The sequence below is a fragment of the Scatophagus argus genome, chromosome 22, assembly GCF_020382885.2.
Source record: "Scatophagus argus isolate fScaArg1 chromosome 22, fScaArg1.pri, whole genome shotgun sequence".
Taxonomy (NCBI): Eukaryota; Metazoa; Chordata; class Actinopteri; family Scatophagidae; genus Scatophagus; species Scatophagus argus.
Window position 1 is genome coordinate 16,671,714 of NC_058514.1, and position 70,308 is coordinate 16,742,021.

The 70,308-nt window shown below is 41.1% G+C and overlaps 6 protein-coding genes, 1 long non-coding RNA gene and 2 other non-coding genes across 17 annotated transcripts in view; 3 read left to right on the top strand and 6 right to left on the bottom strand.

The window, feature by feature from the left end:
• The first annotated feature begins 2,840 nt into the window (after positions 1-2,840).
• Positions 2,841-5,752, top strand: spx (spexin hormone). Its single transcript, XM_046379166.1, has 6 exons — positions 2,841-2,995; positions 3,509-3,586; positions 3,733-3,790; positions 4,050-4,112; positions 4,276-4,362; positions 5,526-5,752. The coding sequence occupies exons 1-6, from the start codon at positions 2,873-2,875 to the stop codon at positions 5,588-5,590; spliced, it is 474 nt and encodes a 157-aa protein (XP_046235122.1). The 5' UTR covers positions 2,841-2,872; the 3' UTR covers positions 5,591-5,752.
• A 3,377-nt stretch (positions 5,753-9,129) lies between these two features.
• gys2 (glycogen synthase 2) lies at positions 9,130-28,592 on the bottom strand. Its single transcript, XM_046379165.1, has 16 exons — positions 28,329-28,592; positions 25,030-25,211; positions 23,353-23,544; positions 23,083-23,268; positions 21,523-21,667; positions 21,150-21,267; positions 20,900-21,020; positions 20,692-20,798; positions 20,191-20,250; positions 19,970-20,048; positions 17,584-17,697; positions 13,659-13,785; positions 13,029-13,124; positions 12,702-12,865; positions 11,905-11,985; positions 9,130-10,279 (listed from the first exon to the last, which is right to left on the bottom strand). Exons 1-16 carry the CDS (start codon positions 28,450-28,452, stop codon positions 10,061-10,063), a joined length of 2,115 nt encoding a protein of 704 aa, XP_046235121.1. The 5' UTR covers positions 28,453-28,592; the 3' UTR covers positions 9,130-10,060.
• kiss2 (kisspeptin 2) lies at positions 25,784-31,495 on the top strand. Of its 3 annotated transcripts, none has more exons than XM_046379168.1 (3): positions 25,784-27,605; positions 30,338-30,451; positions 30,967-31,493. In XM_046379168.1, exons 2-3 carry the CDS (start codon positions 30,340-30,342, stop codon positions 31,230-31,232), a joined length of 378 nt encoding a protein of 125 aa, XP_046235124.1. In that variant the 5' UTR covers positions 25,784-27,605; positions 30,338-30,339; the 3' UTR covers positions 31,233-31,493. The 3 variants fall into 3 exon arrangements, with proteins under 3 accessions (XP_046235124.1, XP_046235125.1, XP_046235123.1); XM_046379169.1 differs by lacking the exon at positions 25,784-27,605 and adding an exon at positions 28,506-28,640; XM_046379167.1 differs by lacking the exon at positions 25,784-27,605 and having other exon boundaries at positions 30,325-30,451; positions 30,967-31,495.
• Positions 31,496-32,231: 736 nt separating this feature from the next.
• On the bottom strand, positions 32,232-44,097 carry ldhba (lactate dehydrogenase Ba). Its single transcript, XM_046379530.1, has 8 exons — positions 44,088-44,097; positions 38,619-38,755; positions 37,388-37,505; positions 37,108-37,281; positions 36,829-37,002; positions 36,570-36,687; positions 34,333-34,456; positions 32,232-33,194 (listed from the first exon to the last, which is right to left on the bottom strand). Exons 2-8 carry the CDS (start codon positions 38,745-38,747, stop codon positions 33,027-33,029), a joined length of 1,005 nt encoding a protein of 334 aa, XP_046235486.1. The 5' UTR covers positions 38,748-38,755; positions 44,088-44,097; the 3' UTR covers positions 32,232-33,026.
• Positions 44,098-51,362: 7,265 nt separating this feature from the next.
• On the top strand, positions 51,363-53,381 carry LOC124054000. Its single transcript, XR_006842294.1, has 3 exons — positions 51,363-51,889; positions 52,634-52,823; positions 53,117-53,381. It is a non-coding gene; the product is annotated as an uncharacterized LOC124054000 (long non-coding RNA).
• A 989-nt stretch (positions 53,382-54,370) lies between these two features.
• slc25a3a (solute carrier family 25 member 3a) lies at positions 54,371-61,084 on the bottom strand. 3 transcript variants are annotated; one of them, XM_046379638.1, is made up of 8 exons: positions 60,932-61,084; positions 60,226-60,392; positions 57,827-57,951; positions 57,219-57,398; positions 56,784-56,965; positions 56,130-56,302; positions 55,215-55,325; positions 54,371-54,806 (listed from the first exon to the last, which is right to left on the bottom strand). In XM_046379638.1, the coding sequence occupies exons 2-8, from the start codon at positions 60,365-60,367 to the stop codon at positions 54,646-54,648; spliced, it is 1,074 nt and encodes a 357-aa protein (XP_046235594.1). In that variant the 5' UTR covers positions 60,368-60,392; positions 60,932-61,084; the 3' UTR covers positions 54,371-54,645. The 3 variants fall into 3 exon arrangements, with proteins under 3 accessions (XP_046235594.1, XP_046235595.1, XP_046235596.1); XM_046379639.1 differs by lacking the exon at positions 57,827-57,951 and adding an exon at positions 59,097-59,221; XM_046379640.1 differs by having other exon boundaries at positions 60,226-60,397; positions 60,932-61,082.
• On the bottom strand, positions 54,973-55,177 carry LOC124054126. The gene has a single exon (XR_006842321.1). It is a non-coding gene; the product is annotated as a small nucleolar RNA SNORA53 (small nucleolar RNA).
• LOC124054125 lies at positions 56,445-56,649 on the bottom strand. Its single transcript, XR_006842320.1, has one exon. It is a non-coding gene; the product is annotated as a small nucleolar RNA SNORA53 (small nucleolar RNA).
• A 1,135-nt stretch (positions 61,085-62,219) lies between the features above and the next one.
• tmpoa (thymopoietin a) overlaps positions 62,220-70,308 on the bottom strand; it is a 20,785-nt gene continuing 12,696 nt past the window's right edge. Inside the window, exons 5-9 of one of the 5 annotated variants that reach the window (XM_046379633.1) lie at positions 67,007-67,132; positions 65,137-65,289; positions 64,734-64,868; positions 64,336-64,436; positions 62,220-63,359 (exon numbers count right to left, since the gene is read on the bottom strand). In XM_046379633.1, coding sequence (XP_046235589.1) covers positions 62,957-63,359; positions 64,336-64,436; positions 64,734-64,868; positions 65,137-65,289; positions 67,007-67,132 — 918 coding nt within the window. In that variant the 3' untranslated portion in view covers positions 62,220-62,956. The remainder of the gene's footprint in view (positions 63,360-64,335; positions 64,437-64,733; positions 64,869-65,136; positions 65,290-67,006; positions 67,133-70,308) is intronic. The other 4 variants (XM_046379634.1, XM_046379635.1, XM_046379636.1 and 1 more) reach the window with 4 other exon arrangements.

Sequence of the window (70,308 nt, forward strand, 5' to 3'; positions counted from 1 at the left end):
TCACCTGGTGGCTAAAAAAACGACAAAGACCCTCTCTAGAGCAACGTGCTGACTCTGTGGAAGAGGACCCACTCCCTCTATGGGTGTAAAAGGCTCATTCAGTGAAACACAATAACTCTTACGTTCAGGTGATTATACGCTAATGAAAACATAAATTATGATTAATGGGTCGATGGGTCCTTCTATGTGGAGTTTGCATGTTCTCCCTGTGCCTGCGTGGGTTTTCTCCGGGTTCTCCGGCTTCCTCCCACAATACCAAAAACATGCACATTAGGTTAATTGGCTACTCTAAATTGCCCCTAGGTGTGAGTGTGAGAGTGTGTGGTTGTCTGTCTTTGTGTGTTGGCCCTGCGATTGACTGGCGACCAGTCCAGGGTGAACCCCGCCTCTCGCCCGTAGTCAGCTGGGATAGGCTCCAGATCCCCCGTGACCCTGACGGATAAGCGGTATAGAAAATGGATGGATAGATGATTATTATATTCCAACAGTGGCACTTTCACAGCTCACTGCTGCAGACAGGTAGAAGGAAGTGCAGATAAATCTTTTTAATCCCAAAAGTATAAACTCTTAGTGGTAAAGCTCAGGTCTGTCCCTAACTCTGACTTCCTGATATCCCTTCTCTCATCGACTCTTTGTCAGCAAGACGGCTTCGCTCGGTCTCCCCACACGGTATTCTGCAAGTGCACTGCAATATGCACAAATATTTTGCTCAAATTGAATATTTTGAACTTGCATGGAATTCATGTCAGTCACATCACCTGACACAAACCTGCCTATATCCACATCTTTGCACTGATTTTGCATGCCCGGTCTCATTGTCAGAGCGTCAGATACTGCATTTTTGGCACCTCCAGCTGCATCTTATCCAGACGTAAAAGGTACACTTGTGTGTCAGGATTCACCTCCAGTGCAAACACATCTGCAGCAGTATCAGGCAATTCAATTCAATTTTATTTAAAGTGCCAATTCATAACAGAGTTATCTCAAGACACTTTACAAGTGTGTAAATAACACATTAAAAAAAAGAAGAGAATCAGAGAGAAACAGGTCCCAGGGCAAAACCCCACACTGAGTAAGCATTTGGTGACAGTGGAGAGGAAAAACTTCCTTTTAACAGGCAGAAACCTCAAGCAGAACCAGACTCAGTGTAGACGGCCTTCTGCTGTGACCTGGGAGGGAGAGGGGGAGAGACAGGGAGAGGGGGAGAGGAGAGACAGGGAGGACAGAGAGAAAAGTGCAGAGCAGGATCCGGGCGGGGCCATGGAGAGGGTTCTGGATCCAGCAGCACTATCAGTGCAGTAGGCAGGGCCATAGAGGGCTCAGGATCCAGCAGTGGTATCAGGCCTAAGAAGGGCGGGGTAAGAGATTCTGGATCCAGCAACATGCTCCGGAAGTGCTGAAAAAAGATGGATCACAAGAACAGAGCAACTGCACCCAAACCTCTCCTAAACCGAACCAAAAAATGTTTTTGTGCTTAAACTTAGTAAAGCTTTGCAAGGTAGCACTTTGTTGTTGAGTCATCAACGCCACACCAAACCTCATGGCTAACCATCCAGCTGGCACAGTGACTTTCTGATAAGACACAGTGGACAAGGTGAAAGTGACAACTACGTTAACTCAGGTGTGTTGTGTTCTGTGGCAAAAAGATGATTGGCATTGGAGCATCCGGAGAGCATGCGATTCCATGTTCGTTTTAGATTAGATGCTTCATGGGCCATTTTGGAGCATCTCCAGTGTAAATTTAACATCAAAACTAGCCATATAAGTAAACACACTGTCACTTTCTCGTATAATATATAGTCACTATCAGAAGCTTACTATGTTACATTTTGGAAGTATACCCAATGTACACACTTATTTTGAAGCCCCAACTTTAATCTCTGCGTTGTCATTGATTGGTGCTTTGGAAAAGACTCTTACAGGTATTCTTTGTGTGGCCATGCCCCACAGCAGCCTTCTATTTTTGATAAATGTTTCATTTAAAAATCTAAACTCTGTCTCTTGTGCAATTTCTAGGCTATATGGCCATTGTATTTAACCCGCTGATACAATCTGTGGATAAAATAAATAAATAAACAAATAAGTTTGAGAAGTCTTTCAGTTTTATCTTCAGAGTTGGCAAAGTAACAAAATTCTCTTCCTGGCAGTCATAGCCTCAGGTCCTCCTACTTATACTGGATACCATCTGTTTATTTTACTACAAACCTGTTTGCATGCCTCACTGAGATCTCACATAACATTTCCCAAATTGTAATAATGACTCAGATGTTCATTGCATTATATGTTTGATAGTTAAAGCACTGTTTTAAAGTCCCTCCAGCATTGCCTGGGAGATAGTAAGTAAATAATTTCCCCCCCGAAACGCTGAAATACAATAATATGGTGTGTATTATGTAATGTAAAATCTTCAGCATGTCTTTACTTACACTCATATCCAGTATATTTCTCAAAATCCTGGCTATCTGCTGCCTTCAGTGTCCAGCAGCTGCCTCGGCAGTTAAAAATATTACTGAATATTACGCCATTTATTATTTGAAGTGTGGCCTTTCCACTCCAGTGACCAAGGTACAAATATATAAATATTCCCGTTTGGGGGGGCATTAGGCAACCATTCATATCGACAGTAACAACATCGCCCAGAGTCAGTCCACACTTTACAATAACGGCCTGCAGCACTCCTGCAACAGGAGTCATTTAGAGAAACTACACCAGGAAAGTGCTTATGGCAGCTGTTTTAATTCGGAAGTATTTACAGTACGCTATCCCTCTCAATGGAAGCAGCACAATTGATCGGCTCCTAACCGCCCCCAGTTTCATCAAATTGGCGTGACCTATCGCTGTTGGCGTCACGAAGGAGCGCGGAAGAAAGACGATGCCCTGCCCCGGAGGATATAAATACAAGGAGCGGGATCATAGCCAGAAATCACACCGAAGCCTTCACTGTCTCATTCTCTCTGCGGGAGACCAGGCTCACAGGATCTCCGACACCATGAAAGTAAGTGGAATGCAGGAAAAGTTTTGGTTTAATTCAGAGGAAAAGTCTGGCTACGCGTCCCCCCCCCCCTTTTATTAAAGAATTGGTAGCATCCAGGTCATTTTATACTTAAATCATGGACTGTTATAAATCAGTTCATTTATGTATTTATTGTTTTAAATAAAAACACCACACTACGTTACTTTCTCCAAGCCCAAGAATAGCTGATGAATTTCGTGTTTTTTTAAATGAAGTTTCTTTTATAGATAGATATCCAAGATTAACAACCTTTCGCTTAACTTTTACAGTTACTCCTGAAATCTAAGGCGTACGTACGTATATTACTTATATTTCCCCATGCGTCGTTGCACCAGTGCCTTGTTGCACAGCTGTTTCATGTTTCTTGATTACTGGAACTACTCTGTGTGTGTGCCTTTAAATTGCTCCCTGGGAGACAAATAAAGTGTTTGGTTTTTTTTAATTGAATTGAAGTTTGAAAAAAATGTGAATTGTTCTCATTTACTTTTATCTCAGGGCTTGAGGACATTAACTTATGTACTCACCTTTTTACTTCTGGCGTCGTTTGTCGCACAGTCTTGGAGCGCACCGAAGGTAAAGCTGGTTTAGTTTTCACTCCATCACTAAAGAAAAAGATGTCAAACTCTGACTCTGATCGAGTGTTAACTGAAGGGCGGCATTGAGTGCAACCCTAAACGAACAGCTTAAAGATGAAACGTCCTCTTTTGTCTTCATTAAAGGGCTCTTTCCAGCGGAGAAACTGGACCCCGCAGGCTATGCTGTACCTCAAGGGAACTCGTATGTAGGCTGTTTGCTTACTGATCCTACGCCTGTATGAATGCTCAATATTAAATAAGTACATAGGACATTAAGAAATTAAAAAAAAAAATCATTTAAAGAAATACAGGCACAATAGGTTATTCAATATAATGAAGATATTTTATTTCAAAATTTCCAAAGTCTGTTTTATTTGAGTGTTTGTCAGTCAATACAATAAAGGTGCACTTTATGTGATTTTTGAAAAATGAGAGTTCTTTTTCTTTATTTTTTTTTCCAGAGGGACGCAGGTTCATCTCAGAGGACCGAAAAGAAGGAGATGTCTATGACACCTTACACTTGGGTAACATTAGTCTACTGAGAAAAATTATATGTGTGTGTGTGTGTTAACCCTCTTTCTTTTACTAGGAATAGTTAACAAGAAAGTGTTCCAAAATGGTAAATAAGCTGGAATTAGCTTTGTAATGAGGACAGATATTCTTCGTTTGGTTTTTGCCTTCTTTCAGAGACCCGTAGTCAGAACACAGAGAAGCTGAGCGTGGATCAGGCAGCCACCGTCCTGCTCAACTTCCTGCAGCAAGCCAGAGGGGGAGGTGAGAGCAGCGTCTGAACCAGCTGACACTGAGCAGCTGGACCAGATACCGCATCTTATTCGCAGTTTTTCTCATTCACTTTGGCTCATTTATTGAAACAGAATCAACATTCTCTAAACTGTAAGTGCAACTGCCTCAACTGTTTTGTGGAACATCACAGCTCTTGCATGCCTATAAAAGGTAGAAACTCTAACCCTAAAACATTTCATTCAGGGTTCAAATTCTCATTGTTGTGTCAGTTAATTGGCCACCAAAATGAAAAGTTGTTTTGTCACATGTACTGGTCAAAATGTTGAATGTCCCCCCATGGAGGTCAACCCTGGAAATTTTTCTTCTATACAAAGTTCTGTTTTCTACTTTTCTGCTGACAGTTTTGTCTGGCTGACTACATTTATGTATCGCACTGAACTTTTTTAGACTCAGATTTCAGCAGGAGGTAAAAGTTTACTGGACGGTCAATACTGTACAATATGGCAGTTCACAGAAAAATGATATGCACATTTATACGTATGCCATAAACTTATCTGTGTTTCAGCACGTTACATGGGCTGTAAACATCAAGAGTAAAATTTCCTGATTTTTATTGTAATATCATAGTAACTTCTTACTATGTAAAGTAACTTGTGATCTGTGGATGTCATTGGCAGGTAATTTCCCAAATTTAGCAGACATCACAAACATTCCATGTCATACATATTTATGAGATATACATGTATGTCTGACAGATTTTGATAATTAAATGCATCATTTTGCATGCGATCACTTTCAAACTATGACAGTGTTCAGAAGTTGAATGAACTATGAATGAACTCATCCGTTTTAATAAGCGAACCATGTATAAATTACATACAGTTACAGAATTGTGCCTACTTTCTTTGCATACACCTGCTAAGAAATTCACATATACATGTACTGTAAACAACAAATTAAGTGTGAATTATAATTTTGAAATTCCTGCCTGTGATCACATTTAACTTTATTTGTGAATTTGTATGTATTTGTGAGCAACACGCTATCTGCATCTTGAGCACACAGTAAAAATTGAAGGTGACCCATATGTCAACATTTTTATCAGCTCTGATGGGATGTGATCTTTGTTTTTGGCTTGAGACTAAAATTTGAATTCCATAATTTAATGTTCGTTTTGTGTTTCTCACATGCAGCAGATGAAAACCCTGATGAGCTGTATTTCCGGGAGCTACCCGTGTGGAAAAGAGAATATTTCTGATAGTCTTTCATACATTTGTAAATCTGCCATTGTCTTTGTTCTTCGAATGTAAGGTGTTCAGTCCTGTGTGAGGGAGAAGAACAGCTGTTTTGTAAATATGAATTCTGTTATGATGATGGAAATGTGATGTTTTAATAAAAAGAGTTTGAATTCATAGCATAATGCATTTGATGAAGTCTGAGTTTTTAAAACTTCCTTGATAAAATGTTGATGGTATATACTGCTATGATCTCAGATAAAATCACTGTATTTATGATGACAGAACAAGTATACAAATCAGTCAAGGTTTTATGATATGATAACACATAACCAGAGAGCTGCTGTTGGACCACACTAATGCTCTTGTTTTAATGACTCATCAACAATGTTAAACAGGAAAGTTATATACATAAATACTTAAAAATGTTCAGTGACAAATATTTGGTATAAATCAAACCATATCTAAAAAATTATTAAAGTTCGAAATCGATTGGACCACATATAACTGGGTATCATCTGCATAGCATCTGACGATAACATGTTTTACATGTATAATCTGACTGTTCGGAAACCTGACTTTGGAAATTTCAAAAAAACAGAGCCCAGAGAATACTAAAAACAACCACCCCAGCCTCAGTCTGTTCACCCTGCTGCATTTCTACAGCGACAGAAATATATGCTGCTGTTCCACCAGACTGCAGAGCAGCTTCTTTCCTCAGGCTATCCAAATCAGAATCAGAATACTTTATTGATCTCTGGGGGAAATTGGGCATGCCTCAGTTTATCCCGCACATTGCACCATAAATAGTAGTTTATTTGCTTTGTGAGTAGCATATAGGGACTAGAAGTTGTTTTTTGTTGTAAAATTCTGTGCTGAACTATAAATGAACCTTCATTCCCCCTCATTAGAGTATTTCTGGTATTCTGTACATACCCAGCAGACGCTCTGGGCGACTGGCTAACCGTATACAGTCTGCAGGTACTCATGGAAAATTTCAGTGTCCTGACTCTCCTGGCTGGTTCTTCTTCATCCTCATGGTAGTGGAGTGGAGGAAGGTTTTGGGAGATGGGGGCGTTAAACAGAAGAGAGAAAACTGAAATCCCCTGTCTTCAGAGACAGAGTCTCAGTTATTTCCAGTTATACTACTTTAAGTATTAGATTAATGCTAATGCTATGTTCATGTGGCAGAATGGGAACAAATCTTCTGTCCTTATTTGATTTTCCAAAATGATGCTCTTTTCTAGTGTTTTTGAAGCTCATATCTGATGTTATGTGCTATCATGTATGGTCTTAGGTTTGTTTTGTTGTGCTCTCATGTGCAAAACAAATTCTTCGATGAGCAATAAGTTTTTTCATTAATATTAATGAACAATGTTTTGGGATCATATGTTAAATTATCATTGGGACGGTAATGGTAAATGGACTGCATTTGTATAGCACTTTTCTAGTCTTAGCAGCCACCGAAAGTTCTTTACATTGCAAGCCAGCATTCACCCACTTGCACACTGACTTTTCAAGCTAAAAGTAAAGAGTACCTTTATGTAGCCTACTGCATGAGCCTAAACTTGGGTGACAGTAACACAGGCACACAGGATTAGAACTTGTAAAATTCATCTTTTAATTTCACCATCATTAAGAAAGACAAGATAAGTTAGACTAGGATTATTGGATTGCATTGCAAAAGATTAGCTTGTAAAATATGGTCAGAAATCAAAGGGTGAGGAGAAAACAACAGCAGAGTGAAAGAGAGTTTGGCATTAGCAGGGTTTCAAAAAAGAAGTGAAGACAGACAACATGCCTCTTAGATCCCATCCCAACTAAGCTGCTTAAAGAAGTTTTACCCTTACTTAGCACCTTTCTATTAGATATGATCAATCTGTCCCTAATAACAAGCAATGTACCCCAGTCCTTTACAGTAGCTGTAGTCAAACATCTCCTTAAAAAGCACACACTTGACACAGAGGTTTTATACAACTATAGACCAATATTTAATCTTTCATTTCTCTCCAAGATCCCTGAGAGAACAGTCAACAATCAGCAACATGACTTTCTACATAGTAACAGTTTATTTGAGGATTTTCAATCTGATCTGGCTTTAGAGCTCATCATAGCACAGAGATGGCATTGGTCAAAGTCACAAATGGCCTTCTGCTTGCATCAGATTAGGGACTTATCTCTGTCTTTGTACTGTTAGACCTTAGTGCTGCATTTGAAACCATTGACCATTCTATCTTATTAAACAGACTGGAACAGTTAATTGGCATTAAAAGAACTACATTAAGATGGATTCAGTCCTGTTCATCAGATTGATCTCAATTTGTTCATGTTAATGATGCATCGTCCATGCTCACAAAAGTTAGTCATGGAATTCCCCAAGGTTCTGTGCTCAGGCCAATATTATTCACTCTTTATATACTCCCCATCGGTGATATTGTTAGGAAACACTCCATACATTTTCACTGTTATGCAGATGACACACACTTGTACTTGTCAATGAAACCAGATGAAACAAATCACTTGCAATTTCCTACTTTCAGACAATTCAGACAAAATTTAATTTACTGTCCTGGGCCCTAAACACTTTAGAAACAAATTATCTACTCATATAGCAACTCTAAATGGCTTAACCTTGGTCTCAAGCTCCACTGTAAGAAATCTAGGAGTCATCATTGATCAGGATATGTCCTTTAACTCACACATAACACACATTTCAAAGACTGCATTCTTTCACCTCTGCAATATTGCAAAAAATTAGGCACGCTCTGAGTCAGAAAGATGCAGAAACATTGGTCCATGCATTTATTACTTCCAGGCTGGATAATTGTATGTGTATGTGATAAGTCTCTAAAGACTCTCCAGCTAATTCAAAACACTGCTGCATGATTACTCAGAACCAGCATTAGAAATCATATTTCTCCCATACTGACTTTTCTACATTGGCTGCCTGTTAAATCCAGGATAAAGTTTAAAATTCTTCTCCTCACGTATAGAGCCCTGAACAGCCAGGCACCATCATATCTTAAAGAGTTGATAGTACCCTATTATCACACCAGAGATGCAGAGGTACTTGTTACTTGTTGTTCCTAGAGTCTTCAAAAGTAAATTGGGAACCAGAGCCTTTAGTTATCAAGCTCTTCTACTGTGGAACCATCTTCCAGTCCAGGAGGCAGACACCCTCGCTACATTCAAGAGTAGACTTAAGACTTTCCTTTTTGGTAAAGCTTATAGTTAGGGCTGGCCTAGGCTAGCCCTTAGTTATGCTGCTATAGGCTTAGACTGCCAGGGGGATCTCCCATGATGCACTGGGCTCTCTCTTCTTCTCCCTCTCCTTCTGCACACATTTATGTCCCATTAATGCATTAATGTAAATTAACAATAATATATATGTATTCATGTATCCATATACGTATTCATATATCCATCTATAGACACCTTGTTCTATTTATTTTGCTCACTTGTTCTAAATAAATAAACTTTAAAACTTTCACTAAATTTTTTTAAGGCTTTGTTGGATAGGACTTTTTAAATATATTTGCTTTTCAAAGATTCACTTCATATATAAAGTTTTCAAGCTTTCAGGTTTTATTATGCACTTCAAAGTATCACAGCATGTTACAAAGTCCAAATCAACAAATTGTACATGGTGATAGAGCTCTCCAGTTCAGTAGGCCTTTCCTTACAGCTGCCATGGTTGTAAGCCATCTTGCCATGATGCACGTCTCTCCTGTATGAAAGAAATCAGTGTTGTTGTCGTAGGTTGTGCCTGGTGTTGAGTGTTGCCCACATTGCTAGTGCTGTGGCCAGCTGCCTTGGGTATTTTTTTTCCTAATGAAAATATTTTTTCTTCTGCTTGATTGTTATGGCAATTGGAAAGCAACATTATGACGCATTACCACGAACAACTGTAATGGAGTGTGGATCAGGAAATTTGTATGTGTGGAACACCAGATCAAAGCAGACCACTCTAATATGACTGAAACTGCACATTTGTCTACATGACTAGAAGTCTGCGGCTGTCTATGGATGCAGATTGCAGAAAATATATCCAATTAATATAATGGTCTGTCATCTGCATAGCAGGAGAAGACAACATCATTCTCGTGCCTATCCGAGGAAGCACTGAACACAACAGTGGGCCAGGAATTTAGCCTTGGGGAACACCACAATTAAACTGATTTTCAGAAAATGAATCAAAGTTTTGTGATGGACCTGGATCGGGGCTAGGGTATAACTTTAAGGACTTTTTTAAACAAAAATTTAACTCAAATTCACAAACTTTCAGGAAACTTTTTTCATGCAATCTTATGAAGCAGAGGTGGATATACATTATGTAAAAGTGGAGATGGGTTATTTTTTTGCAGCAGGAATATGATCTCCTTTACTAATCTATTTCTGGGAATGTGATGGTTATTACTCTACACATCCAGAATAAGGACTGGGCAACTGTGACTGTAAAGTTGTGTACAATCTGCAGGTTATCATGGTGAATTTCAGTTTCCTGACTCTCCTGGTTGCTTCTTCTTGCCCTCTGGCACGGCACCCAACACAAAGGGAGCCTTGATGTTCTGCCGATCCCTCTCAGCCTCCTCATCTTCATTGTAGGGCTCACCATCATCATCCTCAACATCACTGTGGTGGGGGGTGGAGTGGAGGGAAGCAGAGGGAGAGGGAGGTACCGAGTATGGCCGGGGGTAACGGAAACCCTCTGTCTGTGGAGACACAGGACTTCCAGTTATTACAAATTACACTGCTTACTGTTTTTCTCTACTTTCAGTAGAGTTTCAGTACCCCTTGCTTTAACCCTTTGCTCCAAACTTCCTCTCCCATTCTGTTTTTCCTTCCTTTCTTCCATCCTACATTCTGTATTCCCTTTTGTTTCATATTTTAATTCTTTTCCTGTTTCTTTTCAGCTAGATACGTATAACTCTCATATTCAACATTTTTATGAAAAATTAAATCTAAAATTTAATCTAATTGTGACTAAAACCTCAAGTATGTACATGTAGTTAGGTGCGATACAGTGTTGATCACAGTTCTGAATCAAAGGAAGAACAGAAGAAAGAGGGAGTATTATTTTTTGTAACGCTACATGAATTGGCATCAACACACTCCACAATGATGCCTTGTCAGTCAACCAAATGTTAGGCTGTCAATTAAACCCTGACAAATGGGTAAAATCCAGCAGTATCCCCTGTGTGTCAGTCTGTACATAGGTGTTCTCATGTACATGCATGTGCAGTTACACGAAGACTTCTCAGAGAGAGGTTATCAAATTTCATTTCACTAGGAGCAACAAATGGATGATTTTCAGTTTGTACCATTTCTCAATGGCACTGAAAAATGTAAATGTGTGTAAACATGTTGGTATCTTTGCTTGATAAAAACAATGAGAATAGCAGATGTGATAGCATGCTCAGAGGTGGGGTTAGAAACTAACTCCGTTAGTTTCTATTGTCTATTCTATTGCCTATGGTCATGGACAGATTAAGTAGAAGTGGGACATGCAGACTAAAGAATTAAACAATTACAAAAACAATTTGACTTTTTGTATCATTCTGGATGTCTTTATGGTGGCTTTGCAGACCTGCAAAGGACCAAGTACGTATTTTGTCTTCCAAGTAGACCAGTAAACAATTGTTTTCTTCATAATTGATTTAAATGAATAACTTGATGATACAGTGATGACTCGGGAAATGCCCATTTGCAAAGCAAAGTGGTGTGAAATTATATTAATTAAGTTATGCTATTGTTGGACTCAAAAGAAACTTTATAGACAAAAGTACTGAGACACACCTCTTGATCATTGAATTCAGGAGTTGGGCTAGGCCCCTTACTTACAGTGAAGGGGAATCTCATTGCTTCAGCATACCAAGATATTTTGGACAATGCTATGCTTCTAATTTTGCAACAGTTTAGGTAAGACCCTTTTCTATTCCAGCATGACTGTACCCCAGTGCACAAAGTAAGGTCCCTAAAGACATGGTTGGATCAGTTTTATGTGGAAGAACTTGACTGGCCCACACGGAGCCCTGACCTCAACCCCATGGAACACCTTTAGGATGAACTGGAATGGAGATTGTGAGCCAGGCCTTTTGGTCCAATATCAAGCCTGACTTTTATGTGATAAAGTAATTAATTAATTTCGTTGTCATTTTGCACCTCATTGTAAGTGTTAGTCCCTGTTTTTCGATTGCATCACTTTGTCGTCATTATGCATCTCTTTGCAGTTTTTTTCACGTTTGTGGTTGTTTTGTGTTACTTTATGGTCGTTTTTATCACCATAGTTAAATCAGTCATTCCCAACTCCCTCATTTCCTTGTATTATATTCCTCACCTTCAGAGGAGCCGTGGGGTCCATCTTGAACTTGTCTGGGAAAGCTCTGCTAAGTGCAAGATGGCGTGCATGCATGTAGAACTGCAAGTCAGAATTCAGAGATGTACATCAAAAGCCAAGTTTTTCTCTTTTGTTTAAAGATTTGAGATTTTCAGGATTATATTACAAACTGCAACACGAAAGAAGACATGGATTACAAGCAGAAAGGTATGCACTAAAGGAAGACCTCCTGTGTCTGTCCCAAATTTTTCATCCAGCAGAGGAACTAAATTTTTTCTTGCTCTTGAACATGTTTTAAAAGTCCAGTGTGTACGTCTAAGTGGCATCCAGTGATGTGGTTGCAGATTACAACCAGCACCCCTCATTCCACTCTCCCCAAAGGTGGCTGCTACAAATGCTTAAAATGCTTAAATGCTAAATGTCCTCTCTAGAATCAGTGTGTGGTTCATCCATTCTGAGCTGATGTAAAAGCATGCAGACTCGATGGACAAGGGCCTCCATAGATATAAAAATCTTGCTCTAACATATCAAAAATACAGCTCTTAATTACATGTGATCGTACACTGATGAAGACAACATTAAGAATATTATATTCCATTTCTGCTCCTCGATTCCCTGAATCCTAAAAACTGGACTTTCAGATGAATTTTCTTCCAACTATATTCATGAATGCAAACAATTAGACAGATTGTTATTATGATTCAATGATGAACTGTGTGTGCATTAATATAGCCTGATCATGCCGTATTTGTTCTCATATTGAAAAGGTAGTTGGTTCAGGTGCAGTAGAAGCATACCCTTCCCAGGTATCTCCAGTCAAGCAGGTCTGACAGCCTCTCAGTTCGGTTCCGCTGTATGATGCGCTGGCGCCGAGACTGCTGGCAGAAACTAAACATGAACTGGGTCAGCTGGTTACAAGACTCTTCAGCTGAACGAAATCGCCGGTCCACAATGTAAATGCCTGATGGTAACAGCAGAGGAGAGGTGGAGGGAAGGGGAGAAGAAAGGTGATTGATGTCAGCAGGTGGACATTCATTTAATATCTCAAAATGAGATTGGAGAAATTAAGCAGCAGTAACAATGAATATATAACAGGATGTCTCTGTGTGTGTGTGTGTCCACACCATAAGCAGTAGGATCCGAGACATGCTCCTCCATGAAGCACCCGAAACCTGACAAGTTGGTGGTCACACTCGGAATGCCCATCACACTACATTCAGCTGGGGAAGTACAACACAACACAGAAAAGCTGCACTATGTTTGTTGTCATGTGTTTTGGTATCAGGACAAAATATACCATCTAGCAGCAATTTTGAATGTCATCAGGTCTTGTGACCACTAGAACAGCTGATAAAAGCTTATTTATTTTTTACAGATGTTTTGTGTGCTGAGCTGTGGAGAGAGTAGCTCAATTGTTAGAATACTAGAAAAAGCACACATAGGGAGCCTATGTTACAAGTTGCTGCAGAAAGTGTATGTCGTACATTAGTTAGGAACACAACTTTCATTCTAAGTCTGAACTGGCTTGTGGGCTTCATGCTGCCTCGTTAGAAAGTGTGCATTAGGTTTACCTAATGTTGAAGGGTAGTTCAGCTTACACAGACTGCTATGGTGCAAAGGGTGCAGTGGATATACAGCATGTTGAAGTACTATTTAGTCAATGGCTCATGAGGCTTTCAGGAACATTAATCATTTGTGTGTAGATGTATGGGAGCTTGCATCATCTAGGATACAATGTGATAGTAAAACGTTACCAGGTGTGTATCCCCATGGTTCATAGTAGGAAGGGAACACTCCAAGGTTGCAGCCTCGAACAAAGTCCTCATAATCCATTGGCAGCAGAGGACTGGTGGAGGACAGGAACTCTGGGTGAAAAATAATCTTAGGGGACAGACAAGGAGACATTTTCTGAGAGATATTGAGTACAAACAGGAGGTTGTGGAATTAAAAATATTTGTTAGTTGCCACTGGAAATTAATATTTTAAGGCCTAAAATTAGCAGTAGATTTTCATGACTCCTAGACAATGAAACACAGTGATGATCCCTTTACCTTTCCACTATTGTCATTATTATTATCCATTATATCATTATATACATTATTATTATTTTATGCCTATTGTACACATAAAACATTTTGACTGAAAATCCATTTTTGATTTCAGCAGCTTTTAGCATTGAGTGCTGATCTCCAATCAAATTTTCAACTTTATATTATATTTAACTGCTGGATTTCTATAACATTTGTTGCAGAAATTTTGTAGTCAACAGAGCATGAACCTTATGCACTGTTGCAACATTCTTACCTTTCCATTACAAACCAGTCTTAAACCAAAAATTTAAACTGCATCTCAAAATGTAATGGCCAGGTTGCTATGGAAACAACTGAGCACACCCATACTCTGTAGAATGTTCTCAAAGAGATATATAACTATTCCATTAGCACCTTCTGAATGGTAAATACACATATAACCCTCTTTTTATTCCATATTATGTGATGAATAGTGGACTTCTCACTTGAAAGGACTTCTCACTTTGTGGAATAAGCTGTGTCTACCTTAAGTTAACATGTTAATGTTACAGTACAAACAACTGAAAACAAAACAGCTCTTCTGCTTTGGTAGATGATGCATTTGGTGGTTAGTTTTGACCTAGTTGGCTATTTAGTTAAATCTACCACTAGTGGTTGTGGCTCAGGAGGTAGAGAGGGTTGTCCACATAAGTTTAACTCTGTGTTAATTCATTGCAATTCATTCGATTTTTAATTTAGTGTTTTTTGTTTTGTTTTTTTCTCTGTCAACAAAACACTTTCCATCCATCCATTTTCTATACTGCTTTGTCCTTCAGGTAATAAAGAACTCATTAACTCTTTGTCTTATGAAGGAACTTATTAAATCTCCATTGTTATGTTCTGCAGTGGTTATTGCATGTTGGGCTCAAAGTAATGGTCTAATATGAGAATACTATGGATTTACACATCAAAAAAAGTTGCAGTGTGAGTAGATGATATGAGAAAGTTGATCCTAGAACTGGAATTATGTGTGTCTCAGTAGAACTGCCTGTCTCATGGATTTATCACCCGCCATACATCAGTCAACGTTAGTGAACTTAGCCACTCCCTAAATGTCAGGATTTGGAGTTTCTTCAGTTTGTTTCCTGTTTTATTTTGTAATTTTTCTCCCCTTGTGTCTGTTTGTATTTTGGGGTCCTCTATTTTGTATTTCCTAACATAACGAACTGAACAAACATGGACCCCCGCAGACACTGTGCTAGAAACACCCCAGATACATCAGCTTCAGTATAGGGCTATCAGGGACATTCAACAGAAAATCACCACCCAGATCTCAGACCTGAGTGAGAAACTCTCCAACTCTCCAATGGATCTATTGCTTCCTAACTTGCTAACCTCCTATCAGATCCAGCTTCAGAGTGGGCTTGCCTTCAGCCTGCCTTTCAGGCAGGTAGCCACTGGCCTGCTAGCCTCCCGTTGGTGCCCACACAAGAGTGGGCTAGCCTCCAGTCAGCTAGTTTCAGGCCTGCTAGCCTCCTTCCAACCCCTGTGTCACCCTACGTCCTGGGTTTGCCTCTGCCCAATGCTGTGGGGATCCCACTGCTTCCAGAACCACTGCTACCCAGAGACCCTGAGCGTGAGCAGCCTAGTGTCAGAAAGGCTATCATCCTGTGCTGGCTTCTAGTTGGCGACATGGCCAAAACCAGCTCCTGGTTTCCAGTTGGTGGCCTGGCCAACACCTGTTCTTGATCCTTCCCTGTGCTTTTGATTCCTGTGATTCTCTGATTCTCTCATTCCTGTGTTCCCCGATTTCCCTTTTTTTGGATTATTTCTTTGTTTGAACTATATCCCCTGGGCCCGTTTTTTCAAAAGGTTTAATCCGGATAAAATTGATCCGGATTTGGTAATCCTTTTGTTTGCTATCCATGATCATGTAATCCATTTTACTTTTGAGCCAGTTTTTCAAAGCAACATTGGATTGGAAATATGGATAGCCAGTGCTCAAATAGGATAGGAAATCACAATGTAGAACTATAGACTCCTGCATTCTGCCAGAACGAGCACACAGGACGTGCAACAAGGGACGCAATAGTTAGACACTATTTTTGATTTGGATTTGTTTTGGATTTCATTGCTATTGCTTTGTTATTCTGTTTATCATTGCATGCATCACTAAAAAATAATGTAAAAACAAAACAAAAATATCTTTGATTGTGATGAATACACATTAATTAATGACAGAATTAAATATATTTTTTGTGGTCAATATTGACAGCTGTTTGGGGGACTATTTTGTGAGGCCAAACTCTTTCTACTTTGCTGTACGCCTACACTGAATACGTTATAGCCTATCTAATCACTGTAGCCTGATGGATAAACAAATCAAATTAAAACCTTATGAATACAGAGGATATCTTGTAGGCTATACTGCATGATCCAAATATAGTATTATTTGATACAATTTCAAAGTTTCATTATATTTTGGGCCTGAAATCCACGCTGAACACTTCTGAATGGATCAGTATAATCCAGAGTTTTTGGATCAAAGTGATCCCAATCCTGCTAAGAGATTCTAAAAAACCCAAACTAAAGGTGTGATCCGGATCAAAACCAAGATTGGATCACGTGATCTGATCCGATTACGTAATCTGTTTTTTTCTTTTTAAAAACCCATTTTCAAGATTTGATCCAATCCGTTATCCAAAATCCAAGCAGATTACTTTTGAAAAACCGGGCCCTGGACTCTACGCTAAAGGCTGCTGCTGATGTTGACGGTAAGGGGGTAGGTTGAGGTCACCACTCACTTGTGGCGACCTCACCTGGAGATGGAGAATGTTTGCCAAACTACATTTTGCATTCTGAAGAGGTCCTGACAAGACCATGTGGTGCGCATCATCATGCACTCTCAATTCGAAAGGTAAGAGTTGTTCTTTGTTGCTGCCCCTTGACCATGAGGTCCTATCACCCAAGAAAGTCAGTGTCCTCCTGAAAAGAGAAGACTTCTTCCCGCTGTTTGGAGAATGCTTTGACAGATAGAGAAAGTCCTTGGCAGCTGACTGGGATCCTCGCCACTTTAGTGGCGTCTGGAGAGCCTTAAGGCACTCTGCGTTTTGTGTCTCCTTGGCCTTTCACCATCCTTAAGGTCTAAGAGGCAGCTGAGGATTTTTCTGAGGAAAGCTTCAGTCTGATTCTGCTTCTCCTTTTGGAGTTCAACCAGTTTTTGGATTTACTTCATTGTTCTGCAGATGTGTTTATTGCACTGAATGCATCTTTTCTTATTGGGGAAAAAAGGTCAGTGACAGGATGGACTTTTGCACATTTTCAAAGTTCTCAAGCTGCTCAAACCTCTAAGGTATGTCAAACCAATCTCCATTATTTTGTAGTTAGGTATGACTTAGTTGATTCTGATAGTAAAGTTATCGGACGCTGTTTGGTCCGATGACTTGCAGAGTGTCTAGCTGAGCTCCATGTTCACTGCGTCCATGATTACTACACTCCGCAAAGAACTCTTAACTTCACTTGAAATCCTTCTAGTTCTTACCAAAGTACTGCCAAACATTGTAAATTATCATCACCAGGCAACACGTAACAAAGAAATTACCACAAACTAATGCCAAAAGAGAAGACAATAATAAGCATAAAGAGGAAGCACACAGGTAACATTATCTACCTTGACACGGTCATTCCTGGAGTTGAAGAGGTTGATGCGTCTGACATTGGACAGTATGGGGTCTTCTGAGTCTTCCAGCATGTTGTGAGTGGTCACTGGAGGGAGGCTGTGTCTCTGTGTATATTTTTTGTTTAAAAGAGAAGAAAGGTCAGTTTGGTCTCTGACTTGTTGGTTAGTGTGATGAAATTTACAATTGCCACATTTCCAAACCAAAAGCTAGCTTAGATTTTATAATCATTTTGATAATCAGTTTGAAGGGATGATATCCAATATAACTGAGGCGTACTGCATCAGGATGTCTGGAAGACTGAAACATGCTTATGGTCTGCTGTGCACACTACTGAACAGGATATTAATGAGTGTGTTAATACAGCCCGGTTTCTGCTGAATGTATCTGTGTGTCTGTGAAGGCAAATTTCCATTAGTGTAAATGTTTAGATGGCTGCATTCATATACTATATGTCACACACATCCAAACACTCATGCCTAAAGCAGTGGAGTGAGGAGAACTGCCATAACGAGTGTTTGATTCAGTGGTCCGTGACTAGTAACCTTTTAGACTGTGATTCTGACAAGATCAATGCAGGCATAATGTCAATTATGAGCTAGCGATGTGTGGTTACTGTTTTACACCACTTACCAACACAAAATAAAACCATTTCTGCAATGTTTAGATGGGTGGTGTGTGTCATAGAACATTCACGTGATGTCAGTGGTATTAATGTGGCTGATCTGCGTAGAATTTTTTACACTTTAAACAGTAGGTTTAAGTGTTCTTTTTGCTGTACTAGTAATATTACCACATATGAAAATGGCGTCAGAAAAATATTTTGTGATTAAATTTTTCAAATTTTACTCTGCGTGGGGAGAAATCCTGGCAAAAGAATGACATATTTAGAGTGTAATAAATGTACAGAAACAATTTAATCCTAGTATTCTGATGAGCTGTAATTCAAACCAATTATTTTTAATCAATAAATACCAAAAACAAACATGTCTGTGGTATACTACCATGGAAATATACCCATATCTTTAGTAGAAAGCCATTATTATGTAAACTATTCAGTGTGCTTTTAGCTTTATCCCGAATATTCAGGACACTGGATGCTATGCTGTTTTATGCTATAGAATTGTTACATTATTTTTCAGTGCCGTTAACACATGAAAATTCTAACTGCAGAAACTGCAGAAATACAAATGACTGTACACTGAAGTGTAATGATCCTATTAATTGTATTAAAAGTCTTACAATGTGAGGATAGTAAGAGAGACTATTCCAATGGGCATCCAATTCTGTGAAACAAACAAGACTACAATTGAAAAGTGGGGGTGGATGGAAAATGTGAAGGCCTACCCACTAAAAAATGACAAAGAGAGAAATGATCATGAGCTCTCTTCAACCAATCACCAGTAAGAATGAATCTCTTTTCAATCATCCTCCCCACGCTTGCAGTCGATACCACTCTCCCTGAAATATTGACAATGGCATAAATTCATTTAATCGAGAAAGACCTTTTTATAAGGACTGTAACACTGTGCTCTAACATACATCAGCTCAACACAGCCGGCCTATTGATCCGTGGTCTGGTGTAGAGGAAGGTAATTAACCCAGACTCAGGTTGGTGATGGCTCACGTGGCTGACGTTCATTCATGCTTTTCACTAAGGGGAAACCCTCTGATGTCCTTTCATAATTCATCTCCGGCAGGGGCCATTGCTCACAGTGTTCACTCCTGGGGAAATGCCCTCTCCATTCATAAAAATAGAGCTGAGGATATGAGTGTGCTGGTGAAGATTTATGTTTTACAGCATTTGCTTTTTTTTTTCTCTCTATGTTGCCTTTTTTTTGTTTACATTGCTACTGGATATGGAGCAGTTCCAAACCTTAATGCCACAGGAAACCTGATGTACAATTGTTTGCTGTTTTATATTGTTCCAAAGCAGGTTGTGCTGACATCATAAAACAGTTATAAATTGCCTTTGATTTTTTTGATAGAAAATAGTTAAAATGAAAAATGTTTACAGTGGGACCAGTACGCTGGGTCATCCGGGCAAAATATAATAAAGCTGCCATATGTATTCTGCCATGTACACTGTACTGGATGGGCATTTAAGGACAAATATATATGCAAGACAGAACGAGCAAAAGAAAGTCAGGGTTAGAAAGGACTTATGGTTGATGGATTGGCTCATTATTTTTAATATACTTTAGTGCATTTATTTTTCTTCCTTTCTTAAAGTGATTTTTTTTCTCCTCCTCACGCTATGTTCTGTCCAGTTAACTTCTGCTTTGTCATGAGGCACTGTTTAAAAAAGACAGCAAAACAACAAACAACTATCAGTCATTGTTTACTGTGAACAGAAGAATGAGAGCAAGGCTCCAGTACCTGAGTAGCATAGATAGCTCTCTTCATGATGGTGAAGTCGTCTCGATCCAGAATAGAGTTCATGTCAGGGATCTGTCCTCTGAGGACACAGCACACAATAAAACACAACATAAGACATTCGTGGTCTTCTTTATCACAGTGAGTCAGTGCTTATATATACAGCAAACAGTAAAGTGTAAAATCAATAAAGCTCTGAGCTCACGTACACTGTCTATACTCACTTTAACAGAGCATCATACAGCTTTTTGCCAAACTTCTCCTTCACAGTGTGAGCTGTATCCCTATGAAGGTCAAATAGAAACTCCTTAAGAAATGTACAATTGATCCAAAGTGATGAACTTCACTAACATTGATACCAATCCCAGTTTCATGCTCTGAGCGATTCATGACATTAATATTAAAATACAAAAACTGAATAAAAAACAGCTTCCTTTTGAAATGTACGGGTTTGAGCAAAAGAGAGCTTTGCTGCTCAAATGAGGGTTACTGAATTATACCAAATCATCTGGGAAATGTCTGCTGCTTCCATTGTATGCATAATTGTACAGATAATATAAAAATGTGCTGGACTGCTATGTGGACCACAGCAATTTTCAATTTCAATTTCAATTTATTTATTAATATAGCACCTTATACAATCAAAATTGTCTCTAGATGCTTTACAGAGACCCAGAGCCTGAACCCCCGAGCAAGCAGACAGTGGCAAGGAAAAAGTCCCATACCAGAGCTGTTTACGGACTGCCTGGCCCTTCAGTGACTCCACATTGAAGTTGTTGGTTTTAGCTGGCATGATGAAGAAAACTACCACTGTCACATCATTTCTGTGGACCTGTAGAAATAGAAAACCCAATGTACTTGTCCTTTGTAACCTTCACACATTAGATGGATACACCAGTGTGCTACTAAATACAGAGGACTAAAGGACTTTACCCGCAGTAGGTAGTTGAGTCTGGACAGTGATTCAAGGAAAATATCAGCTCCCTTGTTGGAAAACTCATAGCGTCCCGCGATGAAGAAAAAGAGGGTCTTCTCCAGGTTGAAGTCGAGATGACTGCCAGGAGGATAACAATTACAATCAAGTTTAAAGCAGACTGTTTCAGTATCTCTCGAGTAATGAGACGAATAAAATTGGCCCACTCCATGAGATGGATCAGAACTCATAATCATAAAATCCACCCACCCATAGAAGTGCCCTCTGACAAACTCCTGGATACGACCCTTGTTGATGGAATGCAAGTTCTGAAACTCATGCATGGCTGAAAACTTCTTCACATTCAGACCATTGGGGGTCACCACATCTGTACCATCAACACATCAACAGGAGAGCTTTAGTGGACAGATTTGTCCTTATAGCACTGGAGGATGAGGTAGGGGGGCCAGCAACTATCTTTGGCTTCTTTGTCTGAGGAGCATAAATGCTAATACTGTCATGTTAATCTGGCTGGAAGGTTCGTGTTGCTTGGATGAATAAACAAACTGACAAGACATCACCATCCTTAAAACAAAACACAAACTCTGCAGCATCAAGATGCAACACTGAAAAGCTTCCTCACCTGGCTTCCTGTGAAGCATGTGGTTAGCTTCCACAGCGGTGATCTGGGAGACTGTTGCAAAGACATGGGCACAGTGGACTGCTGCTCTCTCCAGGCAGTAACGGTGATAGATTTGCCTCTCACCCGCCTCCTTGTCAATGTTGAACTACAAGACACGAGGGAAGGTCTATAAAGTGCGAGGATCAGCTATTTCATTTTTTAAGCTTCTTTGTTAGGCCTAAACAGCTTTTCCATGTGGTATTATTGTACCATTGCCCCAAAAATAACCAAATTGCTTTTCTGTTTTTTTTTTCTGAGTATCAGTTACCAATGACACAGGACAAAAATTTGAGTGTATTTATTCATTTAGCATATAATGAAAACATGAAAGCAGATAGAAGTGGTGCCAGGCTGCCAGCCCGACTGGATCATCAGTCTTTTTATTCACCAGGAAATTCCATGCCTGCACAGACAGAATTGCATCAACAAAGCAAGGTGAAATCTAAGTGTTCATGGTGTCATTATTCTGTGGCTCTTACACTGCGCAAGCAACACTAACTTAATAGCCATACATTAAAGTAAAAAAATCTATTGAGAGTTTAACTGCAGGTTTTACAGACTGTACCTTGCTGGAGGAGTCAGGATAGCATTAGACACACTGATTCCAATACTTCCACTGATGATTTTGAGTGTCATTCTTGCAAAGTATCAGTCTTAAGTCTTATTACTATTATATTTTGCAACATTAGTTATATAACTGAGTAGTTGTAGATTAGAGTAATCAGTCACATATAAAGAAGCCTGCCTTTAAAGGCTGTTAAATGCTCATAACCTCATAATCGTTTTTGGACTAGTTAACTTTTAATTAACTATTAATTTAATTAACTCAATTATAACCGAATTTGTGATAGTCTTGTAGAACAGATGAAGTTCCTCTGGACTGGATGAGGATTACAAACACCTTGTCTGTCAATGATCTAGTCAGTCAGTGAGTGAGTGGCCTTTAGCTCCACCCTGACCTTTAGGATGTGAGCAGCAAAGAGCCAATTACAAACACCACACTGACCCCTGCACACACAACTCAGCATTACTAATGATGCTCTAAGTGGCTGTAAAAGGCTGCGATTTTTGCCCTGAACTTTGAGTGTGTAAATGAATATGATGGAACAGAAATATGTGTGTGTGTGTAACAACGTATATTGTACTGTTGGTATGGTTTGTTGATTTCAATATGGTTTTCATATGGAAAAGCAGAAATATGTTGGAAGTCATGGACAGCACAGAATGGGATAATCACATGGGCACTATGAGAAACATCTTTGTTAATGGATAGAATTTGAATCATACAAGGACTTGATGTGTTTTCCTAACCACATAGACTTATGAAACCTGTCCAAAAAAAGTGGTTCATAAAGCAAGTATGACCCAAGAAGGATGGAGGTTGACCTTCACCCAGGAGACTGGAGCTCCTATGTGGAACCAAACACGTGTCTCTGGAGATTGTGCCTGTTTTATGTCCTTATTTGCTACAATCCAGTATCAGTTGCAGTATCTGCATAGCCAACCCTCCTGACCTCTCACCTTGTCCAAGTTGTTGTAAAAGTCAGCATTCCCTGCGCAGAGGTATCGTCCCAGCAGGGTGGCATGTGTAGTGAAGACCGTTGCCATGGGAATCTTGCGGGAGCGAGAGAGAATAAGCCCTGGACCAGCCTGCCATTCATGGAAATGAGCAATAACATTGGGTTTGTTTCCCAGCTGGTCTGTCAACTGGAACAAAAAAAAAGATGAGATTGAAGTTTAGGGTCTTCACTTATGAATAATGTTTGAACAACAGGCTGACCATCAGCTGACCTCTTTGAAGAACCAGGCGATCAGGGAGCCCAGGATGAGGGAGTCGTTGGCCTCTCTGTCATGGTAGGGCAGGCTGATGTTACAGGTCTGCCACAGGTCCCCCTTCCAGCGGTCCAGGTTCCAGGCTGCAGAGCTAATGTCAAAAAGTATGACATAGGGGCTGCCCTCGATCAGCCAGCGGCCAAAATGAACCTGCAGCATCCACAACAGCAAAAGTCCTCTTAGAGCCGTTAATCTTAGAAATTACTTTTCAGGATCACATTCAAGTGTGCCTGGGTACATTGAAAACATACCGTGATCGGAGTGAATCAGAGTCTTTACCTGAACAGGAGAATTAATTCAATTCAGTTCAAATTCAGTTTATTTCTATAACGCCAAATCACAACAAAAGTTGTCTCATGACACTTTCCAGTTGGAGCAGGTCTAGACCAAACTCTTTAATTTTATTAGTCAACAGTATGGACTATTACAGAATTCTATGAGGTCAACAGTTGCTGAGTATAGATGTGTATAAGTAGTCATAATACATAAGCCACGTCTATGTTTTTTGACTGTTGATATGGTGCATCAGTATGTGTCCATGAGTGCTATTATAAAACATTATGAAGTCATTATAATGCATTACGAATACATGATCTCCACAGAAAGTGTTATATAGTAGTTCTTTGGTAAAAGATACATGTTCTATATTGAAAGTTCTGACTGATGGCATACTAAGCAGGATTTGTTGGTTGCTGTTCATAAACACAACGTTCAGAAGGTGAGTAAACAAGGAAGATAGTTGATTGTTGGGTCAAATTCTCAGATCCTCAAATATCTTTGGACTTAAGAACCTCAGCAAAACTCAGCTCTCTTTCTCCAGAGTCACCGATGCCTAGAAATGTCCGACGCACAGCAAAATCAAATAGAGGCAGAGGGCAGGGTCTCTGCAGACACAGACACCACCAACACACTTGGTGGGTTTTCATGGGTCTGATGATTGAGAGGGATTTCTATGAGTCTGTACTTCAGATTTCAGGAAAATCCTGCACTGTCCAACTTTAAGGAAAAGAAGAGTATTATTTTTTTCTTTTACATTTCTAATGCTATACTTATAATGCATTGTTTTTTTAAATCCAGGAGGCCTTCATTGTGGTTGCATTTTAACATCAAATGAAATATTTTGTTATGTATAATTTTATACACATTTCCCTGTGTCGTAGCTCGATGTAACTGTTACCTTTAGGAACTTTGGGACTCTTGACTAGAGTTCATCTTCAGGTGCCATCAGGCAGTATTGGCTGCTTTTCATTTAGCAGACAGTCAGGTGCCCATAACACAGTAAAATGATTGTACAACATGCTGAATTTGTCTGTTCTCCTCGATGCTCAGGGTCTCTGGTATATGACTGCCATCTAGAGGTCAATGATTGGTAGCTAGACTGCATAGTCTCCCCAGTGGGAATGTGGTAAACATTCACAATGAGAAACTGCACAGTACGCAGTGACACTGTCAGGAAGGCAGAATTCAAGTCTTTGGTGGAACAATACATGTATGAATAATATGTGTAATTATAATCGTAAAAATCAATGTAAAATACCAACTTGATAGATGAAAGAAGACGTTCATCTACTGATTATTAGTAGTAGTGGTAGTAGCAGTAGTATTAAATAGCAGTAGACACACACAATCTCCCACCTGGCAGCCGTTCTGGATGAGAGCGTCCATGGCCTTCCTGATGGCGGGGTTTGGTGGTTCGCAGCCCTCCACCTGGGTCTTAAAGTTGTGCTCGAAGTAGGGCCCCATCATATAGTAGTTCTCTCCCCATTCATCCACTGTGATCTTAGCTTTGGTCTGAATCACCGTGTAGATTCCTCCAACTGCAGGTTCACACACACAGTGAAAGGAAAAGGCAGCTCTATTCACATTTTTTTTCTGCAACTAAAGTCACAGTGTGTAAATCCTGCCACTAGGGGTCTCTCAGTCAAAACAATGAAAACAAAAAAACATGGTCTGATGGTGTTTAAAAGAAGTTTTTTTTTTCACATTACATTTAGTCACACTCATCAACTTCCTCCCTCACTCTCTGAGTCTCTTCTGGAAGTTGTAACGACAGGTGACCAAATGAAGCGCATCATTAGCTTGGATGTTGTTGAAAACAAAATATGTAATGTCCATTATTTTTTAGACATTTTAATGTGGAAATGCTACATATGATATCTTTAAATGGAAGAGAAGAGACGAGAAATTAAAGAGTTCATTTTCAGAACTTTTATGGAGATGATTTTGGAGTTTTTATTTAATATTTATTCATCTGTTCGTTTAGAGCTTAAAAATCAGGAAGAGTTTGAAATCAAATCCAGGTCGGAATGTTTCATGCAGAAAAAAAAAATAAGAAATTGAAAATTAAAAGAAAAGCTGATCTCATGAAGTCCATCCACCAGTTTCAATAGAAAACTTCTCTTTCAGTGTCCTCTTTGTCTTCAGCAGTCCTAGAGGTAAAGTGGAGGACAGTTTCCTCTCATGATGATGTGCAGTTTTTCATATAATTTTCTATACGTTTTTTCACGTGAATGAAACAGTATAAATGCTCCATTCTGGACATGTAGAGAGTGATGTTTATATTGTTTTTGTTAAACTCAAAAGCAGAGCATGTGCTTATTCTGTGTTTACACATTCTAAAATTTTAATGTTCAGTGGCTTCTCCGTAATGAGGGCGAAACTGGGAAAACTGGGAATTTTCTGTTTCGCAACAGACTAGAACACATGGAAATGTTTTTCCCTCGCTTAACAACAATAACAAAAAAAAACAAATATTGATGTGAAAAGACTGAGCCCATAATGACGTCTGAACTGCATCAGAGAGCAGGCATTACATAATAGCGGAGGGTGGGGGAGACAGAATGATCGATAACCTCTGAACAGTTTGACAACACGACCGTATACGGCACGTTTCTGTGAAAATGCAGATTTCACGGGTGCGAGCGCTATGACAGAAACCAGAGCAAATAAATTCCAACGACACAATTACGCCTGTTTAACGTAAAAATCTGAGAGGCTCACAAAGAAGCCACTTAAGCTCAAAGATAAAGCACTGTGTTGTGATGTATAAGCTGTGCCCTCGATTAACAAATGAACAAAGGCCTAGACAAAGCACTTCTCTGCACAGCGATCTTTGGAGCTGATAGATTACTAAAAGTTACTGAAGTTCCAAATTTAAATACGCTCTTCATTTTATTAAAAGAGACAAAAAATATACATAATGAGAGCTGACTCACTTGCAAGGAAGCTGTAGAATAATAACCAATATGATTGCTGGAAAGAATCATAATGATGCCTATATGGCGATGTATGTAATGTGTGTATCTGTCCTGTCTCATGTGAAAATGGTGTTCGCCAAGGTGGGATTCTGTCACATATTTGAAGAAGAATCACTCACTGAATTTGTCTTCTGCATTTGACCCATCCTTAGTTGAACACACACATGCAACAACCGGCAAATTACATGCAGTGAAACACACACAGGAGCAGTGGGCTGCCACTATCAAGGGGAGCAAATTCGGGTTTAATTGCCTTGCTCAAGGGCAGCACGTCAACTGGCTAATGGGGGGGTAATTTTTCACATTAATCACTCCACCACACCCAAATTTTTCCTGCCCGTCCGGTGGGGGAATCGAACCAGTGACCCTCTGATCACAAGCTGTTTCTCCAACTTCCAACCCCCCTGCTCACAGTGTATAAGGATGACCTAGCAAAACAAGTGAATGGATATAGCAGGCTGTCTGTAAACTGTTATTAATCATCTCATTGACCTGGTTATTCTCAGTCCTACAGTACAGGGTTGCAGCAATCTCTCATGACATCAAATTTAATACCGGACGGACCATCAACACCAGCAGATGTTAAGAAAGTGCACAAGAATATAGAAAACAAAAATAAACAAACAAGCAAGAAACACCACAAATAATAAATACACACAAAAGTACACACCCGGAGGCATCAGTCAGTTTGACGTTTACTACTGCAGTACGGCCTCTGTAACCTCTGCTTGTTTTAGGCTGCTGTTTCAAATCCCAACTGATACCGAGACGCAAAGGAGCTCTTAAACTGATTCAGTTTACACCGCTGAGCTCTGTAGCACCCAACTGATGGTAACGGCATGGCTGTTGTGTGAGCCACTTCCAACACATATGATGTACAGGTTTATGAACAGTGTCACAGAAGCTTTAACCAGCCCAGGATAGACTGCTGTTGGTGCTTAGGCTCCGAAACAGGTAAACTAACCTACTGATGAACCGTTTGGGGAATGATCATGATGAATTGTTGTGGTTATACTCTTTTTCTTCAACCTTTTTTTTATTGCAATGGGCCTTTAAAAATTGAAAGTGTAATAAAGTTTGAACTACATAGAATAACCAATCAGAGTTGGGTCAGGAGGCTAAAACAGCCGAAGCAATATCTGTTCCACTTATCTGCAGTTTAATGTTTAGCTCTTCAGATAGAGCAGACTGCCTCTATGCTCACAGGATTTCAATGTTTGCTCTTTAAGGGGCAAAGAGGCACATTCTTGCTTAAAATAGTACCAATGCAGCCAACCAGTCAGAATTTTAAAGTGATTTTGATCCAAAATGAAGACCATATGCAAATATTTGAAATGAACAGACTGAGTCATGAAATGTGAAAAAAATAAATATTTGAATTGTCTCAAGGAGATTAAATAGAACACAACTGGACTTGATCGTGTTCGATTCTCACTTTTCACCTCTCATCCAAGAGGCTTCTTGGATCAGAGGCGAAATGTCTTCAAAGACGTATAACCAAGTCCACTTGCTTTCGATTCAATCTCCTTGAGACAGCTATGACCTGGAAAAACGAGAATATCCTCAGACATATTTGAATTGTGTTAAACATTTGGAAGGCCTACTGTAGTTGAACCTGTGCTTACTACATGGATCTACCAGTTCCAACATCTGATTTTTTTACACTTATGATCTTACCTTTGTTGGTGACCTCCCAGGCCACCTCGAAGAGCAGCAGGTCTTCCACAGGCAAGTCATCCTCCTCCCAGGCTGGCAGCACCCCGCTCAGGGATGTCATGGACAGGGATCGTGTCAGTGGCATCTTGAAATGTCTGGAGGTCCAACAGAAACCACCTGGAATCTGAAATTGTAGCAGTCTGAAGAGAAATCCTTCAAACAAGCCTGCAGGTGGAGGTCCTGGGCTCAGCAGGAACAGTCCTCCAGAACACAACAGGACAAGATAAAAGAGGGGCAAAGAGCTTCCACCCCGCCTACTGAGGCTGACCTCCAGTGAGCAGGAGAGGACATTTACCTTCCATAGATACACACACACACACACACACACAGACATGAGGGTGAAAGGTTTGGTGGACTTGTGTGTGACGACCTGAATGTGATTGTGAAATGTAAATGAATGAAAGGACAGCCCACAAGGACAGCGACAGACATTTTCAAAGGATGTCTTCATGGCAGAGTGTCCATCTTGAATTCAGCCTCATTACTGTACTGTTGCCCTTCTTTGATTTTGTGCTTTTTTTAAAAAAAAAAACAATAAATTTTGGCTTTGTTTTAGTTTTTCCTTGTTGAGAGTAATTGACAGGCACATTGCAATTAATCAATGGAGAAAAAATGTGAAAGAGCCAGCTTGAAATTTTTTAATACTCATCCATCAATTATCTATATTGCTTCATCTGTGCTGGGTTATGTGTTCGTGTGTGTGCGTGCATGCGTGTGTGTGTGTGGAGTAGGGGTGGGGGGACGGTTACAGACGCTCACACACTCACACTCCTAAGGGCAATGTAGAGTGGCCAATTAACCTAACTTGCATGTTTGCGGGCCCGCAGGAGGAAAACTTTTTCGATATATATTATATAAATATGTAAGATATCTTAGATGATGCGGTAACATTTGTCTTTTTGTGTTATTTTGGGACACCGCAGCTTATGCAGCCCTCTGGCTTGTCTAAACCTCTGCCTCCGAGCACACCAAATATCAGAACCAACAAATGCGTTTCATGGAACGCTGAGAATACCGATTTAAACTTTAGAATACTAACTATAAAATCAGAAACTATGAAAAAAAATCAGAGAATCTGGAAAAATACTCACTCACTTTAACCTGTTGATGACGGCTTTCGTTTCTCATTTGCACTGTTAGCTATCTGAGTCAGCGAGACACCTGTTGACAACAGTCTATTGATGAAATAATATTTATCATATTTTAGCGCCATCATACACATAATACATTTCAAGTTGAAAAACAAAGCACTAATGCAGATACTCACACACACCGACGGCTTGTGAGCGTGCTCAACATTCTCAAGCCTTCATTTGATATTTTCAGCTTTTAAAGTTTCTCATGAACTATTTCCAGAACATCGTTATCACCATAGTCATCGTCACCATAGTCATCATCATCATCATCATTATGCACTTCATCTTATAGTCGTCATCATCATCATAGCTGCTGATGTCATCCTGTCTGTGATTTATTTTTTTGTTTTTGGAAAGCCGTGAACACTTTGGTGTTTAATTTGTGCTTTGGTCCTCCAGTTCTTCATCGGTGTCTTCCACACACAAAGCAGAACTCAGAACAGTTCTTTTCACTCCAGCTTTCTGTTGCTGCTCAATGCATTGCTGTAGGAAGACACGATTGCGCAATTACGCGTCCCGGCCATGTTATTGTCACTTATTTTGATTTCAGTATGTTCATACGGTTGCCATTTTGTCCACATGCAGTCACATATTATCCCAGCAGCAAGTCTGAGCTGTCAACATTTCCCAGAAGAGTTGATGAATGATGCATTTCAGAACCTCCAGCAGCAGACAGCTCCGCAATTTAGAGAGCAGAGACACAGGCGGCTGTGATTGGCTGTGAGCTTGCAGGAGCAAGAGGTCACCTGGTGGGAATATAAACCGGGTGTGATAGGAGTGAATGCATCAGTACCATCTGAGTAGGTGAACACGGGATTTCTATGTTCTGTCCAGGTATGAGAATCGTGGCTCTGGTGGCGGTGTGCGGGCTGATCGTTGCTCAGGATGGAGGCAGCGTGGGCGCACTTCTGCCGGGATATGACTCTACACAGAGGACACGTGCAACAGGTGGGAAAACCAATCACTTGTATTGTTTTAATTTTAGGTACTTTTTAAGGTACTTATACTCTCCTTTCGCTCTATTTTCTACATTTCATAAGGAAATGTTGTACTTTTAAACTTACTCCAATGTTGCTTTTCTGATTGCAGTATTACATATTTAACATCTGAACAACTTATGATATTTGATGTATTATTTTTAAATACGCGTTTATATTTTTTATGGATTTTCGAATGCTAGAATTTTAGATGTTTTGTCTAAGTCCTCTAAGTTCTATTATTACTTCTATTACGTATCAAAATGATAATAGATTGAAACAAGTCTGTCAAATATTCATGATTGTGAAACCACAAGCACTTGTTGCACATTTAGTGGCTTACTGCTGTTGGCTTACATTCTGCAGAAGACACATTAAGAGTAAAATTAGCCTTCTGTTGTGATTTGGAAGCAGTGAGTGATGATAAATTCCTATTTATTTGATCAGTCCGGTGCTGATGCTGATGTTTGCTGCTGTTCTCGTCAGGATCAGTCCTCTCTGCACTCAGGAGAAGCACTGCAGGAGAGTTGCTGGCAGAAGATCCCAATCTGTGTTTCTCCCTGAGAGAGAATGAAGACCAGTGGCAGCTCCTGTGCAACGATCGCCGGAGTAAATTTAACTTCAACCCATTCGGCCTCCGCTTTGGGAAACGCTACAATGGCTATATTTACAGGAGAGCTGTTAAAAGAGCCAGGACAAGTAACTTCTCACCCCTTTCTCTCTTCTCACGAGAACTGGAGGTGCCTACCTGAGAGAGATGTGACTTCCTCTGAGGACTTCTGTCCCTTTGGTGAAAAGTCAACATGTCACAAATCCATGTGTTAAACATAGGTCTTTATCTTTACAGAAAATGATGTTTGTGTGAATAAAACTTTTTGTACCAACTCATTTACTGTGAAATAACTTTACAATAATTTGCATTTTGTAACATTTGTCTCCGTATGTTAAAGTAAAATGTCATTAAAAAAAGAAGTCAATAGTAACATTTTTAAATTGCACTGCAGACAATACACGGGACTGCAGCAGTACAAACAATACAAACAAACGCACAAAGGATCATCTCACATCCAATTCAATATTCAACTAGTGACTTCAGACTGCGACCACCTGTACACACGGACTGCCTTTTGTCGGTGAAAATCTCCTGGTTGGGAACACTGACATGGATGGATTGTTGTTAAATACATTTACTCTTTGTTATTGACTTTGAATCTTGCTAGCTTAATATCAACTTTTTGGCTCATAGCTGAGCCACAGTAGAGGAGGCTACATTTATCTCCCATTGCAGAAGTTCTATCTACATTTGGATTTCCTTTAGGTTCTTTCTTTAAATGTTTATTTGTATCTTTTGAAATCTTAATTTGATTTCATTAAAGCTTTTGTAAAGATGAAAGTGACATATTTTGTCATTGGAGGGAACTCACTCCAACGAAATTTGTGCTCTGCATTTAACCCACCCAAGTGATGTGCACACACACACAGCAAACCCGGGGCAGTGGGCGACCGCGTGCAGCGCCCGGGGAGCAGTGGGGGTTAGGTACCTTGCTCAAGGGTACCTCAGCCATGGACACCGGGACAGGGAATCGAACCAGCGATCCACCGGTTACGGGTCCGACACCCTAACCGCTGATCCACGACTACTTAGGAAAGATCTAACTTACAGAAATAAATTTGTCGTATTTAATTGGACAACATTAAGCTTGATGAGAATCTTCGTCAAACGGCTCAGTCGTTTTAGAAAAACAGAACACATTCACACACAACCTTTCATGAGGTTCAAATTTATTAAGTTACACATTACTCTTTCCAGCAGGGTTTAGACACAACACAAGACCAGACAGTCACACATTTCCACTCTCCTCTGCTGCTCCATCTCCTATTGTTAACACTGAGGAAACAGGAGGGGAAGACACAGTTACACTCACAACGTCACCCTTTCATTGTGCTCTGTTGTCACTCAGCAGCATGCAGGTGTCTGTCTGCTGCACAGTACCACAAGGTGGGAGGAAACCAGTGTCCTTTATTATGTTTAGGGTCTTTCTCCAGACGTTTAGGGTCTTTTTTTCTCAGTGTTTCCCTGTAGGGGACTAAATGAACAACAAGGTGCAGTAAGTTGCGGAGGACAATAGTGACATTTTTGGCTTTTTGAGGTTTGTTTTGATCCTGGTCCAAACATAAGAATCCATAAAGAGTACAGTAACACAGGTCAGCTTACACCTCCTAACACAAACACAGTAACACAGCAACTTCATCCTACAAGCTGTTGGGGAGCAAATGTGCTTATTTATTCATAAAGGAGCACACCAGTGTTTTCTAGGCCAGTCAGACGATTGGCAGAAATGAAACCTATGAAATGTCAGATGGTGACATAACTTGAGCTCTGATTAGATAAAACAATCAGTCAGATGATGTTACTGGCACAACTTAAAAAACACTGGCATTGTCCTTCAAAATAAGAGTGATAGTCTAAGAGAGAGGGACATTATAAAAGGGGTGTGTGCGTGTTGACGGCCCCTCTGCATCGTGACTGTGGACTACATGTGAGATCAGATGTCCTTGAGGTCCTTCTGAATGCCCCACAGGGTGTCCGCACTCCTCCTCAGTTGGGCCACCTCGTCGTCCGTCAGGGTCATGTTGACAACGCTGCTCACGCCAGTGCTGTTCAGCACACAGGGCAAAGACAAGAAGACCTCCTCGCCAATACCATACATGTCCTGCAGAAAATACATACACATACAGAGAGTCAGGTGAAGAAATTCACTAAGCTTAACAAAAACACAGCATATAAGCATTTACTGTCTGGTCTACTCGCCAACATAAAGGGGCTAGATGGCGCTTGAGTTGCTCAAAGTGCTAAAAAACTTAACTGCAATGTCTCATTCCTGAAATCACGTCCCGGTTACACAAGACAATCCACAGGTTTTGTTGTGAGCAGTTTCATGTAGGAGCGATCTCATTACTGAATCACTGCGCAGACGGAGGCGTGGTGAAAGGCTAACGAAGCTAGCGGAGGTTGGAACTCAGCCGATCACGCAATCACAAAGCTCTGGTCCCAACCACAACTGGGACGCGGTTTCGGCTCTTTGAGCACCATAAATGATGTGCTGTCTAGATCAATTATATTGGAGCGAAGGCAAAAGTGTCTATAATCAGTACAGCTCAACAATTTCCTGCGGGATCAATAAAGTTCTTATCTTATCTTAGTGCGGGCCATACATTTTGAGCATCATGATCCATGAGAAATTATTAGTTTGAATATAAGAATTTAAGTCTAAGTCTAGCAGAGCTTAACAATTAAATCATTTTATCCGCATTGTAGTGAGTGCAGGGCTAAACTGGTTTGCTTCTTGAATTAGTGCAGTATATGTGGCTTTTGTCCTTGAGATGGACAAAATGTTGTCCAACACAGAGCAGAAATGGCTGAGGAGAATGGTGATCACTTCATAAAAAGTTCAAAAAGTAAGCATTTCAGATATCTGTCAGGAAGTGTGTGTGTGTGTTGTGTTGTGTGTAACATATAAATTTTAAACTGTTAAGCCAAATTACAACAAACAGGAGGAAATCTAATGAATTCAATTCAATTCAATTCAATTCAGTTTATTTATATAGCGCCAATTCACAACAAAAGTTATCTCATGACACTTTCCAATTAGAGCAGGTCTAGACCAAACTCTTTAATTAAATTGTAATACAGAGAGCCCAACATTCCCCCTTGAGCAAGCACTCGGCGACAGTGGTGAGGAAAAACTGCCTTTTAGAAGGCAGAAACCTCGGAGCAGAGCCCGGCTGAAATAATGAATGAGTCAGCTATGTCTGTGTGTGTCTGTGTGTGTGTGTGTGTGTGTGTCAGACCTTGACCATGGTGGAGACAGGATGGACACGGCTCAGGTTCTTGACGATGCTTTCAGTCAGATCTGCCACGCTCAGACCGATGGCCCAGTTGGTATAGCCCTTCAGCTTGATCACCTCGTAGGCACTGAGACACAAAGCGTCACTCAGTTAACATCTACAATGTGTGTGTGTGTGTGTGTGAAATGTTCTTCTGTTCTGTTCTGAAAGTCTTTCCGTACAGGAAAATTTCATGTACAAATGCAGCTTATGTTATCCTTTTTATCTATGAGTGACATGCAAACAGCCAATCGTTTAACAGGTGTGTGGTTCAGTCACAGCATCACCATGCGACACAACAACAGAAACAGTGAGTGAGAAAATAAGTGCACATGGTAAAAGTTATTAAAAATAGGTCATTAAAGTTATTAAATATCAACAATTATCAAAGCTATATGAAATGAAACATTTCATCATAATAATTTTATTCATAGTAATTTCACAAGCACACAAACATAATTTTACATCTGCATAAATGTGTGAATGTGTATCACAAAATCAGTTATTATTTACATTCTTTCTACAATAAATCATAAGCACATCTACCATTAATAGAGTAATGAAAAGTTGTTAAATAATAGCCAATATATTATGCCAGAGCCGTTTATTCTGTTCTTCAATGTATGATGAATGACATCACTGAGTCTCTGATGCACATTAGCCTGAGCTCTGACGAGGCAGTAAGACAGTGAGTGAAGCTTGCATTAACACTGTCAGGGTTGGAGGTTACATTTCCACTGGGACCATTTAAACTCAAACTGTAATCACTCATGGCTCAGATAACAGAAGCACTCACAGCTCTCCCACTGACAGGCAATGTTAAATAATGACACAGAGTACCAACGCTCGTGTGCAGGACAGACGTTATTATCGCATTTAACGTGGGAGATTAACCTTCTTGTCTCGTGTTTTATCTCCATTAAGCAGCCATGACAGGATGCATTGTGTGGTCTGAGAGATAAAACTACTGTGTGTCCTCAACTGAACAGCAGCAGAATTCTCAATAAACTAACCTATGTATTAAGAGTTTCTGTTTGGTTCTTTTTAGAGAAGAAAATGGAAGCACCGTAACTCTTCTTCTATGTAAATTCACTGAGGTGATATGGGAAAAGTTTAGCTTCCCAGATAATGAACAGCACCTCATGTAAGAAGGGTGTTATTTTCTCTGGCAGGAGGGATTAGCTCCTGGGGGGATTGCATAGACCTGTGTTAAAAAAATCGATTCTCAGATTCCGAATCGATTCTCAGATTCCGAATCGATTCTCATGTTATTTTCTAAAGATCGATTTTTTTTTTAATAAATTTTCCCCCGGTGAACTTTAACCCCACTAGTCGCGTCACTGAATTGACCCATGCACGCGTAGTGTGAAGATATCGAAACAATGAACATGGCGTCGGACACTAGCGATAACGTTAGCCAAGCCCAGGCTTTGAAAACGCCCGAAATGTTCAAAGTTACTATCTGGCACCATTTCGGGTTCAGAAACAACAAAGACAAGCAAAGACAAGCTTGACAAAAGCAAAGCGATTTGCATGGAATGCCATATGGAAGTGAAGTATTGCGGAAATATGACCAACCTCAGGAACCACATGTTGCGACTCGGATCGGATCAGATTGATAATGGATTCTGAATCTTGAGAATCGGAATCGAATTGATTCTTGAAACCCAGCCCTAGAACTGCAAGTGATCAATCACATCACGTGTAATCATTGTTTATATAAAATGCTGATTAGCGCAGCTTTAACTTTGGTTTAATATCTAAGAACACGTGAGGGTCTAAGGGCAGAGGATGTTGCTATGATGTTATGTAAAGCCCTTTGCCTGTAAAATTTCTTGTCTTTCACATACTTGAATGTAGATTTAGAATAACACCACTCCAAGGCTGTTACAATTCCCTTGTATTCCTTGTACAATGACAATGAAGGCTTCTGATTCTGATTCTGAACAGCCTACACATTTTCCTCAGAGTCCTTCAAAAACAGGCTGTGTTGAGTCACCAATGCTAGTGGGCAATTTTCAACGGGAAGTGATGTCAGGACTGTGGCTCTGTGCAGATATGTTTGTGATTAGTCTAGTTTTGAGTGAAAAGGTGAAGTGACGAGGATGTAAATGCCAGATTTTAAGGATCTAGATGAGATATTTTTTCTGAAGCCTTTACTCTGCTCTTACTTCTTGCTCTGTAAAATACCTCTGACTCACCTGTCCACTACTGCCTTGTGTGTGGCCTTCCACTGTTCCTTATCAGCATCAGTACCAATCTCAGGATTCAGCTTCTGTAGGTTGACTCCTGCCACATTTGCACCACTCCACACTGGCACTGAAATAAAAATATACACAAACACATTCAGTTAACCATGCACTACGTATGATTTTCAAGGAACATCACCTTTTCAGTGCAGCCTCAACAGAAAAGACAACATATCTCACAAAAACATGACTGGTCCAAGTGTGTACTCACCACTGGTGTCCCCATGCTCTCCCAGCACCCAGCCGTTAAAGGAGCTGGTGTGGATGCCAAGGCGTTCAGCCATCAGGTAGCGGAAGCGGGCCGAATCCAGGTTGGTACCACTGCCGATGACTCGGTGCTTGGGCAGACCGCTCAGTTTCCAGGTCACATAGGTCAGCACATCCACTGTGGAAGGTGTGATACAACCGGGGCTTATTGATAATGTAACACACACAAGTACACACATGCAACTAAACCCAAAGATCACCATGTTTGTAATGCTGTATTCACCAGGGTTGGAGACCACGATGAGTGTGCAGTTGGGACTATATTTGACGATCTGGGGAATGATGCACTTGAAGACGTTGACGTTCCTCTGTACCAGGTTGAGGCGGCTCTCTCCCTCCTGCTGGCGAACACCAGCTGTCACCACGACCAGGCGAGAGTTTGCTGTCACCGCATAGTCTGGGAGAGGAAGACAGACGGACAAAGAACATCTGATCTGATGAGCTCTGTCCAGAAATGAGATTCTTCTGTGCAGTGCAGCCGTACGTGAGCAGGAGGTTCTCACCTTTGTCAGCGACTATCTTGGAGGTCTTGAGGAAGAGGCTGCCGTGCTGCAGGTCCATCATCTCTCCCTTGAGACGATCCTCCATCACATCCACCAGAGCCAGCTCATCAGTCAGGTCCTGTCCAGAGAGGCAGGAGAAAGATGAGGAGTGGCAGTGGCGGAAGACGATCATAGATGAATTTGCCAAGCTCATACTTTACATTATATTTCCAGTGTAACACCCATATTTGTATATATTATATTATATTATTATTATTATATGTATATATATATTTTTTTTATCTTAATTTTCAATTCAATTTCAATTTCAATTTATTTCTATAGCACCTTATACAATCAAAATTGTCTCTAGATGCTTTACAGAGACCCAGAGCCTGAACCCCCGAGCAAGCAGACAGTGGCAAGGAAAAACTCCCTTTTAACAGGAGGAAACCTTGATCAGGATTTTGAGGGTCATTATGCACTTTTGAATATCTATTTTTTTATTCTCAATTTTTAAACAAATATGACAAATGGAATTTGAATGTTAACGCCATATACATGTACTGCAAATCGAGTAGTATCTTGGCACTCCTTGCAATATATGAACATATATGTATAGAAAATAATGAACTTTATGTGTTCTCGTATTGGCCTTGATTTTGATTCAGTATTTACTTTTCACAGAGATTAGAACTATATGTGCTGATATGTAGCTGAATTATTTTTAATATTAATAATTATTATTCACAATATTATTAATACTTCTTATGGCATACATACAAATGCATATTGTTGAATATAGTTTATAATATATGTCTATACAAAAAACTAAAAAGTTGGATATGAAATATGATTTTGATATTAAAACAGTGTTAAAACATATATCTATTTATTACTCTGTATATGTATAATATGATTTACAATAATGTAATGAAAAATGAAAATGAGATTATCTTCTAATGTAAGATATATTTCTATTACACATAAGTAAAGGAAAATATGTTCTTTACTGTTTTCATATTTATTTTACATTGACATTTACAAAGTTAATGTAAACGTATGTTGAACATACATGAAAATGGTCAAATGTATCATGTATGTATGGCAAAATATGTGACAGCTGGCTGATCATAAATACTCACATTCATCCATTTTTTGATGATAAAACATAATGAATCACATTTTGAACAGGCTTTTTTTCTTTTCCGTCACTGTAACAAAGTCTGTGCTGAATGTTGCTGTGTCTTACCCGCAGCAGGATGCTGATGGCACAGGCCATGCCCACCTGACCCACGCCCACCACCGTCACCTTGTTCCTGGGAGGCTCAGCAGGACTGCTGGCCAGAGGGCTGATCAGCTTCTGCAGCACTGAGGACATGATCACAGCTGCAGGGACAGACAGAACATGTCTTGCTGAGTCATGGTTAGAAAATAAAGCGTATAAAAACCAAAAATGTGCATCAAGTTCTCAGAGCTCAAGGTTCTAATAATGTCAAGATTAGAAGATCAACAGCCAAAAAGATTCAGTTAAACGGAGAAATGAAGTATCATAAAACCTGTTGTCGCTCATTTCTTTCAGTCAGCTGATTAATTTATGAACCAATCATGCACTCAGTTGTCACAGTCACTAACCGTGCACAGATTTCCACTGACAGTTATTAAAGAGAAAGCAGTGAGCAGTAGCTACAACAATTCTTTTCATTACTCACTAAACCACAGAAATGGTCACCTTAGTTTAGAGTGAAACTAAATTGTCTCTAGATGCTTTACAGAGACACAGAGCCTGAACCCCCGAGCAAGCAGACAGTGGCAAGGAAAAACTCCCTTTTAACAGGAAGAAACCTTGAGCAGGACCCGACTCACAAGGGAGAACTATCCTGCTGATAGTCAGCTGGGTGAAGGGGGGAAAGAAGAGGTAGACAGGACAGAGAGGATGAAAGAGAGAGAGAGAGAGAGAGAGAGAGAAACATACATGCAATAAACATCATAAATTACAAAGGACAAACATGACAGGTTGTTATAATTGGAATTCTGAAGACTATGTATTGTATGTATTTGTTTTTTAGCTGATATGTTGTTCAAGTTAGTTATAATAGCACTACATAGAAGAACAACATGGGCAGATGTTGACAGTAGACATTGGGTTTGTCAGAGGGCCGGATGCAGTTCAACAATATTTTTCATTGATTTTTTTTTTTTATTTACAATGCTGTACAATGAAGGAAAGTAAGCAAATGCTCAGAAGATGTAATGGTATTTTTGTTCAGTAATGATTAAAACATTTTTATCAAAATGGCTTAATTTGATTCATTTTCTACCAACTTATTGACTTATTCAATTAAATTTTTCAATTCAGTTTATTTATAGAGCACCAATTCACAACAAAAGTTATTTCATTACACTTTCCAATTTGAGTAGGTCTAGACCAAACTCTTTAATTAAATTGTAAATTGTTATTGTTTCAAAAACAATTAACAGCAGTGCTTTTTTTTTTTAAACAAACAAGTAGCTCTGCAGAACATACAGAAACCTTCATTATGAGATCAGTGCTAAGTGTTAATAATGAAACAAAGTCCAAAACCAACAACAATCAGTTACTGTTAAACCTCAAGAGTTACAAACACTTACAGGAGGACGAGCAGACAGGCTTCAAGAAGCGAGACATGACAGTAGCATCCAAGAGCAGGAACCCAAAAACAACTGACTACTGACTAAAACCCAGAATCCATTTTAAATACTCGCGTCTTATCAGGACTGTCACGTTCATTCACAGTCAACGTTTTCTTCAGTGTCAGTAACAACAACGTTGCTGTCTCATTATGTACTCAAAGTTGTTCAAGAATCACGCTAATCTGTACATACATAATGTGTTTGTTTGTGCAGGTTATCATTATCATATCCACCCCTGCAGTATCATCTCTGATGCAGTCATCCTCACAGGATGGCTGATTCACACACTTATCACAGGAATAGAATGTTCTGATGAAGTTATTGTGGTGGGAACTGGCTACTAACTTTTGATCATTTTACAGTGTATTGCACTGAGCGCTCATGTTTTCTTCTTGTTCGTTGCTGTGTTGAAATCTATTAAATCTAGTGGAAAAAAACAGAGGGAGTGCAGAAATATGAGTCATTCATACACTGGCAATGACTATCGGCGGGTTCTCCCTCCCGGGCCGAAATTGAACTGAGTTGAATTGATAGGATAGTGATTTTCAACAGAATATTAAAAATACATGAATGATACAGGAGTTCATTATAATTTCATTATTCTAATTTCAGTCTTGTGAAATGTTAAAATCATATTGATGTGGTATCAAAAGTGAAATTGAACAGATGAATCACATGAAAATGTAAAATTTTTATGAGTTGAGATTTTGTTTTACTTGTCTTTTTAGTAATGTCGTTCTCATGTTGTTAACTGCTTTCCTGCCTGTACAACATCCATTGCACGTCTGCCCGTCCTGGGTGAGGGATCCCTCCTCTGTTGCTCACCCTGAGGTTTCTTCCATTTTTCCTGTTAAAGGTTTTTCTGGGAGTTTTTCCTTAGTCGATGTGAGGGTCGAAGGGCAGAGGATGTTGCTGATGTTATGTTAAACTGCTTGTAAAAATGGGCTATACAAATAAAGTTGTCTGGCATACAGATCCCACAATAATGAAAGACCGACCATTATAATATGGCTACCTAAGGCCACTATGGGTGGTATGAGAATATGTCTGCTCCTACAGGTTATGTTTCTGCAGGTGTTGTGCAGCTGTGTGTCCACAGTGGCTTTTAGTGGACTCTACTAGCTCTTGTTACATGATGCATCATTCCAGAGTAAAAATTAGCTTTTTGAGGCACACGGTGAGTATGAACTGTGACGTGCAGGGAAAAAAAATGAATGTCGTCATTTGTATGGTGATAATAAAATTGTAGACACTGTGCAGTTGCTATGAGCCGCTCTTAACTCTGGCCGTCCCATCAGGAACAACGATGATGGAGCACTGGAGACTGATAAACTGATAAAGAATATCTTGTCCTGAGACATAAATGCAGCTCAGTCGTCTCTCTTTGTTGTTCCACACATACGACGGGTGAGCTTCAACCTTTTTTTTTTTTTCAGTCAAACGTAATTGTACAACAAAAGCTATCCAGCAATAAAGCCTGTCAATAAATCACAGCACTTTCCTGTATATGAGATATAATGTCCACAAACAAGCTCTCAGCCTAAACATCACTCCAATCAAGTCATCATCTTTATAGCTACTACAACCATTTCAAATCTAAAATTTACCTGAAATGTACTTTTTGCTTTAGGGAAACATGGCAGCGAAACAAGGCGTTACAGAAACTTTAAACTTTCTGTTATAGAAAAAAGGTATACTAATGCATTCAATATCCTGGCTAGGTAGCAGCAAGCACAGGGAAAGTCTCATCCATGAGGTGAAAGGAGATTCCTATGCCAATTTATCCATCCATTTTCTATACTGCTTATCCGTCAGGGTTGTGGGCGGGGGGGGGGCCAGGGGGGCCTGGAGCCTTTCCCAGCTGACTATGGGCGAGGGGTACCCTGGACTGGTCAATCACAGGGCTGACACACAAAGACAGACAACCACACACCTAGGAGTAATGTAGAGTAGCCTATGGGGCACAGAAGGGCCCATGACTGGGATTCGAACCTGGAACCCTCTTGCTGTGAGGCAGCAGGGTTAACCACTTTATTACCCTGTAAATTAAATACATTTTTTTTTTAACTTTTACTTATCAGAAATAATGTCATGATTACCAGTGAATTCTTAAACTGTTGAAATCTGTGCTGAAGCTGTAAAAAATGTGTCAAGTTTATTGTAAAATGACATCAAATTTAAAAAAAAAAAACAAAATACTGCAAAATGCTGGAGGGACTGATTGATTTTTCCCTCTTTATTATGCTTTCTGTCCATCTTTTCTTTTATCCACAGTTTGCTGTGGTACAGTATATTCCCATGATACATGACACAACCCACTGCGTCTGGGTGACAAGTTATCAATAAAGTCACTGCAGAATGTATAATCAATAACATACAACTACATTTTCCCTTCGTATCAACAGAAATTTCAGTGTCTGCCAGCATGTTCCTGCAAACAAACATTTCCAACTTGGTGTAAGTGTCACAAGTTCTTCCTTCAGTGCTGAACTTCCTCCTAGACACCACTGATCATGTGGTTTTCTGTCAACAAGTTTCAATATCGGCAGGGTGTTCGCTTTTCGTAATACTCGTCAAATGGACTTGGCGATTGGTCAAAGAGACGGAAACAAAAAAAACTGGTCACGGCAAAGAAAAAGTAACTGAAGGGAGAAAACAACACGCTGAACTCAAACACAACAGGAAAAACAGACAAACGGTTGGGAGACTTTTTACCACATCAAAGACAGATTAACATTCAAGATGGCAGGACAAAACGGGGCGCAGTTCACTAAAAAGGGGGCACAGTGCACAACTAGAACAAGGTCTTTCCCCACTTTAGACTCTGAAGACATAAAAACCAACCAAATCCCACACATAATACATCAAAAAAGGCTGACTATCGATCAAAAACGATAGCCTTTCAGAGTGATATATTATCAGCAGAAAACTAGCATTTAATCGCTTCTTCAGGACTCCCAAGTTATCCCAGCAGAGATCCTCAAAGGCCCCAAAGCCTCCATTTGCTAACCACTGACAGCAGCTATCAGTAAATAACAAAGCCCCCTGGTCGCATGTCGTCCCGGCTCTCTTAGAGGGTGAAGATATCAGCTCATATCAAGGTTAGACTGGCACTGGAAACAAGCGGTCACAAGGAGGCTGTGTGACACCTCTTTGTGGCTTTATAAACTGTGCTGTGCAGCTATCCGCCTCTTCTTCAGGGGACAACAGCCCGGCCGAGCAACACAATGCCCCATTTTAACCTCCTAAAATCAACTACACATTCCATAACGGCTCAGCAGCCTTATTTGTTATAGGACTAAGGCCATGTGTCCTATCAACACACCCTGAGAAAACATTTAATGAATTTAGAAAGGGGATTTGCTTCTTTTGTCTTGTTTCCTCTCCTTCACTGTGATTTTGTTTTTAGTGGAATTGAGGTTATGTAACAGGCCGGGCCCAGCCTGAGTCCCGCCGCTAAGCCTTCATGTCGGTGATGCTCAAAGTCACAGCGAGAGGAGAGATGGCGCTCATTTTTAACCACGTGAAAAGATGCGTACGTGACACGAACTCCGAGAGCTGAAGACATCCAAGTTCACTGGGATGACGTTTACTGTCTGTCCGAAATTTACAAAATGTAGGTCCAAATATAGGCTACAATCCACCCTCAGTCAAGTGCACCGCGGGAAATAAATTCAAGTTTACCGTTGCGTCGACGTTAAGGGGGAGTTATTATTCTTATTCGTTATCATCGTTATTATAAGTCAAACCTAGGCTAATGAGAGTCAGTAGATGTGCCTTGTTAAATAACAAAGACTGAAAAAATGTGCGCGTAATTAGAAAAAAAAAGGAAAAATCGCAACGAAAGATTCGATCCATTCTGACGCAAACTTGCGCGAAAGCTCCCATTAATACGGTTTTACAGTGAACTGGCATCCAGTTTGACTTGGTGGAAACTGAAAACGCTTCCCTGCGTTCGGCATTCCAACGCTGAGCATCCATCCCCCCCTGCTGAGGGGTACGGCCCGAGACAAACACAAAACAGCAAAATAAATAAATAAATACTCACATTTGTGCAGGTGTTTTCGTCGTTATGCGGTCCGGTTAGGAGCAGACCTGTGCGGCTCTGCAGCGGCTTCCCGGAGAAGATGGAGAGAAGGCTTGTGTGGAGCTGAACGGGCTGCAGAGTGAGTGTGTGTGTGTGTGTGTGTGTGTGTGTGTGTGTGTGTGTGTGTGTGTGTGGAAGGGGGGGGGGGGGGGGGTTACCAATGTGACCTGGCTGGGTTCACATGTGAGGACGGCTGCCAAGCACGATGTCAAGCTGTCTTTTCTACATTACATGTCTATATGGGCACAGTGAGAAGACGACGCAGAACCGTAATTCATGTAATACATGTTGTGTTGCGCGAATGGTTAGTTTCCCCTCCGGTGTTAACTCCACAGGTGTGTTCACACCTTATCTGATGGACTTCTACCTGTGAATTAAACATTCATGCATGCATGTGAGCTCCTTCCATATTCACTCTAAATGCTCATTGTTGGCTCAGGGTAGAATTCTTCTCCAGGGCTGTGATGTCAGCACTTAATGAACATTAAGTGCTCCTACAAAAGCTAAAGAGAAGTTTCATTCACTCCATGGCCGGGTACCTTAGACGGGTAACAAAATATCCTCCAGTCACCTGTGAGGCGAGGTTTGTCTCAGCTGATGTGTGGGATCAACATGCACACTTTCATTTCACTTTGCACCAGTGGTACAGCAGTGATGGCCCATACATGTGAACACACTGTTCTGTATGCATCCCCCTGCTGATACTGCACACACCACACGTGATGATGATGATGATGATGGTGGTGGTGGTACAAGCTGGTACCCAATAGGACAAGGCAGTCGTGCCTTCCTCTTCATCCAATGAGATGCTGATGCCTGAAAGGTGCCCGCTCAGCTGCATTGAGGGCTATTGTGTGCATTTGTGCGTGTGTGGGCTGGAGAGGCTGAGGAGAGGAGCAGAGGGATTTGATTGGCCAGTGGAAGAAGGCGGGGCTAACAGGCTGTTACATAACTCAAAGCCTGAGTGTTTTTTTTCCTTTATCCATCTGCCTCTCTCTGTCTCTTTGTCTCTGATGTGTAAACATCCTCAATATATTTCTCACAATATTCCATACAAACAGTTTGGAGCAAACAGATTGATTCATCCTTGAGGCTGCTGGATTAGAGTTAAGAGAAAACAAATGACATAAGGTTGTGGCTGGATGCTTACAGATCCAAACTTAATTGCAGTCTAAGTTTATTTTAAGTTACTTTATTTGGCATTTATAAAGGTACACAGTAAAACACATTGGAATTTTTTTTATATTTACAGTAAATACATCAGCACAGTAAGGGGAACCAGGAATACAGGAATATTATTCTGAAAAAAAAAGAAAAACGAAGAATATACAGGTCAAACAAAAAACAAGAAGAGAGTAGTAACAACTAAAAACAAAAACAATATTAAATATATATTAAAAGAGCTTTGAGTGTGTAAAATTGCTCTCCGTTGTCATGGAGATTGTGTAGTTGTTACTGTGTGACCTAAGGGTTTCAGCGGGTCGATTCGGTGTGGAACAGACCCTGCACTGCTGTGTCATCCACCAGTATGTGGCTTAGGAGTCATGGGTGTAAAATGAGACCAGATTTTGGCTCAGACAGCAGTCCTGCAGGGTACCCGTCAGACTCTATTTATCACATTAAAGTACGAAAGGCAGACAAATGAAACAAAACAGGATGAAATCAAATGCTTTGCCACAGTTATCAACAATATTTTTATGCCAAATGCCTCACTGTTTTCCCAGAATTTGTTTCCGAGGCAACATTTATGCTGATATCTGACACTAAATTAGCAGCAGAAAAAAAAATAAATAGAACATCAGTGGAGCACTATGCATTCTCAAACCAGTCAACACATTTTCATTTTTCCTGCATAAGCCATTATCCAATCTGATCCTTTCCGCTTCTTCCATTACAACCTCAAAATCAATCAGCCCAACACAACTTTTTCCTTCAACAAATTCAAACATGTGACTCCATTAACCTGGGTCCAAATTGTCCTGCTGGACCCCCCACCACTCAGTAAACCCCCACCCTGTGCTTTGTGTTCATCACTATTCTCAAACTTGTGAAGAGGTAAGGATGTGAAACATTTCACAAGAAAATGTTTGAGAAGAAAGCTTTGTGTACTAGTCATGATTTCCTCTTCTTCTTTCCTCTTGTTTTAGTCAGTTAAATTTATCTTGCAAAGCCTCACTTGATGGAATATTATGGGATATTATGGGATACAATGTTTTTTGCGGTTTGTTAATTTGATTGAGCCAGATTTGATTTGATGTCAGATAAAACAATGAAGGTCTCAGCAGGAGGTGCCAAACTCCTTGTTGGGTCTTTCAATATATTGCTTTGGCCAACAGCTGCAAAATGGCTGTAAATTACACACAAAGATAAAACAAAAGGTTTCAATGTCTCTGTCCTTTCATTTGTACCAATCTAAGCCTCGTTAGGAGGAAAAAGATGCATTTTTAGTGGATGTACTTTGTGGTGTGCAGTTGCCCAAAGAATATGCGGCTGTAGAGAGGACAGAGAGGATGAAAGAGAGAGAGAGAGAGAGAGAGAGAAACATACATGCAATAAACATCATACATTACAAAGGACAAACATGACAGGTTGTTATAATTGGAATTCTGAAGACTATGTATTGTATGTATTTGTTTTTTAGCTGATATGTTGTTTAAGTTAGTTATAATAGCACTACATAGAAGAACAACATGTGCAGATGTTGACAGTAGACATTGGGTTTGTCAGAGGGCCGGATGCAGTTCAACATGTAGATCTGGATGGAGAGAGACCTGCAGAAAGATACAGAGAGAGAAAGAAAGGGAGGGAGAGACACAAAACTACAAGGAGGACTGGACACACAGTTAGTGACATAAAATAATGAATAATATGTTGACCTGATGAGAGGAGTTGTCAACTCTAGTTGACAAAAAGTCAACTCTGTTTAACATATAAAAGTATGAATACAGGCAAGGCTGCTGCATGGAGTCAGCACTGAGGGGGACAAAATCTGCTGGTGATCTTTACAAAAACACACAATGGACAATGGACAATGATAGTCTCTGTAACACTTGTATTACAGTGTAGTTTTACATTTTTTAAACATATTTAATAGTAATGAAATAAAGAAGTAATGAGAGACTGCATGTGAATATTCCACTCATGTAAAAGTTACATAATTTAAATTCTTCATTCAATCTCCCATTTTAATGACTATGAGCATAGTAATTACCAGACAAACACACAGATACACACACACTTACAGTGATGACAGTGAACAATGACAGTGAACATTGTCAGTGATGTGTAGGAAGGCTGGGGGTCTTTTGTCTAATTATGGTAAAAGAGGTATTTTTGAATACTGTCCTCTGACCCATGAGTGGGTCAGGCCTAAAATAACTCCTCTAAAACAGTGCAACAGCACTGTTAAATCAAAGATTTTCAGAATAGAGATTGAGTTGAGATATAGATTCAGAACAGAAAACAATGGACTGTACTTATATAAGCACTCTTTGCTTGACCAACCACTCAATGCGCAACGAGCCAGCAACCACCAACCCTGACCTCCCAACTGGGGGACAACCTGCTCTACCTCAACAAATGGTAAATATTCTGTTCTGCCCCTAAATCTGACACACTGGACCTTTAAGTATGTAGATGGAATCATGCTTTGGTTAATCCAGCTTAGCATAAGGACTGGAAGTAGGGAGGAAACAGTTAGCTCTGTTCAAAGTTCAAAAATACATACCAGTGCCTCTTAATTCCTAATTCCAGCTCCATGCTTCACTTGCTGATATGCTGATAACCACCTTACCCTCTCACTCAAAGAAAGGAAAGAAAATACATTCAATTCAGTTCAGTTCAGTTTATTTATACAGCGCCAATTCACAACAAAAGTTATCTCATGACACTTTCCAATTAGAGCAGCTCTAGACCAAACTCTTTAATTAAACTGTAATACAGAGAGCCCAACATTCCCCCTTGAGCAAGCACTTGGCGACAGTGGCGAGGAAAAACTGCCTTTTAGAAGGCAGAAACCTCGGAGCAGACCCCGGCTCAAGATGGGCGGCCATCTGCCTTGACCGGTTGGGTTGAGAACATACATACATGTATTTACCAAAATACTGACCTATTTCTTTGAAGCATTTACTGGATAATATTTTGTATTGATGTATATTATTTTGCAGAAGTAACATTATTTTCACATCACAGCAGAATTGATCCATAATCCTCTCATTATAAAACTACTAAAACATACAAGCTGTAATTTCCATTTGCCGATCGTGTGCTGTCTCTCTTTTGTTTCGTTGCTTGTTTACGAAAACGTATGCTTCTGTGGCTGTGGCCTCTACGCACTTGACCAGTAAGGTCACCGGCAGAGTGAATGCACACAGCGTGGATGCTGGCCGTAACGAGAAGGAAATCACAGACAGGTCAAGGTTAAAAAAATGAGAGGTAAACAGCTGAAGAAGTTTGCTAAGAAGAGTAGAAGCTGCTGTATCAGGCAGCCACTGGCGCCATTTTTAAGTATCACAAGCTGCAGTTATTACTGTAAATATAGAAGTGAAATGGACTGAGTGTGCCAGTGTTTATACTTTACTACCGCTGTGCAAGGTCAGCCTACTGACCTGAAGCAGCAGCGTTGCAGCCTCTAACCAATCAGGATGCACGGAGTTCGGAGGGAGCAGCATCCACCAATCATTAGGCGGCATGTGGACAAAAGCACTGACTGTGTCTTTGTCTGTCGGGGGACAACGTTTGGCAGGCTGATGGGCCAACTGGGCCAGACAGAACGGTTCAATAGCTAAATAATCAAAGTGACCTTACACAACTGTAGCTCTGGGTGTGAAGTTAGGCCACATCAGTGAATATGGTGTTGATTTAAGTGGAACACTAAATGTAGAGGCCAAAAAGAATGAATTATTAATGTGTTACATTTTCACCTAGTTTCCTTTATTTGTTGGTTCCCACTGCAGCCTGGGTGAATCATCTGTCACATCAGAGTTTTGAGTTTACTGCTCATCACCATCTTTGTCAGATACTGGGGCCTGAAAATCCCTTTTTAGGTGAAAAGGACAAAGACTGATGTGCATGGTCAGATTATCCTGCCAAGGGGGGCCCCCCGGTGCTGGCCCCTATTAATCCCTCGTGCTTCTCACTTTCTGTGCAGCTGTACAGCACACCAAATGACCCCAGATTATCTGCTGTTTGACTGAAAACATCTACTTTGAATATGCAACACATGAGCGCAACATTGACACAATGAATATCTTAAAACTGGATTTTGCATCGGGGAGCACTCTGAGGGCTCAGGTGGATATTCAACACATTCTCATTCCAGCTCGTCACACAACAACACTGTTGTTGTGTCCTTGTATGTCTCACCAAAGTCCAGCTATAGCTTTGCATGCCAAGAGTTCAGTAAGCACAACACTATCTAACACTGAATAATTCACAGATCCTGGCTGTGAGACTACACAAGACCAGCTGTATGAAGTGACAGATGTAACGTGGATGTTGGAAGTTTTTTCTTGTGGTAACCCCTGTTCAGTCCGTAGACTGGCTGATTTGTCCAGTAAACCCCCTGCCTGCTACTTTCCAGTACTGCAGTGGATTAGATTCCTCCCACAGCAAATTTCCCATAGAGAGCCAAGCCGGGCCCCCTCGTTCATGTGACCAGGAACACTGGCTGCTATTTTAGAGTGACCTCCAAAACTCAGCATGGGACTGGAAGGACAATGGCTAGACGCGTGAATGCACAGATGAATATGTTTTGCACATGCGCTGTCTCCTCTGCCCCTGTTCCTTTCCTTTTCTCCATGGAACACTGGAGTCAGTGTCATTTATGAACTTGTCAGGGAAAGTTAGCTGTGCATATCATTATTTTTTTACCTGTAGTTCCAGTACTCGGTTACTACTGCTGTTTCTTTGCATCTCTGTCAAACCCCAGTCTGGGTCCTTCTATGTGGAGTTTGCATGTTCTCCCTGTGCCTGCGTGGGTTTTCTCCGGGTACTCCGGCTTCCTCCCACAATACCAAAAACATGCACATTAGGTTAATTGGCTACTCTAAATTGCCCCTAGGTGTGAGTGTGAGAGTGTGTGGTTGTCTGTCTTTGTGTGTCAGCCCTGCGATTGACTGGCGACCAGTCCAGGGTGTACCCCGCCTCTCGCCCATAAGAATATCCCCTGTAAAGCATGACAGTAATTACTGTGTAGTCTCTCATGTGACGTCACAGTTACATTTCCGACTCAGAGAACTCAGAGTGGCAGTTCTGTGGCATTGAACGTCACTGAAAGTCAGGTGGATCCATTCCCTTTCAAACACAAAGGCAAACAGTTGCTAATTTACACACCAGTGTGATCATTCATTTGGACTCATGCATGTGTCAACCTCGCTCTCCGTTTAGCTCTGGTTTGGTCTCCACCACTGACTGTATATAAGGGGCAAATTGCAACGGGGGTGGTCATAGCGGTCTCATTTTGTCCTCTCATCCTGTCTTCTCCTCTCCTCTTTTGACCGTTCATAAGATTATTTTCACAAAAAATTACACTTACTAATGAATTTGAAAGTAACATATAGACAGTATGTTTTTGGATATTGTCCTTCTCGCAGCAGTTGAGCAACAGCTTCTGCTAAGGTACAACAACCCCATTAAGACAATATTGGGAGGAGGTGTTGGAAGGGTTTGGTCATAAAACCAAATCAACAAAACAATGGGTTGAAAGATGCTAAAAAAGCTCCCATGGAGAGAATCAGATTCATCTAATAATTCTCTGAGGGTAGCAGAGGTCTCCAGACTAAGAAAGATTCAGTTCAATACAATTTATTTATATAGCACCAAATCACAATAAAAGTTATCTCATAACACTTTCCAAATAGAGCATGCTCTTTTATTTAGTCTTTAATACAGAGACCCAACATTCCCACATGAACAAGCACTCAGCAACAGTGGCAAGGAAAACTGCCAGAAAAAAACCAGCAGAAACCTCGGAGTGGACCCTGGTGGCTCCGGGTGGGTGACCATCTGTCTTGACCAGGTGAGTTGATATAGAGAGAGAACATAACTGAATGTTTTCTTGGCAAATAAAAACAATGAGCATGAGCATAATACCCTGCAAAATAAAAATAGCTGTTTGACAAATGAAATCATCCAGGCTTCCTGTTCGAAAAGCATTAAAGCTGGAGGTACGGGGGAGGGGGGGGGGGGGTCGTTGGTGTGCAGTATCTCACTCCGTCTGGATTTGGAAGAGTGGGATGGAAACATAGCTTGTGCTGGACCTGATAACTTAACTGTGCCTGATGGGTCCCATAGCTGTTTCCATCAGCAGTCGGACGTGCTGAAGATGGAGTCTGAAAATAGGCCGCAGATACCGTCGAAACTGCGTGGAAGTCAGCAGCGGGAACAGTGCTAACAGGGGGAACAGCCAGACTGCCAGACTGCAAATGCGGAACAAATGTGCAGGTTTCATGCGGAAATTACCGCCTAACGAGACCCAAAAAGAGCAACGGTGCGAACCATAGCTCTGTGAAGCCTTTTTATCTCTCACAGTGTTGATGTTTTATTCAGTGAGACAACAATGACATTATGATCTCACAAACAGGGAAAACATAAATGGAATCCATTTCCCATGACCCCTTGCAGCCTGTTAGACGCAAACGCTCGCGCTGAGATACGTCCTTTCCCCGGGAGAAGACAGCACTATTGCTGCCAGCTATTTTGCGAGCAGACAAATGGATTCTAAAGTGAGCAGTAGTACACCTGCAGACTGCGACCCGGGCCAGGTAAATCTGCTCACCTTCCTCTTTCCGCATGACACACATCCACATTAGCTTTGAAATGCAGTGTGTGTGACTGTCACCATGCCCCTCTCCTCCCCAAAATGTGACCAAGGCCTCCATTACCACCAGCATAGCGAGGAGGTGGTTGGAGAATAGAACACTTACTGGTAGCTACTGTAGATGTACGCAAATCGAAAATACTGCCAGCAAAATTCAGCCAAGAGACAGACCAGTTCTTCTTAAAGCCGGTTTAGCTTAGTTTGTCTTCCTCCAAGGTGGTTGGTGTATCTTTTGGTCATTTTGATTTTCTTTTAGAATTGCATATTTAAAAAAACAACAACAACCAAACAGTAGTATACAAGGCATGATTTGACTTTTACTTTTCTTTTATCTTTTATCACTTTGATTTATTTTGTCAGAGAGAGAGACCTCATATTAACTCTCTCTAAGTGCCATTGACGCGTGTGTATAAAAATATATATATTTATATACGTAAACAGGCACGTGCAGATAAGGGGGGCTACAGGGGCTCAGGCACCTGCCCTTTTCCTGATGGACATTCAAAGTGCCCTTTTGACAGGGCTGTTTTTTGCGTTGGGTTGTGTAATGTAGAGCAACTTACTAAATCGATGAGGTTGCTAAACTGAGCCCCTGCCCCACCAGAGGTCTCTGCACGTCCCTGTACGTAAATATACGTATAATGTCCCGCTGCTCAGCAACTTAAAAATGACTTTTTTTTTTTTGAAGTGTTGTGAACGCAGCGCGCTGGGACGAATGTCCGCGTGTGCCCAGTAGAAACGAGGCAGCCAACCAGACACAGGAGAAATCACTCCATGGCAACGCTGCCGTACCTTTCAGTCATTGAGAAATGTTCCTCTGCTTGCGTCAAGCCCGGCCGATGTCCCGCCCCCGAGAGCCGTATACCCCACCGTGATTGGTAGGTTCGTTCAGCTCCGCACACAACACTGTAAAGTGCCATACACATCAAACTCGCGGGCCGCACTAACATTGAACTGTCATATTAAGGCGGGGGCCACAAACTATCGTCCGCGCGAGTTTGAGACCCCTGGTCTAACATAAATGACCGAAAGACCCACTGACGAAAAAATGTAAACACTCACTCAATATGCACAAACAAAATAAAAACATATTGAAAGATTCTTACTGTTCCTTTACTTGTAGGACTCGTAAATGTTACTTTACTGATGTTTTTCTCGCATCTCCATTCAGCTCACGAAGGTTAAAGTTGCCCATCCATCATTCAGACAACAATGGAGTAAGTGTGCCCTCTAGTGGTGGAAAAGAGAAGCAACAGCGAAGACAGGAACCACTCAAAAGTTCAAAAACCAATTTAGTCCAGTAATGTATTCCAACTTAAAGGACCGTAACACTGTGTTTGAAAGCTTTAACCCTCAAATACAAAATACATGCACTCATTTTTTTTTCTGACCACATTCAAAAATATTCTAGATTTTAGATAAAATTCACTCTTAACATGTCTGTATCTTTTTTTTTAAATTTTAAAAAATAAAAAAAAATCAGTCAGCAGACTCTTGGAACCTGCCTGAACAGTTCTACACAGTAACCAGTCTTACATGTGTGTATTACTTTAGACAATGTGACAACTGCAGTTGCAATGTAAACAGCTAAAGTGCAGACTGATGTGAATAATCTGCACTGCATCGCCTCTAAACACATGGAACTTCTGACATGAATTCAAAGCTCCCTGCGGCGTTTCTGACTGCCGAGAGACATTACTCAAGGTGCCAAAAGAAGGGACGGAGGAATGCAAACGGTGCTGACTTTCAAGTTAAAAATACAACTATGTAACTGGAAAATACGCTTCACAGGTTCGATTTTGAGGATACACGTTTCGGTGACAGTGAATGTAAACTTGATCACCAGAAAACTCCACAGCGGAACCTCAGTGCATACTATATGAATGTTAAAAACAGCTTTCCATCACTCCAAAAGTTGATGTTGATACTTAGCACCAAATAATGGCAGAGGTAAACACTGGATCAGTAAATTAGCAGTTATATGGGACAACTCATGCAGCACTGTAGTTCACTGTGCTTTACATTAACAGACCGCACGGAGATTCAAAACTCAAGCTTTTGCAGATGAAAACTCACAATCCAAATAACAGCACAGGGATAATCAAGCCCTCCTTCACTACTGTACTTGTTAAGTTTAAGAGTAATAGTCAAGTCAAGTCAACTTTATTTGTATAGCCCATTTTTACAAGCAGTTTGTCTCAAAGGGCTTAACATCATAGCGTGGAAAGTTTCCCTGCAGGGCTGAATTGATATCACAATCAGAAATACCTTGTTGATCCTTGGGGTAAATTGGGTTGCATATGACTTCATGCCTTTAACATGGCTGGATTACCTCTGTAAATTGATCCTGATCTAATGAAATTTCATTTTGAAACCATGAGCAGGTTAAAACAGACAAAACAAAACAAAAAACTGACAGTCTGTGTTTCCCGGGGAAATTAATTTTTATTAGAATTTCAACAATTTTCTAACGACAGGAAATAATAAAACCAGACGGTGTTTCTACTGAATATTTTGTGTCGGACAGTTCCATCCTTCTCGCCCTGCTTGTTTTTTTTTAAATATACATGAGTAGTAGTATCCCCGTGCTCTGTGCTGAGCAGTGGGACTGGGGACATAAATATAGAAAACTGCTGAGTGTGCTGTGGGGTTTTTGGGGTTTCAGGAGCGTCGAATGAGACCGCGGCTCAGTGGAGGGATTTATTCTGTGAGGCCGAGCTTCTTCTTCAGGGACTCTGGCATCTCGGGAGGAGGGGGGCGGGGCAGGCGGAAGTAGACCTTGACAGAGTCATAGATGAACCACTGCAGGGCGGTCAGAGTGCCGATCATGATGATACGGGCGATCAGTCCCTTCCAGACACCTGAGCAGGAGATACATCACATTCAGCATTTGATGTTATTGATTGTTCCTGCAGTGTTGATGTTGGTGAAGAGATTATGGATGATCCTGTGAGAGCAACATGCTACAGCATACACTTCAGGGTAACATCAAAACGGTATAGGTTTATCAATCACTAGTCTCATTCATATGTCCGTCCCCCAGGCTTGCAGCACTGAGAGCTCCCCTGTCCACAGAGGACAGGGCGGTCAGTGTTACAGGTGGGCTGGGGGGACAGGTAGACTGTTCTCACACGCCAATGACTCAAGCACCTCCAACTGTACAGCCACAAAGCTGCTGAGGGGCTCTGCTCAGAGCACAGCGCCCTCCAGAGGTGGATCTAAGGAGCGTGTTGATCATGGTGTTAACATGTGGTGTGGCTGATACAGACCTTTGGGACCCAGCCTCTTGAGGACCTGGACAGCAGTGCTGCCCTTCTCCTTGTTCAGCACAGACACCACAGAGTCAGCAGGGTGAGACACGATGGCACAGAAAACACCAGCTGCAAACAAACAAACAAAAAAAACACATTAGGAAACGTAAATCCGCAGTCAGTTGTGCTATACGCATTAAGGCCAAAATGATGATGCATTATCACTGAAAACCATGGAGCTCAGGGGACTGCCAATATGTAGCTACACTAGTCAATATTCTTATTAATCACTAATACTGCTGGAGACATTCAACAGCAGTGGGATTCAATTTGCCTCAATCCTTTCTGTTTCAATAACAGTCTTCCTTGGTGGAACTGGAAATGCTTTCACTTGGAGGCTCTTCATTAATCAGCATTTACAGTGCTGCAATGACAATGAAAAGTCTTACTGTTACTAATATTGTTATCATAATCACCATAGCACCTCCTGTATACTTCATTATCACCATTATCATTATCTACAGCTCCAATATTTCTGTATTATTACTGCTGCTATGCATCTCCGTTTGTGTGCTCCTTCTCTCACGCCCCACCCCCCTCTCCCCCTTGCGTGCTCTCTCTCTTGCTCTCCTGCTCGCTCTCTCTCTCTCTTAACCCAACTGGTCAAGGCAGATGGCCGCCCATCTTGAGCCGGGGTCTGCTCCGAGGTTTCTGCCTTCTAAAAGGCAGTTTTTCCTCACCACTGTCTCCAAGTGCTTGCTCAAGGGGGAATGTTGGGCTCTCTGTATTACAATTTAATTAAAGAGTTTGGTCTAGAGCTGCTCTAATTGGAAAGTGTCATGAGATAACTTTTGTTGTGAATTGGCGCTATATAAATAAACTGAATTGAAATTGACATTAAAAAGAGTGTACCATTCAGGTGTATTTACTCACCGATGTAACCAGCCACAAAGGTGACCACCAGCTGCTCGGATTTGCTGCACTCACTGCGGGGCTTAGGAACAACATACTTGTAAAGCATCTCCACAGTACGCTCGAAGCAGGCAAACTTCATCATGGTGTAAGGGATCTGCCTCATCCACAGGGGCACAACACCTTTGTAGAAACTGAAGGGAAAAAACCATACATATATACTTGTACATACACATATTTTATTTCTTTTTTTTTTATTCTATTCTTTCAGTCATCACCCAGCAGATCTTTGATAAAAGGAAAACTTAAACATGCATTTTTCAGTGCACTATGTGAAGTGTCCGTCCCCCAGGCTTGCAGCACTGAGAGCTCCCCTGTCCAGAGAGGACAGGGTGGTCAGTGTTACAGGTGGGCTGGGGGGACAGGTAGACTGTTCTCACACGCCAATGACTCAAGCACCTCCAACTGTACAGCCACAAAGCTGCTGAGGGGCTCTGCTCAGAGCACAGCGCCCTCCAGAGGTGGATCTAAGGAGCGTGTTTTCAGAAACATTAACCAATACAATTTTAAATGTTCTATTTATAATCAGTCACTAAAGCAACAATTCCACGATGTGAATAACCTATGACTGTGACTGAAACTGAATGCTGAGAAGCTGTAAAGCAGCATACTTACGCCCAGAGCCCTTCCTCTCCGTACATCTTGGGAACACACTCCCTGAGGGTGTTGGCGTAGCCCGGCTGGGTCTGGATACGAACCTTGACAGCCTCCATGGGAGCCAGAGCAATGTCGGCGAAGAATTCTGCACTGGCTGAGGCAGCGAGGTATAATGATGTCCTCCACAGGTAGGTGTTCTCCTGTTGGGTGGAACCACATAACAAGCGTTTAGACAGATAAGACAACAGACATACAGCACTCAGTTTTCCCATTCGTTACTCAGCAGCTGGAAAGAAAACTGGATACAGCATGAACAGTATTAAAGAAAACCGTCACATGGCAATCACTCAATTCTACTCATTTACCTGAGCTAATACATCACAAAAAAACAAAAAAAGCAAACAAGAAGAAACATGTACTTGACTTTATCACAGCAAAACTATGTGGGCTTACCTCTCCCAACATGTCACTGTACAAGATCTTGAACACCTCGTAGAAACCGAATTTGCACAGTCCCTGCATGGAGTATCCAATGAAGGTGGGAGCCCAGCCCTTTGCCAGGCCTCTGACACCATCTTCCCTGACTGTCACTGCAAAGCCGTTACCGATGCTCTTGTATTTATCTGGGCTCACCTGAGGAGGTGAACAGAATCGTGTAAGGCGGCACATCAACAAATCACTGGCAGTTCTGGCAGCTTGTGTTCCAAGCAGATATTATAAGAGGCTTGTATGATAACTAGCCATTTGTGTATGCCATTACATGACTTCAGGGTGTTGTGTGACTCTGTATGTGTTTAAGTGACTTAAGGGAATTACAATTTCCCACAACAGATTACACTTGGCCAGAAGGCACCAAGTATAATTAATATGTTTTGAACTAAATGGGTCATGCCCACAAAGTGTGGCACAAGATGTCAATTTTTACTATATGTGTATAGTATACATATATGTATACAGGTTTCAGTAAATGTTTTAGAATCATACATGAAGCCATGGCGCTGAGAAGTTGGAGGAACCTCTGGCTTCTTGTTGCTACTGTGGGGTTCAGCTACCATACAAACCTGCAAGCGGCACTTGACAAGGTCGAGGGGCACCACGGCTGTGTGGGTGATGCCGCAGCTCAGGATACCCCCAAAACCACACAGGGCATAGTACTTTGAGGAGCCAAACTCGCAGCTGACATCCTCTGTGGTAGAAGGAAAGGGACACAACATGCAACATGCAGGGTCACATGCACCACAGGACAAAAATCAACACCAAACCAGAGCAACATAATGGAAGAGTTGTCACAGCGGAACTACCAAATCATTAAGGGTGACAGTTTGCTCAAACCAAATGTGTTGACTGTTTCAACTCAGTGCCAGGACTCTTCCATTATAGATGACTCTGCCACTAACATGCCAACAATTATTGAGGTTATTAAAATCATTGTCCATGTGATTTCAGTATGAACCATAGGGCCACAGTGGTGTCAGGCCATTCAATACAAAATAATTTAAATATCGTCCATTCGTATCCAGAGCAGACCTCAACTTTGGTTTGTTTTCTACCTTTCATGCAGCCACTGGTTTCATTTCATGTCAGTTAACTATGCAAGTTCACTTAGAAACTAGTGAAACTTACTACAGACAGCTTTTTCTTACGGTGATTTTGAGACACCAATGGCTGCTTAGAAGGTAGAAACCCTCTAAAAAACAATCACTGTGGTTGTGATTAAAGTAATTTAAGGAGAAACCTTAAAACTGATGTTACAATACCAGCAATGAAAGCATAATTGCTTACAAGACTCACCATGTAAATCATTTATCATCATCACTATAATGCCTGCGTCTTATCAAACGTACTTCTTGACTTTACTACGCATTCTCACCTAGCAGTTAAAGGTTAATCTGTCAGTTTGTTAAATAACAATTAATGGTTGGCTAATGTTGTCATTTATGTTGCATTTATCACATGTTCCCTGTCAGACAAACACCTGAGGGTGTCAAACAACATGGTCGACATTCTCAGGCCCGACTCTCCTGACATTCACCTACAAAAGTCCTCGATCATGTGAGCTGAGTGGGGGTGGTGGTGTGCGGCGAGACGAGTAGAATCACTGAACACATAGGAACACAGGTGCACAATCATGCAGCCGTATTATGATCACTCCAAAACATCAGAATCATGGGAATCAATGCACAATGACAAGAAACACCTTCAAAACTGGACTGACACTATTTCTTCCATGCAAATTGGTGCAATTTAAAAAACAAAAAACAAAACAATCTTATGGGTTGATGAGGTGCGACGTTAAACCGAAAAACATGGCAACGAACCACGGAGACAGACCTGCATTCTGCATTTGACCAGATCGAGGGGAACAACAGCTGTGTGTGTGGTACCACAGCTCAGAATCCCACCAAAGCCGCACAGGACGAAATACTTCTGAGAGCCGAACTCACAACTGTCTCCCTCTGAAGAAACACAGTTCAGACTTTAGGAACAGGGCAGCATCCGAGCTTAGAAAGGAGCAAACTTTGATTCTTTGGATGTCTGATGAAGAGCTTGAACTTGAGAAAGAAACATCTCATCCGTGCCTTCGATTTAGCTAGACACCTGACAAGCCAAAATAGTCTACTAGAGAGACACCTTATTTTACCAGCCTCATCCTTATGCAAGTATGCAAGAGTTGTCTAACTTGCCTACCAGCAACTGTTTAGCCTGAAAACAAAGTCCTGCAAGCATTGTAAGATTTGCTTTCACACATATTTGCCTGAAGTACTTTTGAAAACTCTTTCTTGGTATCCAAAAAATGTTAACATACAGCACAGACTGCTGTAAAAAGTGGAACTGATGAAATTCAAGACTCATGGCTGAAAACTGCTGAAAACTGACAGAAAATGCAGACATTCAAGGTGCTGAGTTTGACCTTTGACAGTAGAGCAGCAGTGGCACTTGCTGTTCAAGTAATTTGGGAACTGTTTTCACAACGTGTCAACAATTTCATTCTGGGACTATATGTTCTTGCCAACCCCCTGAGCAGCTCACTGTCAGTGATCTTAAGAATTTCTAAACTTGTTTGCCAATATATAACTCAATTTCATAATTCTGCAGTAAAACACTTTCGTTCATCTTAAATCTACTGTTTAAAAGAACGTGTGACAGGTCAAATACAGTTTGCTGCACTGCAATCGCAAGATACCACTTTGTCCTTCCTTGTCCTCCACAGGCAGCTTGGATGCCGCAAAGGCCTGGCAGCTAACTTCCTCAATAATCGCATCCTATAGCATTCGTAACGATTAAAATGATTCCTGATAATGTACAACTGCCGGGAAAAACGGGAAAATGTACTTAAGAATAAACGTATCTATGCTGAATATATGTCGTTGGCCACAACTGGGCGAATACGTTTGGCTAAGCTAATGCAGTTAACGCTAGCCCTTTAGCCAGCCTGTGGTGTAGTCAGCGCTGGGGTTACCGTCTGCGGTCGCGGCTGCTGCCAGTCTGCGGGTCCTCTGTCCATGAAGGTTCTGTTGGGGTTCTTCCACTTTCTGGAGAGTGAAGAGGGGTGCGCTGAACGGGTTAGCCCGGGCCAGCTGTGTCAAAGCGGTCGGGTACATGGTGGTGTCCTGCCTACTGGCGGAGCTACGCTGCAACAAGTTAGCTGTGTGTTAGCTCAAGCAAGCTGGCAGCGGTGAAAGGTAACGCATCTAGCGCCAGCAACTTACACACACCGAGACAACGATACCTGAACTGAAGGATACCATGTCACGTGCTAGTCAACCAAGTTTGACTGAATGACCGTGAAGAGGAAATGCTTAACATTAGCTTACTGAATGCACATGTAGCGAATACGAAGTAACACAGTAACCACGTCTATATGACTAAATGACAAGTTTAAACCATTTGTAACACCCATCTTCAAATCTCAAAGCTGTCTACCAACACATTCATCTACCATTTAGACTGCTCTTTTCTAGCTGATGCTAAAATGCTATGCTAATTTTATGTGCTAAGCTAACTTGACCGCTCCAAGGTGGAACGTCTCCTACTAAAAGAAAAGGCAAAAGTCACGTAAACAAAACAGCTGAAAGAGTCACACATTAAAACACGTGCCTCATTAAGATTTGGCAACATAATAAGTCATATGTAGGCTACTATTTTAAATGAATAACTGCACTCACTCTTTCAGTATCTTAAGATGGCGACTCCGCTAAGCTGCAGCCGGCTGTTCGGAGAGGCCGAATGACCTCGCGGTAAATCGATTTGTCCTTTCGTGACGTCACGGGGAATTCTGGGCGGGTTTAGCCTCTTCTTTGTCCAGTAAGAAAACTCCTCGGCGTTGCCAATCAAAACCCCGGGTCCAATCATATATTTAGTCTATGATTAAATTAAGGCGGTGCTTGTAGAAACTTCAGAGGTAATTCTTCCAATAAATGCAAACAATTCCCTCTTGGATAAACAAATTCCTCTATGTGAGACAGTCACAAAAATTAAAGAGATGCGTGTGTGACAATAAATGACATCTAATGACAAACCGTGAGGAGCACTAAGTGGATTAGCTGTTGACAGCTGCTTCTATTCTTGTTTTCAGTAATACACTTGAGAGCAAGCCCCCCACGCGCCCCCAGAGATGGTCACTTAGTGACACCACTGCCCACCTGGGTATGGCCTCAGATATGGCTGGAATTACCTGAAGGTGGGTGCATTCTGGTTCACGTGAAGGGCAGGGTGGCACTCCCTCATCTCCTGTTTTCTAATAAAAACTTTGCAAAGATCATGTTGTTCTGACGCAGAAGCAATCTTAAAAAATACAATGCCAAATTTCAGTTGTAATTAGTGTGTCATACAGGGCATGGCATACCTAGAGATTCAGAACAACCTCTCACTGGATGCACACCTCTGTCGTGTCTGTGTGCAATCTCTGGTCTTTGACGTTATATAATTAACACTATTCTTTATGATGGCACACTACAATCTATTTTGAATCATTTTCAAGAAAACAGTGGATTTATTTTAACACTAAACTCTTTTTTTTTTTTTTTTAATCAGCAACAAGATGTAGAGACCCTATTTATACCGCATCCCTACTCCTGCCTGTTCATTATGTACAGTATTCCTATAATGGAACTTTACAAGACCCCAGATTTGCTACAGCGTAAGCAGCATAATGCAGTTACTACACAAACTTCTGTTTTAGTAATGCACATTTACAAACAAAGCTACTAAATTACATTACAATAAAAAAAACACACTTAAACCTGCTCAAAGAGCCAAATGCCCTTGGCTCTTTGATTTATAATATATGCGTGTGTGTGTGTGTGTATGTATAGCATTTCAGCACAAAAATCCAAAAGTTGCAACAAAGTAAAACAGAAGAAAAGATGCTACTTAAGACACTTATGAAATTAAGTGCCTTAGATAGCACACACATCGTGCATCCTCATAAATAAAAATCTCTTAAAGGCACAGTAACATCATAATAGTTTATTGAGTGGATATTCAATATTTGTGACAGTGAATACATAATTAAGTAGAATACACAGTGACATTCACTTTCATAAGAAGAGAACATTAAGAAAATATTAGAGTCTAAGAAGATTCACTTGGATTATAATAACAAGCCTCCCTGTCTCATTAACAAAGATGGTCAAATAAAGTACAAAACAAAATGACAGATTCAAACTCCATCATCAAAGTTGTTAATGACAGAGAAAGACACTAAAGCAAAGTGTGAAAAAAAAAAAAATCTCATCCACACATTCAATACAAACACACACACTTATACGCACACACTTGCACACCATGCATGTATGACATAAAAAAAAAATGAACATAGTCCACATATTTCTATGAAAGCTACTGCGTTTGTGTTTCTGACCGGCTGTCTTTGTCTTCACCTCACAGGCTGAATCAAAGATGAGCAGAGGCAGCACTGTTCTTTCAAATCATGGACGTCCCTGAAAGTGTCCGGCGGCGTCACTTCTCAGGGTTTCACTGAAAACTGATTTAAAAATGAAGGAAAGAAAAGCTCACATATTGAGGAAAAAAAAAACAAAAAACAACAAGGGCGAGGATGTCAGAGGTCATTTCACAGCGCCCATGGGAAAAAAAAATGGCTACAAAGAAGATTCACACTTTTAAAAAAACAATAAACAAATTCAAAGCAGGCAGGTCTTTGTTTCCCCACCAGAACTCGGTTGTGCTCTCTATGCTGTGCTGGGACTGTCCACTCCTGTGTCCTGGCCACCGAAAGGATTGATGCTGTTGGTCTCCATGGCTTGGTAAATCAAGAACAGGAAAGTAGCCAGGATGGCCAGCAGGAACAGCTTTATCCAAAGAGACATGCTGTGTGTCTGACCTGCAGGTGGAGCTGCAGACAGAGGCCTGGAGGCGGAAGTGGAAAAAGAGGAGGCAGAGGTAGAGGAGTTCAAGGAGGTGGAAGGAGGAAAGCCGGAGACTCTGTTGACAGTGCGGCTCTCTGTGTAGGATGAGGATGAGCTGGTAGTCTTGGTGGTTTTTGGAGAGAAAAGGAAATTTTCATTGTTCCACAGGTCACTGGACTTCACCGGACGGTCGGCAGCTCCTTTAATGGGTCTTCGACAGGTGGCGCTACAAGAGACAATGAGTCTTTGTTGATTGAGGGCAAGATGAATGTATGTGAAAACACAGCACATCACTTTCACATCTGCAAATTATACAGCACGTCACTGAGCTCCATCTGTTTCACTCTCATCAGTTGAGACAACATCTGTCTTAATCCACGTTTCCACAAAGTGCTTAGAAACCCACCTAAACTCTACGTTTGTTTTGTATAGGCAACAGACAGTTGCCTATTGTATGCACGGTTGCTACCAGGGCTTCAATTTACTTTTCCAGCAGCGGAAAACACAGGAGAGTCAGGAAAACCTGTTGCTCTGATTGACCAGTCGTTGGTTTGCAATGTTTTAACTCCACCTTTTCGTATCGGCAGTGTGCTAGGTACCTCAACAAAGGCGAAGTGCGTAGTATGGGGGAAAAACAGGACGGAATGGAGTGATTCTATCGGTACCATGTACAACAGAACTGAAGTGAACAAGACTGGAAACAAGGCTAAAGATCAGAGACCTCCAGAAGTTTCCGATAAAAAAACATTAAGAATGGTTTAAAAATATATAATAATGTTGCCATTTTTATTTTATTATTTATGAGGTATTAATGCTTAAACTATAGGATCTCTGATGTATGATTTTCCAGAATGGACAGAGTGACACATCGTACAGGAAGTCAGTCTATTAAGAGCACTTGGGATAATAGCAATAAAACAGGTGCTGGTGCTTGGCCCGTGGTCCCACCATTGAGTTTGGTTTTTGGTCCTCAATGGGAAAAATGGTAATAATAATGTGACAGGTAGAGACAGGACTGTTACTGCGTGACCTTTACACATCACTCCCTATTTAATGAAGAACTGTTATATGGTACATTTAAGAGGGGTGGGGCACTGTGATGTGGACAGATCTATATCACTTCACAAATATCAGAAACTGGTGTGCTCAGGCAGATACCATGAGCATGGGCGGAGCTAGCTTATTCATGAGCGGTTGCTTACGTGATTCCTGTTGGGCTGTTGATGTCATTGGGGAACAGCTCCTTCAGGACTTCGCTCTCCGCCACCTTTAGGGTTTCGTCACTGGCTGCGATCTTCTCAACCTGGAGACAAAACAACCACGCAGAGTATGATTTAAAGAGCAAACACAAACCATTTGGCAATGCATGTCACCAGTGAGCTTGAGCAAGCTTCTTGGTCCATGTGGATTTTTTTTAACAGATTCTGATGCAAAGAGGAAATTGTAAGTGCATGTTTGGAGCAGCAGAGGGTCCCCTGTCTGATATTAGACATCTCTCACCATGTGACCACATCCAACACAAGTGAGCCAAGCACCATGTTCACCACTAAACCACCTTATGAATGTGACACTGCACAGTCTCTACAGCGTAACAGTCTACCTGTCTCACTAACACATCTTTGGAAAGTGAGGATGTCCAGCTGAGCGTCTTCACAGGGCTGCATGTGGACAGGAAGCTGGTGATTTTCTGCTGCCCCCGTTTATGCAGCGGGACATCTGGAGGGACGCGCTCCTCCTGCACTCAAACAACGTACGTGACTGAGCGTCAGAACGTTTAAAGTTCAGCTGCCACACGGCTGTCCCTGCACAGACCCTGAACAGCCACAACACACCCAACTGCTTTATCATTTACAACCCTTTACTATACCCTACAGACTGAGAGAGTATCACCAAAGACTATGTCCCATTCAGATACAAGTGTCACTGTGAAGCATAAAGAGAGGGGGAAAGAAAGAGGAAAAGATGGAAATGCAGCAGGCACAGATGTTTGAGTAGAGCTGTACCCCTCTCGCAGAGACACTGCTGGCTTCATATGCGTCATATCTCTTAATGGGTGAGATATTACACATGGGACTAAAGGTGACCGGGTTGACTCCAGTTAGCCCGGATGGCTTGGCAGCTGGTCGTGGACTCTGTTCTTCAGACGGGCTCTTTGACTTGTACAAAACACAGACTAGATTATTAGATACACGTGTAGAGAAACACATAAAGGTGATGATAACGAAGGAAAACTTACTAACATACTCAATATACACCAATCAGCCACAACATTAAAACCACTGACAGGTGAAGTGAATAACATTAATCACAGGGAAACCTTGGGTTCTGGCAATTGTGGATTTTCTTTGACACAAACCCATCAGCAAGCAGCTGGAAAGAGCATCCCATTACATTCAGAGCTCAGTAACGTCTCAAGGACCACAACAACTGCATGCAGACTCCCCAGATCCCATCCTGAGAATCTGTGCTGTGCACAAGCTGAATCTGGAGGACCCAACCCCCAATGCACAGGACCCTTTCCCCTGGGGGGGGGGGGGGGGAACAAGACGGGTCAGGTCAGAGCTGTTATGGCAGCACAAAGGGGGGACCTACAAAATATTAAGCAAGTAGTTCTTTTAAGTTGCAGCTGATCTGTGTATTAGAAAGTATACAGGTGTAGACCTCCATACACCATCATTCCTTTTTAACACAGCAACACATACAGCTTGATCACTATACATGCCTATGCACTCTTCATGGTGACCTACATGGCTGATACAGATATGTGCAAGTGACAAAAATCACAAACAGGTAATGAAACACTACTGAACCACCCCACCAACTGTGAACAGACACCTCAATTTAAATAACAAAGCTGTGTTGATCAGTGGATTTTCTGTCTTGTCCGCTACCCTGTAATAAACAATTCCCTGCAATTATCACCAGTGTGCTCGGTGACTGAGTGCAATACTGTGACATTGAGTGGACAAACCCAGCATAGTGAGTATACTGGCAATTGGCTGCAATTCAGCCACTGTGGACATGCTGAATGTGATTCCGTATAATTTTTTTGTTAAGACTTATGGCAATGTGACAAAAGGCTGGTCTCTAGCAGAGCAGTGTTTGTGATGCGAATCTGTACTGGGTTTGGAAGGATGTAAACCCATTTTTACTTCTTGGAGCTACATCTCCAACTTGGCTGGATTTCTAACTCACACCAAAAAGGACACTGATCAGGTCACTGATGGTTATGCTTCAGTGGGCCTTAAACAAGGTGCTTGTTGAAGCATCTAAAAATGGGCTGTGATGATTTGTGTGTCTTTCTGAAACAAACAATTTGACAATCACACCTCCCATTATGGTGACTGGACAGGTTATGTGCATGTCTGAAATCAGGCAGGGTTGAAACTTCTCTGACTGCGTCTGTACGAACGAGTGCAATTCAGTGAACGCTCTCAAGAAACGGTCTGAAAGCGCGCACTCATCCACACCATCCATCCTGTCAAAAGAGGGACTTGGGAGGCAGTGGAGTTGAGATTTTGTCTTTGAATTTAAAATGTCCTCCTGAATTTAAGAAATCCACCCAGAAATGATCAATTGACAGCACCTTTAAGCAGTGGCTCTGCTGCATTTTGGGCAGCTGTCTTTACTGGACTGTGCTAGTCCTCCATTTTGACAAAGAAACAAGTGAAATGTAACCCAGCCTCACTGCTAGCACACATCTGCCAAACTCCTGTAGGTGCAGTTTGAGACTAAATGACAAAAGATGAGTACGGAATGGGAAGCACTCATCTCTTCCACACATCAGCAGACATGGGAACAGACAGACAAGTGAGTCCATGCAGGTTATCGGTGAGTGAACGGTGTCTCCCAGTAGCCATGGCCCACAACTACCTGAGCAGGTCTGGATGACGTGGAGGGACGTTCAGTCCAAGCTGGACTGTCCAGCCTTTGGGGAACCCTCCTGTTAGACTGAAACTGATCTGTCAATGCAGGCCTGAGATCCTCAGGCACAATCTGCTGGGACACCAAGGACATAAGGACAGAGAACAGAAAAAGGATGAAAGGAAGCGCTGATCACAGAGAGAAAAAAACAAGTGAAACAGAGGAGGTGCAAAGAATAAGAAAGATGAGTGGAGATGAGCAAGCTAGAGATTCAAAGTGTGCTTTTTGGTATGCTGTCATTGAACTAGATTGCTTTTATTCACTCTGAATTGATTTTTTTCTGAGACAGATTGAGCTAGTTTTGGAGCCTGTCCTTTCTGTCTTTTGCAGTGCCGTAATGAATATTAATATCACATCTAGGCTACAGTAATCAAAACTAAGACACACACAATTCTTTATTGCTGATATTTCAGGGATGGAGGTTTATAGTTCGACTAGACGTGTAGCACTAGAAGAACTGAAGAGTACATCTCCAGTTATCATCATGCTCACAGTCTACTGGTGCCATACCGGCAAAATCTATTCTCATAACAACCAAAGAAGACTAAGCTAAAGCTTGAAAATACGCATCAGGTTTACCTTACACAGTTTCATGGCCATAACAACAGAATGACACTTTAACTACAACAACAAAACAGCTGAAAGCACTGTGGAAATGATAAATGAAACCAAAATGTGACAGCAGCTTTGATAGTTAATTCATTGCTTAGGTCATTTAAGTGGAAACATTCTGATCATTTGCTGGTTTGACTTTCTAAAGTACTTACTGCTCTTCTGTAAACTTTTTAACCTTGTAAACTGAAAGTCTGGGTATTGGAATATCAGTCGGACAAAAGAAAAATATGTATGTATTGATAATGAAAATAATCATTAGTGTCAGCCTTAAAAGCATCATTTAATTGAAATCACAAAGCATCTCATATTTCAAAGACATTCTCTCTGAAGCCAGGTGTGAAGCAGGTGTAGTGAGGAGTGGGTGTGAACCGAACACTAACAGCTTTAATCAGTGACAGTGATGATGTAGATGATGTTAGGTTCACAAGGATCGTGGTCGGACCTCCTGCTGCGGTCCTGCGTGCTGCTCAGTCCCTACATTTCATATTGTTATTCTTATGCTTTGATGCCTGGTTAATTCAATTTCAATTCAAATCATTTTATTTATATAGCACCTTTTACAATCAAAATTGTCTCTAGGTGCTTTACAGAGACCCAGAGCCTGAACCCCCGAGCAAGCAGACAGTGGCAAGAAAAAAACTCCCTTTTAACAGGAAGAAACCTTGAGCAGGACCCGACTCACAAGGGAGAACTATCCTGCTGATAGTCGGATAGAAGAACAACCATTAATGCCAGGCTGAAAAATAACAGGGATACAAAAGCATTTGACTGCAATCCAATCTGCTAACTCTGACACACATTCCACTATGTGAGAATTCTAGTGGTGACACTGAAGTGCTGGCTCAAGTTCGGTGCGCAGTCCCCAAATGACCAGCAGGCGGAGCTGTTGGGCGGCAGGAAGCACACTGCTGGATCACGCCTCTCACATGTGGGAGAGGAGTTCACACTGGTATTTTTTTTCAAAAGAGGCTTTTCAGTCATGGAATCTGACACTTTGGACTATTGTGACTGTCCACTGTACAAAACTGAATGGACTGAGGGTGGAGGTTTTACGAATACACCACATAGAAAGTATGTATATAGACATCAAATATGAAAAGGAAAAAAAAAGAGAGGGGAGATGGAGGTAAGGAACAGACACCAGCAGCTAATCCCCATCATGTGCTTACAGTCTGACATGCAGAGAGAAGCACGGATACACTGAACCTACAGGCTACAACTGCACTCCAATAAAATGAAAAACTGCTTCCTTTGCATGTGCAAGAGGCAACTGTATAATCGAGTCCAGCTGCTGGGCGTCCCCTCTTACCTGCTTCAGTACGCACTGCACACCAACCTCTTAACTGTAGCACAGTGGGAAAACTACTTCATGCTGAAATGAATTGGAATATTTGTAATATGGAACAGTAATATTTGGCTCAAATTTAGTCCATACTGTGTACAGTTGTTTGTGTTAAACAAGCTGCCTTGGTTGATCCTTGTAATAACAGAAATTGCAGTGTTGGAATGAAGTGCAAACAAAGCAGGGTGACACCACTGCTGAGGTCAGGAAACACCTGTGCGCAGCTATTTTAAAACACTCACAGAACGCTCTATCATCATGTGGAGTCAGAACCAACCCTTGAATAATGGTTATGCCAGCACTGAGGACGAAAACTTCCCAATGTACCATATTAGGAAAATCTGTGATGTGCAATAATTTTGTTCATTATTGCAATGAGGGTATGACTTGTGATAAATAAACAAATACTGAAGTGACCATGCCTGGGCTCCATTTAATAGGCCAAGTGTTCATGTGTGAGAAAAAAATAAAATAAAACATGAAAAGGACTTTCCTAGCCATGGTGCTGGTGCGTTTTGTGTTTACATCGACTTACTGACCTGACGTTTGTGTAACAAGGATGTGCTCTGACTCTTATTATTTTGTCTTTGAACTTCCTGTCAGACAGAATGTGTTGCGTTTCTACTTATAGAAATGGGCATGTTCCTAAGGTGTAAAGCAAACCGCAATTTTTATAAGAACCGTTTGAAATCATCAACGACATTCAACAGCCGGTGTTGTTAATACTGGTACCTATATTGTAAGCAACCCAAAGCACAAAGTTGACACTAACTGGACCAGTTGTGGTGTCCTACATAGACTTTGCCCCTGAAACTAATAAAATAATAATTAGTTAACTAACCAACGAGCATTTCTGGTGTCAACTAGCGAGAGGAGCAACGTTTGAGCGACTAGTTGACTAGTTAACAGTGCAGCTCCATGGGTCATAGAGGTCAACATTAGTGCTCGATGGACCCACAAGCGGAGATCAAATTCCGGTGAATGACATCAGGATGCAGCACTTCACTGAAGCAAAAACATTATTAGCACAGATCTCATGTGTCATAAATAACAGACAAGAGACCTTGGATCAAAACAGCTGATCAGCATGTGTGTTTGTGGTGAAGATGCATCGTTCCTGGAAGACACCTTTCATGAATGTATTAATGAAGAACCGCCGAACCAATGGAGGAGGACACACTGTTTTATCTGCTTTCACTTTCAAATTTAGCAGGGAAAGTCTGCATACATGGGGAGATGGGCGCACCAGTTAGCGTGGTTATGTTGGCAATATAATGTAAAGACAGATTACGAT

Bases quoted from the DNA above. Each gene is read 5' to 3' on its own strand.
- slc25a3a (XM_046379638.1), bottom strand. From the start codon at position 60,367: ATGTACCCGACCGCTTTGACACAGCTGGCCCGGGCTAACCCGTTCAGC. The intron at 57,952-60,225 runs GTAACCCCAGCG...CTTCTACCACAG, and splicing joins AGCAGCCGCGACCGCAGACG to AGGATGTCAGCTGCGAGTTT. The intron at 56,966-57,218 runs GTAAGCCCACAT...TCCACCCAACAG, and splicing joins ACAGTGACATGTTGGGAGAG to GAGAACACCTACCTGTGGAG.
- ldhba (XM_046379530.1), bottom strand. From the start codon at position 38,747: ATGTCCTCAGTGCTGCAGAAGCTGATCAGCCCTCTGGCCAGCAGTCCT. The intron at 37,282-37,387 runs GTGAGAACCTCC...TTCCTCTCCCAG, and splicing joins CAAGATAGTCGCTGACAAAG to ACTATGCGGTGACAGCAAAC. The intron at 36,688-36,828 runs GTGAGTACACAC...TTTTTATTTCAG, and splicing joins AGAGCATGGGGACACCAGTG to TGCCAGTGTGGAGTGGTGCA.
- gys2 (XM_046379165.1), bottom strand. From the start codon at position 28,452: ATGCCACTGACACGATCCCTGTCCATGACATCCCTGAGCGGGGTGCTG. The intron at 13,786-17,583 runs GTAGATAATGTT...CTGTCCCCTAAG, and splicing joins CCAGGAATGACCGTGTCAAG to ATTATTTTTCACCCAGAGTT. The intron at 10,280-11,904 runs GTGAGGAATATA...GTGTCTCCACAG, and splicing joins ACCCCACGGCTCCTCTGAAG to ACAGAGGGTTTCCGTTACCC.
- spx (XM_046379166.1), top strand. From the start codon at position 2,873: ATGCCCTGCCCCGGAGGATATAAATACAAGGAGCGGGATCATAGCCAG. The intron at 3,791-4,049 runs GTATGTAGGCTG...TTTTTTTTCCAG, and splicing joins GCTGTACCTCAAGGGAACTC to AGGGACGCAGGTTCATCTCA. The intron at 4,363-5,525 runs GTGAGAGCAGCG...TCTCACATGCAG, and splicing joins GCAGCAAGCCAGAGGGGGAG to CAGATGAAAACCCTGATGAG.
- kiss2 (XM_046379167.1), top strand. From the start codon at position 30,325: ATGTTCTGTCCAGGTATGAGAATCGTGGCTCTGGTGGCGGTGTGCGGG. The intron at 30,452-30,966 runs GTGGGAAAACCA...TGTTCTCGTCAG, and splicing joins ACAGAGGACACGTGCAACAG to GATCAGTCCTCTCTGCACTC.